This window comes from Phoca vitulina, unplaced genomic scaffold (assembly GCF_004348235.1).
Source record: "Phoca vitulina isolate PV1807 unplaced genomic scaffold, GSC_HSeal_1.0 scaffold5, whole genome shotgun sequence".
Lineage (NCBI taxonomy): Eukaryota > Metazoa > Chordata > Mammalia > Carnivora > Phocidae > Phoca > Phoca vitulina.
This window is the reverse complement of record NW_022589708.1, coordinates 70258998-70317359: the sequence shown is the minus strand read 5'-3', so window position 1 is coordinate 70317359 and position 58362 is coordinate 70258998. Positions and strand designations below refer to the sequence as shown.

At 47.1% G+C, this 58362-nt stretch overlaps 1 protein-coding gene and 1 non-coding gene across 3 annotated transcripts; one reads left to right on the top strand and one right to left on the bottom strand.

The window, feature by feature from the left end:
* The first annotated feature begins 12444 nt into the window (after positions 1-12444).
* Positions 12445-38191, top strand: ALOX5AP (arachidonate 5-lipoxygenase activating protein). Of its 2 annotated transcripts, none has more exons than XM_032403250.1 (6): positions 12445-12463; positions 12961-13243; positions 19933-20032; positions 26759-26829; positions 31271-31352; positions 37714-38191. In XM_032403250.1, exons 2-6 carry the CDS (start codon positions 13174-13176, stop codon positions 37874-37876), a joined length of 486 nt encoding a protein of 161 aa, XP_032259141.1. In that variant the 5' UTR covers positions 12445-12463; positions 12961-13173; the 3' UTR covers positions 37877-38191. The 2 variants fall into 2 exon arrangements, with proteins under 2 accessions (XP_032259141.1, XP_032259140.1); XM_032403249.1 differs by having other exon boundaries at positions 12448-12463; positions 12943-13243.
* Positions 38192-56406: 18215 nt separating this feature from the next.
* LOC116631841 lies at positions 56407-56510 on the bottom strand. Its single transcript, XR_004299290.1, has one exon. It is a non-coding gene; the product is annotated as a small nucleolar RNA U13 (small nucleolar RNA).
* Positions 56511-58362: the final 1852 nt, after the last annotated feature.

The window sequence follows — 58362 nt, the reverse complement described above, 5'->3', positions numbered from 1 at the left end:
AGCGCACAGTCATCGTGGTGCGAGCGCACTGTCATCCTGGTGCGAGCACACAGTCATCGTGGTGCGAGCACATAGTCATCGTGGTGCGAGCGCACAGTCATCATGGTGCGAGCGCACTGTCATGGTGGTGCGAGCTCGCTGTCATGGTGGTGCGAGCGCACTGTCATGGTGGTGCGAGCTCACTGTCATGGTGGTGTGAGCGCACTGTCATCGTGGTGTGAGCGCACAGTCATGGTGGTGAAAGCGCACTGTCATGGTGGTGCGAGCACAGTCATGGTGCGAGCACACTGTCGTGGTGAAAGCGCACTGTCATGGTGGTGCGAGTGCACTGTCATCCTGGTGCGAGCTCACTGTCATGGTGGTGCGAGCGCACAGTCATCCTGGTGCGAGCGCACTGTCATCCTGGTGTGAGCGCACAGTCATCGTGGTGCGAGCGCACTGTCATGGTGGTGCAGGAGTGATCCATTTCCCGAAGCTGCCCACGTTCTGCCCCGCTCTGCCTGCCTCCCCTGGCTCTTGCCCGAGAGGCAGTGGCTGCCAGGGGGCTTGGCAAGAGGACTCCTGCGGGGCTGCCAACTGCCCGTGAGCCCCAGGAGCGCTCTGGGGAGCCAGCACATGGTTTGCAGGCTGCCAACAGGCTCTTGTGGACGCTCCCGCAGGGAGGACCCTAGACGTGGGAAAGATTGGCAGGTGGTGCTGGTGGGGACTTTCTGTGGCCTCTTAGAAGACTGTTTGCCAACGGGCCTTGGGCATTTGGCAGAATGTCTCCACTTAGCTTACGGTCTCTGGTTCCTGTTAGGAAACTCAGGGCTTGCCAGAGTGTTCATTTTCCTAAGTGAACAACGCTGCTGTTGGCATCTATCTGGTTACTCACTGCAGTATTGTGCTGTGCTCCCACTTTGGAGCGTGCATCAAGCTTGTGAGAGACCACCCCTTGGCGGGGCCGGGGCAGCTCAGAGGTCAGATCATTTCTCAGCTGGTCACGGTGTATCACAAGATGCAGGAGGGCTATCCTCCTCCTTAGGTTTGCCACCTCGCTCCTTCTCCTGGGCCTCCATAAGACAGCTAGATCTCACGGGCTTTGGAGACTGACAAGTCTGGCTTTGCGTACGATGTTCTACCTTGCTGTGTGACCATGGACAAGTGACTGGGGCTCTCTGAGCTTCACTTTCCTCATCTGTAAAAAGGGCAATAATAATAGGGTTTTGTCCATATTCAATGAGACATTGGGTACAAAGTACTTGGTACAGTACCTGGTACGTTTACCGTAATTGGTATATGTTACTTTTTGTTCTTAGGAAGATTCTGTGATTCTGTGAGGATAGCTGTGCCACACCACATTGGCCAAAGGCAAGGGGATGGGCACCTTCCTTCTCTGGCAGTGGGTACAGAGAACATGCCCCTGCCCCTCCTGGCTTGCTCCTGAGCCTGGATGCCTCTCTGTCAGTACCGTGCCGGGAGGAAAAGGCCACAGTAACCTCCAAGGCCTGTTAGTCATTATTGTTACTGTTATTATGATTCTGTACAACCAAACCCACCTTGGCCGGGACTTCACTTTTACCACGTCTCACTGTGTCACCGCTTAGTCTCAGTGTTCTCGTCTGGAAAATGGGACAATAACATCTCCTTGTAGGGTTGGTATAAGGATTCAGTAAAGTAAGAAGCGTAAGGTTGCTTGCATTTAGCTGCATTTGGTAAATGTTCCCATATCCTTGCTCACATTTCCCCTCATTCTCTTGCTATGGGTATAGACTTCAGACCACCAAGCTCGTTATAATCCAATATAATATGACCAGGCTCCTTAAGGCATTTCAGAGAGTCCAATACTGCTTAGTGAATATTCTCTGTGAAATCTATGTGGGTTGCTCAGGGTTGTCTTTGCTATGTCGTACGTCACTTCGTGTCCTACATAAGTGGGTTTCATGGACAAGTTCCAGGTGAGTGAGGAGGGACCGCTGGAGCTGTTCTGTGGATAAGCTTGTGGCCATGCATATGATCCAAAGACAGCCTGAGAAGGCTCTGCTTCAAATGCTTTGTTTCCCTCCTTTCCAAGGATCCTCTTCAAATGTGTGCTTGCATTTGGAAAATGTGATTGGCATTTGTTTTGAATTTTATAGTATTACACGCTATCGGAGGCTATGGATTACTTAAACCTTAAACCCTCTGGCTAACTAAAAAAAAATCTCTAAGTGGTTCTCAGCAACCTGCATATACAATGTAAATTGTAACCTCTCTCGGGGTATGTGAGAACATCTGTTTTTCTTCTAATGCTGTAAACATATAAGGGTCTCTTGGGATATATTTTAAATAGACTTAATATAACATTCAGGAATGATAAGCAAAATATAATCACAGTCTTAAGGGAATGTGAACATTTCATATTAATAACATTGGAAACTAATGTTTAATGCAGTGTTAAAAGTTGACAATTAAGCATGTAAGAGTCAGGAAATTCAATTAAAATTATCACAGTATTACGATTTTAGCCACATCCTGTATTGGTTATGAAATCCATTTAACACCACAAACAATAATGTTTTCAGCTGGTTTATTCAAAAGGAAAACAGGAACAAAACCACTCTAATGCTATATATATTCTGTTGTTGTGGTCAGGCTAATTTTGCTGGGGGAAGAAGTTTAACTTCTGAATCTTTAAATGCCCAGTCATTTAATCTGAGTATTCTATTTCCTTGCTTGTTGCATAATTTCTGTCGATAAAATCAGACAGAACAACCACCACAGGAGCTTTCCCCTCCTCTCCCTGCTCCTTGCTAGGGGACTGGGCTGTCTGCAGCCTGAGGGCATCCTCCTGGGAGCCTGGCCACCTTCCTAATTTCTCCTGCCACTTCTCTGTGGGCTCTGTGATTGTAGGGATTGTGATTCCGTGTGGATGCTGCACCCCTAATCTGGAGCTGGGAACCCCCTGGGGCCATGTACTTGGGGGGAAATGAAGCTTGTAATTCCATTCTCCATCAATGCACAGGGTTCATGGACCCTTCGTTGAATCTATTCCTCGTGCCTCCCTTCTCCTAGCTGTACATACTTCCCTCTACTCCTTTCCTATCCAAGACCACAGAAGATGGGCATTCATTTTTAATACACACACATCTGCAGCAAGGCTAAATTTGCCACATCCCAGGATTTTCACCAAGTGATTGTTTGGAAGCTATGGTGCTTAGCAAACATTCACTCAACAGTAGCCAAAGTCAACCAGGCACTGGGAACTTCAGCTCTGGACCACACCATCCCTGTAGAGTGCTGTAAGAATAATGATAGTGAGAGTCTCGAGAGGAACTTCTCATGGAATTACACAACATTCATTTGGAAGGTTGTCAGAAATCTGAGAATCATTCTTTTTTATTTATTTTTTATTTTTTGAGAGAGAGAGAGCACGAGTGGGTGGGGGAAGGGGCAGAAGGAGAGGGAGAGAGAGAATCTCATGGTGGGGGAGGGGGGCTCCATCCCAGGACCCTGAGATCATGACCTGAACCAAAATCAAGAGTAGGACGCTTAACCGACTGAGCTGCCCAGGTGCCCCAAATCATTCTTGACTCCTCTTCCTTATCCCCCATCCCTCGCTAAACCTTGTAGTTACTATTCAATAAACAGCCCTCAAATCCAGCAACTTCCGCCCAAGGCCATTGCCATCACACCAGTCTAATTCACCATCTTTACTCCATAGACTTCTGGAATGATCTCCCAACTGCTGGCCCCTCTAATCTGTTCTCCACCTTAGTCAGGTGATCTCAAATGCAAGTCTTGTTTTGAGACAAGTCCTCTTAAAGTCCTAGAGTGGCTTCTCTTTGTTCCTGGGATGATTTCAAAACTCTTGACGGCACTGGCAAGGCCCTTGGTGGTGTGTTTCCCAGACTCCTCTCACACCATCTCCTCAACCTACCTTCCAGTAAATGCAAACTGTTTCAGTTCTTCAACTGCATTGTGATCTTTCCTTTGCTTGGGATCTTTGAACACATCATTTGCTCTTTCCTCAAGTCTCTGATAAGCTAATTTCTATTCATCCTTCAGGTTTTATCTTAGATACCACCTCCTCTGGGAAGATGTTCCCAATATCCTCTGTAAAGAGGGCTGAAATAGTTTCCTACCCCATATCCATTCCCCATTCATCCAAATCGCTATTCAGGGCAGTAATGCACCCAGCGGAAAGACTATAGGCATGTCTTATTTAATTGCACTTTGCAGATATTGCATTTTTCACAAGTTGAAGCTTTGTGGCAACCCTGCATTGAGCAAGTCTATCGATGCCATTTTTCCTTTTTATTTTTTAAGGATTTTATTTATTTATTTGAGAGAGACAGAGACAGAGAGAGGGAGCAGGGAGAGGGGCAAAGGGAGAGGGACAAGCAGACTCCCCACTGAGCAGGGAGCCTGACACAGGACTCGATCCTAGGACCCTGAGATCATGACCTGAGCCGAAGGCAGACATGTAACTGACTGAGCCACCTAGGTGCCCCTGGGGTGCCAGAAACCACGGCAATATAAGATGGTGAAATTAATCAATCAATGGTGTGTGTGTTCTGCCTGTACCACCAGCCAGCCCTTCCCCCATCTCTCTCCCTCTCCTCAGGCCTCCCTTTTGCCTGAGACACAACAATATTGAGAGGAGGCCAATGAATAACCCTACAATGGCTTCCAAGTGTTAAAGTGAAAGGGAGAGTTGCACATCTCTCACTTTAAATCATAGGCTGGAAGTGATTAAGCTTAGTGAGGAAGGCATGTTGAAAGCCTAGATAGGCCCAAAGCTAGGTCTCTTGTACCAAACAGGTAGCCAAGTTGTGAATGGAAGAAAAAGTTATTGAGGGAAATTGAAAGTGCTGCTCCAATAAACAAATAAGAAAGTGAAACAGCCTTACTGCTGATATGGAGAAAGTTCAAGTGGTCTGGAGAGAAGAGCAAACCAGCCCCAGCATTCCCTTAAGCCAAAGCCCAATCCAGAGCAAGGCCCTAGCTAGCTCTCTGTAATTCTGTGAGGGCTGAGAGAGGTGAGGAGGCTGCAGAAGGAAAGTCTGAAGCTGGCAGAGGTTGGTTCACGAGGTTGAAGGAAAGAAGCCAGCTCCACAACAGAAAGCACAAGGTGAAGCAGCGAGGGCTGGTGGAGAAGCTGCAGCAAGTTCTCCAGAAGGTCCAGCTACGATAGCAATGAAGGTGGCTACACTCCACAGCAAGTTTGCAATGTTGACAAAATAGACTTCTACTGGAAGAAGATGCCATTGAGGATTTTCAAAGCTAGAGAGGAGAAGTCAGTACCTGGCTTCAAAGCTTCAAAGGACAGACTGACTCTCTTGTTAGGGGGATAACATAGCTGGTGACTTGAAGTTGAAGTCAATGCACACTGACCATTCCAAAAATCCTAGGGCCTTTAAGAATTATGCTAAAACTACTCTCTCTGTGCTCTGTAAATGGAACAACAAAGCCTGGATGACAGCACATCTGTTTACAACATGGCTTACTGAATATTGGAAGCCCACTGTTAAGATCTTCTGGTCAGAAAAAAAGATTCCTTCCAAAATTTCTGTTCAATGACAACTCAGTTGGTCACCCAAGAGCTCTGATGAAGATTACAAGGAGATTAAATTTTTTTGAGAATAATGCTGTTTTCATGTGTGCTAACATAACATCCATTCTGCAGCTCATGGATCAAGTAGTAATTCTGACTTACAAATCTCAAGAAATACATTTTGTAAGCCTATAGCAGCCAGAGGGAATGATTCCTATGATGGATCTGGGCAAAGTCAATTGAACACCTGGAAAGGATTCTCCATTCTAGATGCTATTAAGAACAATCGTGACTCATGGGAAGAGGTCAAAATCTCCACATTCACAGGAGTTTGGAAGAAGTTCGTTCCCACCTCATGGAGGACTTGGAGGGGTTCAGGACATCAGTGGGGGCAGTCACTGCAGAGGTGGTGGAAACAGCAAGAGAACTGGAATTAGAAATGGGGCCTGAAGGTGGGACCGCATTGCTGCAATCTCATGATCCACCTTGAACAGATGAGGAGCTGCTTCTTGTGGATGAGCAAAGAAAGTGGATTCTTGAGATGGAATCTGCTCCTGGTGAAGATGCTGTAAAGATTGTTGCAATGACCACAAAGGATTTAGAATATGACATCAACTTAGCTGATAAAGCAGCAGCAGGGTTTGAGAGGATTGACCCCAGTTTTGAAAGAAGTTCTACTATGGGTGGAATGCTATCAAACAGCATCACACACTTTGGAGAAATAATTCATGAAAGGAAGAGTCAATCAATGAGGTAAACTTCAGTCTTGCTTTATTTTAAGAAATTGCCATAGCCACTCCAACGTTCATCAACCGCCACCCTGATCAGTCAGCAGCCATCAACAGAGGCAACACTCTCCACCAGCAAAAAGATTACGATTCATTGCAAGGTCAGATGATGGTTAGCATTTTTTTAGCAATAAGGTATTTTTTAATTAAGGTATATACATTTTTTAAAGACATAATGCTATTTAATAGACTACAGTATAGTGTAAACATAACTTTTATTTGCACTAGGGAACCAAAAAATTCATTTGAGTCACTTTATTGAGATATTGGCTTTATTGTGGTGATCTGGAATCAAACCCACAATATCACCCAAAGATGAAGAGAGATTTATATCCTCTTTTAGGGAAAAGAGTTAGTGCATTTTCTATTTTATGAGAGCAAGTTTCATTATGTTATATGAAAGCATGATTTTACCATTGTCTTTCTTGGACGTTAACTTCAGTTTGGTTAAAGGGGTGTACATGGATGTCAAGGTGACGAGGGGTAGACAGGTTTGTAATGTGGTAGATAGGTTTGTACTGTGTCAGTTTACCTAAGCCGGAGCCATGTTTTCCTCAAGTCATTTCCCTGCATAGTTCGGGTTAGTGTGGACTCCAGGAGACGTTTTACATGGGGTCAGAAGGTGGGAGTGAAGCGGTAGCCATCTTTTATGCTTCAGCAGATGAGGCAGGCCACCTGGCTCTCTGGCACACACATTCTTGTTTATCTGCTGGCTCAACTGGTTGACTTAGGGCAGTTGGCTGCGGCCCTCAGTTCTTCAGCTTCTGCAGGGAACTCCTTCAGCTTCTCTGGACTGTGACGAGGGGACCAGATTCTCCTGCAGAAAGCCCTGGTCATTGAGGTTTGGGCTTAAAGTCCATGTGTGACAGACATGGGTTCCAGCTTGTCTTCATGGTTTCCTCACAGATTTTAGTGTCGGTTCAGTTCTTGATTTCCTTGCTTCATGTCCCTCTTTACCCGACCCTCTTTGCCTGACGGCTTGCCCTTTTGGATTTTAGGCTTCAGCACCAGCAACGGAGAACAGCGGCCGTACTGTCAAGGGCTGACCTGTCCTCCAAAAGACCTGTCCAAGTCCTAACCTCCCATACCTCAGAATATGACCTGGAAATAGGGTCATTGCAAATATAATTAATTAAGAAAGATCCTACCGGAGTAGGGTGGGCTCCTGATTCAATATGACTGTTGTCCTTCCGAGAAGACGACCATGTGAAGACAGAGACATAAAGCATGAGCACCATGGGGTGTGCTGCTACAGCTGCGGGCTAAGGGACGCCAAGGACTTAGGTGACCACCAGAAGCTGGGACGAGCAAGGAGGGATCTTCCCCTAATGGGTTTCAGAAGCAGCATGGCCCTGCCGACACCTTGATTTTGGACTTCTACTCTCCAGAACTGTGTCACAATAAACTGCTATTGTTTTAAGTTTCTTTACAGCAACCCAGAAAACAAATACATTCACATAGACGATTTCGCCACCTCCCACAATTGTGTAAGCTCAGATCCCTATAACACATTCATATATGTATATGGATTGTATATATAATCTCCTAGCTGTTCTGCTTCTCTGGTAAAACCCTGACTGCTACGAGACATGTGTTTTCTTTTCTTTTGGAACAATACCCAAGAGTGGTATTGCTAGGTCCTAGGGCAAATGTGCATTTAGTTTTTTAAGAAACTACCCAACTTTTTCCAAAGTGTTTTTATTTAAATTTTACCACTTTTACATTTACCACTTTATGCTCTGACCAGCAACGGATTAGAGTCCCATTTGCTCCATGTCCTTGCTAACCACCCTTGGAGCTTTATGATGGGGTCTTTTACTTTGCATGTCCCCGATGACTAATGATGCTGAGCATCTTTTCATGCACTTATTGGCCATTTGTAGACCTTTTTCTGTGAAATGTCTGTTCAAGTCATTTACTCATTTTTAAAATGGGGATTGTTCATCTTCTTATCATTGACTGGGAATAAGTTCTTTATATATTCTGGATGTAAGTCCTTCATCAAGTGGATATATTACAAATATCTTCTCCCTGTCTGTGGCTTGCCCTTTTATTTTCTTAATGGTGTCTTTTGGAGCACAGATGTTTTAAATTTTAATTAAGTCTAATTTACTGATTTTTTTCTTTACACAGCTCACACTTCTTGTGTCTTAAAACAAAAACACAACTTTTACAGCCTAGGGAATGTAGTCAATGACATTGTAATAGCATTGTCTGGTGACAGATGGCAGCTACACTTGTGGTGAGCCCAGCGTAACATATAGGGACGTTGAATCACCACGTTGTACACCTGAAGCTAATGTAATGTTGTGTGTCAACTATACTCAAATAAAAAAATGTAAAAAACCCACTTTGCCCTCCATATGGTCACAAAGACTTTCTTTTATTTTTTTCTTCTAGAAGCTTTATAGTTTTCTTTTTTATGTTTAGGTTGAAGACCCATTTCTAGTTATATTTGTGTGATTTGAGGGGAGGGTCAATGTTCATTTCTTCCCCATATGAATACCCAGTTTTTCTAGCATCCTTCATTTGAAACACTTTCCTTTCCTCATTGAATTACCCTGTCAAAAATTAACTGAGCATATAGGAACCTCACAATGTTTAATGCTATTAGAACGGAAAGCTCCCACGTCTGGTCATGCCCACTACTGACCTCATTCCCTTAGAGAGGCTGTAAGACAGATTAAGCTGAGAGTCGGGGAAAGGAATCCACACGTAAGCTTTGTTTTTGTACACGATACACGGCATGATGTTTGCTGCACTTCCAGGATACTTGCTTAATTTCTCCACAAACTCCTAACAATGCCCTGTGTTTTGTGTGTTTGTGATATGGGAGGGAAGATGCTTTCTGGATGCCACCTTGGGTTCGTGCAGTCAGTGTGAGGGTCTGTGGACTTCTGCTTCCCTTTGTGTCCTTGCACTGATATCAGCAGCTTAGAGCTCAAGAGTCTAGGGGATGGAGGTCATATCTGTAAATGTCATTTTGTTTTGTGAAGCACCGAGCTCCGTGCCCAGAGCATGTGTGGAATTTAATCAGTAGCGTTGAGGTTACAGCAAATTCACCATCCCTCAGTTTCCTCGTCTATGTCATGGCATGAAGGCTCATCTCTAGTTCATTCAGTTCAGTTCAGGACCAAATGGGCGATTAGTGTAAAGAAAGACCATTGGACCATGGCTGGAGAAGGAGACTTGACCTTTTCACCAGGCTGATTTGGTTCTCTTGGAGACTATGGATGTGTGATATCTAGAACAGACCATGGCCTGGTCTTTGTTCATATTGCTCGTCTTTCAGATCGACGTTGGTCTGAATAGTTTTTAGGTCAACGGAAATTAAAGGAACTGCTTTGCACCCATGGACAGTTTGTGCCTGTGGACCCGAGCTCTATCTCTATGTCCCAGCTAGTGCTGACGCCCCAGCCCGGAGAATTCTGCGCTTTCTCCCTCACTTCCACCGTTTATGTACAGCCCGGGGAAAGCCTCGTGCTAACGGACACGGAGGGCGAGGCTGCGTAGAAAGCGAAGGGAAGAGATGTCACGAAATGGCAACATGCACCCGAGGTGAGATGAAGGATATGTGCATGTTGCCGCTTGACAGCCAGACGGAGTGGCCCAATGTTGCCATGGTGACGGAGCCTGCTGCCGCTGAGTGTATGAGCAGCTCCCATGTTTTTTATAGCAGCCGGTCAGTGCCACTGCCTTCTCTGGATTGCTGCCCCCCACCCCCCCGAGTGGCCGCTTGGCCCCAGCTGTCCTGATCTCTGTTGACAAATGGTTGTCCTTCACAGTCAAACTACTAGCAGTCATCTAATTAATGAATGTGCTAATTATCCTTCCCGACTCCCAGCACATTTGTCTAACTAACCTGTCACACGCTGTAAGTGCAGCATAGGTAGGATCGGCGAGGTGCGAGAGCAGGGGTCTGGGAGCCGAGGGGTGGGCTCACAGCTCGGAGCCGGGGGATAGTTCTTGTTAAACCACCTTTGCTAACAGTGAGGGGTCTGGAGAATCTGTTATTTCCTGTGACATGTATCTGTTTTCCTTTCCTTTTTTTTTTTTAAAATCTCTCTTTAGGGGCCAAGGGCCATTGCTCATCGAACTAGCGCCAATGCGGAAGGACCAGGGAGTCCTGAGCTCTGAAAACGATTCCAGAAGCTCTAGGACCAGCATTCAGAGAGGTTAAGGACCCAGACTTTGAAGCTAGGAGAAGCCTGGCTTTGAATCCTGGTTCTGCTCCTTACTACATGTGTGTCCTTGGACATGTGGTTTAACCCCTCTGCACCCCAGTTTTATCCTTTGGGCCATGGGAGGAGTAACCTGTCCCCGGAGGGCTGTGTTGAGGAGCAAAGATGCAAGCTGCTCAGGGCTGCGGGTCCTGTGCCTGGTCCGGCCTGGCCTGGGCCCTATCGGACTGTCTGCAGGGCAGGAGACCATCTTGTTAGGAAGGGGGACAGAGAGCAGGGCCGCTGCGCTCCCCTCCCCCGCTCCCCTGGCGCCCCTCGTCTTTTTGTTCTGTCTCAGCAGCTCTCTATTGAGATGAATGGCATTTCCAGAGGCTTCACCTCTGATAAGTGTTCCTCTGCGGCGGCAGCCAGAATCTTAATGTGTGCGCTGTAATTTAATGGCCATCGCGGCTGACTATTAAAACGCTCTTCCCGGGTGAAGTGGATTCACTCCATCAGCACGTGCTCTCCAGCCTGGCGGGGTGACTCCAGGGAGCTCAGATGTGGCGGGCGCCCACGGAGGGGGGCGCAGTGACTGAACCTCTTACCAGGGCCCTCCCGCCTCCTAAAGTGGAAATGGCTGGGCATTACCCACCCCCACCCTAACCACATTTTGTGGGGTCCCTGGAGGCTTGGGAAGCAAGAAGAGAGGCTGCCCCTTCCTGAGTTCCTGTGTTCCAGGAACCCAGGCTGGGATGATTCCCCACGCATCGTTGGATTTTGTCATGCTGTTTTTTATGTGCCTACCAATGGTGGCACCCACTTACCTGCCATAAACACAAACACCCAAGCAAGAAGGAGGTCAGGCTGAGCCTTAGAGCCATCAGGCCATGTGATAGAGAAACGGCTTTAATAACTGGGTGTTTCAATCTGGGATTTTAAGCGGTGGACTGTCACAGTGTGATGGTAGATATACCGGCATCCCTTCACCCCACACCCCCCAACGCCCAATCTTTCTTTAGGGAACGATCTCCTTCAACCATATGACAATTATGGAAACTACCAGGTTCTTTCATTTTCCTGCCATCTGGTTGTCCTAAGAATGATATGTGACTAGCTAGGGCCCATGAGATCGTTCTAAGAATTTAGATGAGAGAAGTCGGTCCTTTACACTGTGGAGAAAAGTGGTCTGCAGAGAGAACAAAGCTGACAAACTGAGAGAAAGTTGAGAGAGAAAGAGAAAGAGAGTGAGAGACAGAGAACTCTATTTGAGAGAGAGAACGCCAGGCCTCCAAGGCCCAACCACAGACATCTCTGCTCTTTTCCACTTTCGGTTGTTCAGTTCCTTGGATTTTTTGACCCAATCAATTTCCCTTTTTGCCCAAGCTAGTTTGAGTTAAATGTCTATTGTTTGCAACTGGAGTACTTTTCGAAGGGACTGGCCTTCACTTCTGATGCATTGTCCTTAGTTATGATAAGTTTTAGAAAGGCTACCTCTTCACCAGGGTCAGACTCCTTATCTCCTGGGCCCTAAGCAGCCTCTGAAACTTACCAGACCTCCCATAGAAATAGGGCCTCATTAAGGTGAATATGCAAATCTTGCTGGTGCTGAGCACCTAACCGATCTTGTGACATCACGCTTGGCAGAGTGCCCCAGGCACTGAGAGAGTTCTCCGGACGGTCAAGACCTTGTCTGGCCTGCCCTTGCCATAGGCCTCCACATGTCCAAGCTCTGGACATTGCCTCCATGGACCTCTGTCTCTCTCCGTTGAACGGAGGACATTCAAGGTGGCCTCTCCCACACGAAGATGCAGTTCCCTGCAGCCACCAAGTCTAGCGGCTCATGTTCTCTTTCAAAGTGAGGTTTTGATAAAAGCTCCTCTTGATCACTGCCAAATAGTTGTTGAGTCTGGGCTGAAGATTGCAGGAATCCTGCATTTTCTGTGTGGCTTCTGAGAGACTGCCATTTACAAGGAGAACGCTGTCCTGTAAAATGACAGGTGAGCACCTACCTCACCCAGCAGGCTCACTCTTACCCCTTCTCTCTACTCTTATTATTACGTTGAGAAGGTTCCAGGAAGGTGTCTCAGCAATGACCTCTGAGGAGGGAGCAGTGTTTAATAATGCTGCCCGTTTGGAAGTTTTCCTTATGGGTCACCCGTATCCTCATTTCTGCTCCTTATCTAAATTCTTTGGTTTAGTTTTACTTCTCTTGTTGCCCTTTTTCTCCCCTGTAGAAATGGAGATGTCAGCTTGTCCCCCCTCCTCATTCATTCATTCATTCATTCATTCAATCCCCCATCCAGCCCTCATTATGTGGCTGCCACCCAGGACCCTGCCGTGTGTGAAGTATTCCATTTTTTTCCCCCCCTGGGAATTCAAGAAAAGAAAGGCAGCATTCAAAACCCAGATCTTTTGGGTGCTCTATAAATAAAACCCAAGTTTCCTTTTTTTCTTCCCTTCCTGCTCCTCTTCCCAGCTCTGCTTCTCTTGGCAGGTCACACGAGCCAGGGCGCTTTGGTGACTAGTGAAAAAAAAAAAGAGAGAGAGAGAGAGAAAGAAGAAGTAGGTGTGTAACTGTGCTGGGACCTTCGGAAATTCTAATGATGAAAGACGGAGTGCGGGCCCTCACTTCCCCTTTCTGCACGGCGCAGGCCTGGGCACCCGCCACGAGACTAGAACAGTCCTCCCCGGGGAGCCCGAAGCAAACATGGATCAAGAAGCCGTGGGCAACATTGTCTTGCTGGCCATTGTCACCCTCATCAGTGTGGTCCAGAACGGTAAGGGAAGGTCCTCACTCGGAGGGGGGGGCCAAGGGTGGATTTTGTTTTCCAGGTGTTGGCAAGTCAGGCTTACACCGGTCTCTGTGTCTGTGTGCACTTTGGCCCACTTTTGCCTTATTTTGTTATTTGTTTCTTTTCCTTGAATGTATGGGTGTGTGCATTTGTGCCTACAGTTGGGGTTTTCCTTCTCCTGGGATTCCTTTCACTTTAATGGGGGTGACTAACCATGTTTTCAGAGCCAGAGCAGCAACCTAGAGGCTTGATCCAAACCCTGACTGAAGTGTCTGCAGTCAGCATTTTAACTATTAATTACTGTGGCCCGAGACCGGGTGGGAGGCAAGAAGCCTAGAAAGGGAAAGTGAAGTACATGTTTACTCAGGCAGTAGGCTTTAGTAAGTGCGGCTGGGCTGACTTCAGTGCAATTGAGATTATCTGTCACCTGTCGGCTAAAAAACATGTCAATTTGGGAGGTGGGAGAGAGAAATCCCCTTATCATTATTTTATCTCTGTGTTGCTCTTTTTTTTTTCCCCCTTGTGGAGAAACAGGTTCTTTGTAATACTTTCATTTTCCCCCTAGCAATGTATAAATTCGAAGCATTTTTCCTATGCATTATATATTTACATAAAGAGAGAGAGGAAGCATTTTTCTTGTGTGGGGTTTGCATTTCCATTAACCTTGCTAGCACTTAAAAAAACCAAGTAAGGAACCCAGACCTGAAAAAGATAAGACCGTGTAGAATTTTCTCTTTAGAGTTCTGAGTCAGGATTGCCACCGACTCTTTTTACACATATTTCCAGTGGCTTTGTGTTTTGTAGTTTATTAAGATAGAGGAAAAGGGAGAGTAATTACTAAGGGCAGCTGCTGTAACCTAATGGTCATTACTCCGTGTCCCCACACTGTCATACTTGGGAAGTTTGAGTATTTAACCAGTTTGGGATATCCTGTTATTTCCCCCCAGCTTGAATGTGGACAGAAGCTGAGGCTTCACCTTCTGAGCCCAGAGTGGGGCTTCCCGGAGACCTTCCCACCCAAGAGAGGCCCGACTTTGCATCCTCCGAGTATGTTTCCTATATGGAACAGCAGTTGATCGCTTTTTGACCCAAACATTTTCATACTAAATCTACACCATCACATTGCGGCTCAGAGAGGGAACAAAGGGATTGTTTAGGCTGCCATTCCTCAAGCCATTGCTATTTCGTGCAGGGACCATGAGCTCCCTTGATCTTGCACATCAGCCAGGGATTCATTTATTCAACCTGCCTACACCTGCCGGGACCCACTGTGCTGGCTTTATGGGGATATCGCTATGGTGTGGGCCCCCAGGAAAGGAAAAGATAGTGAGAAAAATGGCCAGGCATGGTCAACAGGAAGCCTTCAAAGACCCTTCTGGTGTCTTTGGGGGCAGTTTTCCACGGGTGGGTGGGTGGACAGGGCTCTTTCAGCTCGGTGTAGGGTCTCCCCTCTGGCCCTTCCTCTTATGAGCATCAATGTAGCTGATGATCTCAGTGGTCTTATGAGCATCAATGTAGCTGATGATCTCAGTGGACTGGGGAGCCAGCTCCCCGTCACCCGCCTATGGGGATGGGGCTAAACTAGCTGGAAGGTTGGCGCTCCCCCTGAGCTGCTCCCTCTCAGTTCAAAGCTGACTTGGGGGAGGCTGCTGGGTCTCCTGTTGTGAGTACAGAGTCTCTTCATCTCTCCTGAGATGCAGAACCCGCCCTTGGTCTGTTGAGTGGGTCCTGGGCTTTTTCTCTAGTGGCAGAACAAACCCTGATCAGACTTGAGGAGGGACCAGGAGGTTCCTAATTGTTTTTGGCAGTGAGAGTAAGTCTTCTTCCTTGGTACAGTATGGAAGGAGAGATTATAGCAGCCAAATGTCTGAGTCTTAACAACCACAGTCTAAGGGCCTTGACTTTGGACAGGCCATTTCAGATAGATAGGGACTGAACACAGTGGCCTCACTAATAGAGGTCCACCAACTGATGAGTAGGATGGAGGTTTCCTGGTGGGGAGATATGAGTAGGACCTGAGTGGAGCTCCCGTTTTGGGAGACTGGAGACTTTTTCAGGCTGGGCAGACCGTACATGGTGGCCACATCCTGTCCTCTGCCCTCCCCTACCCGCTGTGAGCCGCTAGGGCAACGTGGGGGGAAGAGTGACTTTGAACAGCTCTGGTGCACCTTTGCTTGGGGAAGGGACAACCGGCTGCTCTTCTGAAGCCACGGAAGCAGCCCAGCCACATTCCTCTGTGAGGCAGAGACCTCGGACTGCCATGTGATTGTGATGCTGAGACCACTGTATGAGGCCTTTTACTTGTAACTGTGAACTGTGCCCATGTCTGGGAACAAGAAAAATTCCAATAACTTGGCAGAGAACATCTGTACTTGCTTGCACCATGAGTTTTCAGGTAAACACAAAGGTTCAAGTGCATGTCCAGAGCCTCTCTTTGCAATTCTAATTAACTGCAACGTTGCAACCATAGATCTTCCTTACAAAGTTCAGAAAATATGCAAAAACCGTGTCTCTCTCCTCCTGCCCCGCAAAATGCCATTTCGAGCCCTTCCTGTTAGTGTTAAGGAGTATTTACATGCTGTTGCCAGGCACCGCACACTTTGTCTTTGTCCCAAGACAACGAGGTCTGGTCCACCTGTGTCCATGATGGTATCCGGGGTCTGTGCTTTCTGTACACTGTGTGGACCTCATTTCTTGGGAAGAGGCCAGAGCCCAGTCCGCCTGGGGGAACTTCCTCCTCTGACTCTTACACATTTTTAGTCATCAAGATCTTTGAACCTGTGGCCTTCTTCCAGCTTGATCCAGCAAAACATAGATTTGGAAGCACAGAACGAGTTTAAAATACATCGTTCCAAGAAAGCTGGGCCAGAACCACCAAAGCCTGGTTTCCCAGGGAGTATAGATAGATGCATTTCCTATGAATAGCATCCAGAGAGCCTCCAGCTTCTCCTGCCAAGGTGCCAGCAGCATTGACATGCAGCAAACCTGAAAAAACACAGATTTGGGGAAAGTGATTTCCATAGGAAGCCAAACTAATGAGATTGAGAGGAGAGGGTGAGCTGAGGGGTAGGGCACTGAGCCTCGTGCATGGAAGTCTGAATGGCAACAGCAGAGAAAAGATGTCCTCCAGCAGGAGAGCTGTTCCCACAGCCCTCTGGTAGTAGGGAAGGGTTGTGGGAATTGGCATCATCCTCTCTCCTCCACTCTCTTCTTACCGTGAAGCCAAGAAGGGGGAGACATGATGACCCTGCGGACACAAGAGTTTGTGAGAATAGTGATGAGGAGGGATATAGAGCTGGTAGTGAGCCCTTATCTTGCCGTGTCATCCCTGGTACTCCCACCCCAACACACACACACTCCTAATGAATCTCATGGGCACCATATTGGAAGACCTAACAACCCAACCTAGGGTTAGATGGGCTTTAGAAACAGGACTCATGAAGTGCCCCATAGCAGAAATCTTATTTACACCATTCTCAGCAGCTCCTACCTGAACCCTCCTGTGCTAAAGAGCTCACAACCTACCGAGCTTGCCCTTCCCATCATTAGGTGTCTTGAGAGTTGGCTTTGTGTCAAACACAGTGCTTTGTGTTGGGAATAATACCTCACTGAATCCTTGCAGCCTGTGGAATATACACTAGTATTATTCCCATTTTACAGAGAAGCCATGTGGGGCTTGGAGAGGCTAGACCATTGGTTGAAAGTCCTAGAACCAGTTGTGGAGACACTGGGATCCAAACCCATTCCAAAGAGTAGACGCTTACGCTATGCATATTGCCTCAGATACATTTATTCAAACGCACACTCCTCAAGAAGTTCTACTGCCCTATAACCTCCATCCACTGGTCCTGTTTCTATTCTCTGGAAAAGCCTGGACTATGCTTGCTGCTTCTAGGTTCACAGAGTCAGCTGTACCATCCTGCCTTCAATGTATCGCTTCTCAGGTGACTTGGTTTCCAGGGTCCCTTGTCGTTGGGTCACCCCCTCCCACCCATCTTGCCCTGTGCTGTCTAAGATGCAGATGATAGATGCATCTGGGATCCAGACATCAATTCTATGAAAATAATCATGGGCGTGTGATTCTTTGAACACTTGTATCTCGCTGCTGGAGCCTCTTAACTTTGTGCTTAACTAAAATCTCCAGATCTTTTCATATGATCCTGAGGAAGTTAGTTGGCTTCTCTGACTCTGTTTCCTTAACTGAGAAACGGAGCTATGGTAACTTCCATATGTACCTGTTGGAGGCACCGCCTGGCATACTGGAGGGCAAGTAGCCAGCAGGGCCTAGCGTGTGGTAGGTGCTCAGGGATGGCCTGCAGCCTTTTCTCTTCATGTCTCTGGCTCTGGCTCTCGCTCTCTCTCTGGTTTGGCCTACCATCAGCAGTTGGCCAAGATAAGTGTGTTCATGGTCTCTGCACGAGAAGTTTCTGTGACACCGTGGAGGATAACGCAGGGGCAGAGTGTGAGTGGGTGGTGAGGAGTGGACAAAGGAAGCCAAATTCTTTCAAGTTTAGCTAAGCAGGAGGGAGAGGTAGAGCCTAGTGGATTGAGGCAGGCTTGCTTTTGTTTTGTTTGATGGGTGGGAAAGATCCGAATCTGTTTCTAGGGTCAAGAGACGGAGGAAGAAAGAGAGGGAAGGTTCAGGAAATGGGGAGAACACGGATGAAACAAAGGGCTGAAGGGGTAGCAGAAATGGACTCAAGGTCACAGGTAGAGGGCAGTCCTTGAAAAAGAGGAAGGGGTTGGTTTCTCTGAGCAAGGAGAGGAAGAAGAAAGGCAGATGCAGAGAAGTACAGCCAAGTAGTGCGGCTGGTTGCAGAAATAACCTCTGACTTTCTTAATACCGTCTCTGTGACATGTCCAGAGGCAAGGGCTGTCCCAGTGGGCTCCGGAAAGGCAATGGTCAGAATTTTCTACTGTATTTTGTGGTAAGAAGAGACATTCAGAACAGACCGATGTGTACTTACATCCCGTGTGGCTGATGGAATCCCTGCGGTGAGCTTCAACGTGACAGTAATGAGAAAAAAACCGTCCTCATCTGCCCCCCTGGCTTTGAATCCCCAGCTGCACTGCTCCCCAGTGGAGTGAGCTATCCGACCTCCCCGAGGCACTGCGTCCTTGTCTACAAAGTGGGAACAGCACCGCCCACTTCGCAGCGTCAGCGCAAGACCCAGTAAGGGACTAGATGTCAGGTGTCTGCTGGAGCGCCTGGAGCTGGCCGATGCCCCCTTCAGACCAGCGGCCCTTAGCTATGCTCCAGACAGGCACGTTGCTAGGGTAGGGCTGTACTTTTGTCCAAAAGAAAACCAGGGCAGGGTTTTCTTCATATACATGGTTGATAAGGCATCCATTTGACATTTTTTTGAGGAAGTTAATATGAAGCTGATGAAAAGGAATCCCATAGACCCCTGATATTCTCGAAATAGGAGTAAAGGAATATAACGGGGGGGAGGAGAGAGAGACCTTCATTCCTACCCCTCCCCGCCCCAATCTATAAACAAACCCTCGGGATTCTGGCTCCTCGGCACCCCTCACACCCCACAGCCAACCCCACTAGTCGGCTCCCTCCTATCTTCCCCCTGTCGTGGGCCTGACCCCTCTAGACACTCACCATGCAGAAGACAGAATGGCTCTCTGCTTAACACCATTCCTCAGCTTACACCTGTCAGGAACTCCTTGTTGCTCGTGAGATGGGAATAAGTTCTGATTTTCTTAACATGGCTCTCATCAAGGTCATAGTCACGCTGCTAAATCCAGTAGGCACCTCTCAACTATCCTCTTCTTCAGGCCTGGGCTCACTTACTGCTTTCTCACTCCGTCCACCCTATGAGCATGCCACATGGCTCCTCACCCTGCTCTGCCTTCTCTTCTGTCCATGGCTCGGCACACAGTATAATTTTAATTTAAGTGCTTTGTTCACTGTGAAACACTGTGTATGATGTATCTCCTCTTCCACCCTTACTGGAACATAAGCTCCTCAGGCCAAGGTTCTCTGTGTGTTTTGCTCTCAGATGCAAGCTAAGTGTCTGGCATATGGCAAGTCACAAAGAAAAATCTCTGAAAGAACAATTCACCATCTACCTCTTTGGCCTCATGCGTAATTCTGCCAGTTTCCATTCCCTGCTCCCGATTTCCCCCATCATAAGCTGGACATAGCAAACCAAAGACAGTTCTCGCCTCTGCACCTTTGTGTATTCCATTCCACTCGAGTGGGGTGATCTCCTCTGTTGCCTCCTCCATCTCTTTGGCTAATTCCCACTTGTTTGGCAAATCTTATCCTAGATGTCGCTTCCTTTAAGGATCACTCCGTGATCCCAACACTGAATTAAGTTGCCTCTTGGATCCTCAATGTTCTCAGTCAGTTTCATCTTAGCATGAATCACTAGAGTGCAATTTCTGCCCTAATTGTGTGTTTATTTCCTTCGACTGTAAGAACCTCGAAAGTGGGGGCTGTGTCTTGCTCACCGTCAAGATCTTGCTTTACCATCACCAAATGCAGTGATTTGTAGAGATAGCTGCTGAATGAATTTTTGGTAAATGACATTTGATGGAAGATGTTTAGGGCTGTTTGGAGGGCACATAGAAGGAACATTGAACGTTCTAGTAAAATAATGGGACACCAGGCTCAAGAACGTGCCCGTTATAAACCAGATCCAAACCTTTCTCTCTGCCAGGTTTCTTTGCCCACAAGGTGGAGCATGAAAGCAAGACACATAATGGGCGGAGCTTCCAGAGGATGGGAACTCTTGCCTTTGAGCGGGTCTACACTGCCAAGTGAGTCCAAACCCTGATACTGCAAACTAACAGAGTGTGGCCCCGGGCACAGGGGCCTCCCTATCAGAGTGAAGACCACTCTCAAGGTTACATATCTATCTGGGCCAACCTTCAGAGTGCGGGGGGAGGCAGAGCTCCCAGGGAAGGTTGAACCTCTCCTGGGGGGTGGGAGTGGGGGTGGCTTTGTGGACACCCCTCATCATCTTAATAAGTGCTAGTGTTTCAAGAAAGGAATTGGGGATATTGGGGGCTGGGGTGAGGGGAGATGTGCGATCATCACACTCCCCCTTGCTCCAGAAACTCTGAGCCAGTCCTGTGGTCACAGTGTTACCAGTTTCCTGGGGAATTAGTCCAGAGGTACTACCATGAAAACCAGCCATGATTCATTGGCTGGCTTTGGAAACAACAAGTGGGCCGTGATGGCAGCAGCCTTCAGCTCACTGCCCCTTGTGTCCCGCTCCGTGGACATCTGGAGGTGTGGCAGGACCTTTCAGAATGCCCGGTCTCCTTGAGCAACCAGAACAAGAACAGTAAGAATGGGGGAACTGTGCAATTGCTCCCCCCGCCCCCATTCTTTACTTTTGAATAAAAAGGCTGCTTGAAAACACCTGAACGGTTCAGTGAAGGAAATGGGAGCTATTTAGGATGCAAATCTGAATCTATGTTATTCAAACACTCATTTTTTCCTTTATGCAGAATGTATTTGAACAGCAGTTTCAGGCAGTGGCCTGTTTCTCTGTGCCTGTGACGAGGGGCCTGTCAGAAGGAAAGGCTTCAGCTATGAACTGGCTCAGGAGCTGGCCTTGAGTCTTAACTCAGAGGTGACTCTGATCGCCCCCACAGATCTTTCCAAAGGGGCAGTCATGGACATGCAAGGAAATCATCGCAGGCTGATGTCCTGGTCCCCTCACCCCATCTGAGCCCTTTGCCTTTTGGGCTTGGGGCTTCAGGCTGCTCCTGAGCGCGCACAGTCCCTCCAAGACCTCCCCCTCTCCCGGGCCCTCACCACCTGCTCTCAACCCCCTTCCTCAGACTAAGCAGTCCTGGGCAGGGTCATTCCCGCAGTCAGATCTCAAGGAAATTCTTTGCTGAGCTACCTACAGGGAGATTTCTTTTTTAACATTTGGGCCTTCAATGTATGAAGTTAAGTTTCCATCTTGCCAGCAATGAAGACAAAATGGAGCAGGCCAGTCCGTTCAGTTTCTGCCGTTTTCCCCAAAGGTGGGCTGGCTCTGTGCTCACACCTGGCCCCTGGCACCAGTACCCAGATTGCAGAAATGCCCTTCGGTGCTGGCTACGCTGCGTCATTTGGAAGGGCGGTTTGGAAGTTCTGCAATGGTGTGGGGTTCCTGACGGAAGAAGGGGCCAGAGGAGAGGGGTGGGGCATTCTTGCTGCCCGGGGGTCCCCGTGGTGTGGATGCCGCAGCCCAGCTCCCCAAGCCCCTGCGTCTTTACCACTTCACCTCCGGGAAAGGAGAGCGAGAAGAATGAAGAGGGGAGGGAGCTGTGGAGAGGTAGGAGCTCAGGGGGAGGAGAGGAGAATTTTCTGTAAGATGAAGGTTGCCCAGACACTGTTGTGGTTCTGTTACAGAGACCACTTCCTCCCTGACCCAGCTAACAGCAAGCACTTGGCGTGCCTATGGTGGTTTATAGAAGGGTGGTTTATAGAAGTGCTGGCAAAAGCCAGAGGTGCCCAGTCTGCTTGCGTCTGCCAGGAAGCTATAGGCAAGGGGTTGTGTGTTGGTCCAGCAAAATTTCTTCTCCAGCGGTGGCTTGTCGAGGGGCCTCCAAAAGCACCAAAGAAGGTACAGACAGGTTGAGCCATGGATTTGCAAAAAGAAAAGAACATATATTTAATCTTGTTGTCTAAAAACGAAAAAATCAAGCTGTACTCATGTTTAATACTCAGGTTGAAAGCCGAGTGTGTATTATACCTGTCACAGGGTTGCATGATCAAATCTTCTGGTTGATGGGATGTGAGATCATAAATGTTTCCAGACCACAGCTATCAAGAAAAACTAGCATAACAGGATAAATGATGCTGGTGGATTGAAAAGCCTGATGCATATTTTTCAGCATAAAATATGACTGCTGACAGATACAGATGGTTCCAGATTTGGGGGGCAGTTGATAAACAGATATTGCAGCGAGGTGTGGCCCATCAGCTCCAGCTTGGCCTCGGTTAATGGTCTGTCCCATCACCCATCACCCACCAGGGCAGAACTGAGTCAGGGTTTGAGAGACAAAAAGAATCTTGACCTTGACTCTCTGTTCATGTGTATAAAACATAATTCAAAGCTCTGTTCCCCGATGAGGAGCACAGGTAGAACAAAGTTTGATTTCTGGAGGAAAAGCTCAATTAACTGACCTAAGATTCTTCCCTAGGAGTGCAGGTAAGCACAGGTCGCCGAGAAGAGAGGGGTCCTTGGACAAGTGTAAATTTCCTTTTTTTTTTTTTTTAAAGATTTTATTTATTTATTTGAGAAAGAGAGAATGAGAGACAGCACGAGAGGGAAGACGGTCAGAGGGAGAAGCAGACTCCCTGCTGAGCAGGGAGCCCGATGTGGGACTCAATCCTGGGACTCCAGGATCATGACCTGAGCTGAAGGCAGTCGCTTAACCAACTGAGCCACCCAGGCGCCCGACAAGTGTAAATTTCTGACATGTGTTCCATAGATTATAAGTTCGTGGGCTGGTAACACGTGTTACAGAGAAGAAGAAGTTCTGGACAGCAAGATTTTTGAGAACTTTTAATGAGCTGAGGAACATTGTGATTCTTGGTTCTCCAAGAAAGGGAAGTCTTTTTTTTAACTACAGATACACCCCCCATTTTTTTTTTTTTTTATGCAAAGCATATCAAGGGTTTAGTGTTTCACAGAATACATTTTGGGAAATGCCACCCTAAAGTCCTTTCTCTCCTGCACCTCTCAAAATCCACCTCAGACTCACTTCTGAGTGGGGTGGACTTGTAAATAATTTGAAGGTAATAGATCTGCATTGATTCCATTGATTAGTAGTGATACTATTACTATTATTAGTGATATTTACTTAAGTTAATCCAAACTCACTAACAAAGCACTATGTAAGTACTTCTGTATCTGATTCCCAAAGGTGGAGAAAAACGGAAGGGAAAATACGAGTCCTTTTCTCCGTGAAAACATTGATAGTGTAGTGCATCAAATCGAACGCAGCACAATGAATTGTTGACAAATCTGGCAAGCACCTCGGAATTGGACCTCAAGAAATGAGAGCCAAGATGGGTTTGCCAGTTTTGTCTTGCAGAAAAAATGGCGCACAACTCTCCACAAAAGAAAATTTGGAAGAATGATAATTTGTCAGCAGGAAAGACATTTCCACTGGGGATTGTAAGAAGGAAGACGTCGGAACAGTAATAGTCACCATTTATTGAAAGCTTGTTATGAGTCAGACACTGCTTTATCTCATTTTATTTTCACAAGCCAGGGCGGTAATTACTAATGTCTCCACTCACCTCTTATAGATGAGGAAGACCAAGGCTCAGTGAGGCTAGGAAATGCACCCACATTCACACAGCAGCTGACTAGACGTCGGACCGAGGCTTTGTGACTTTATTTTATTTATTTATTTTTAAAGATTTTATTTATTTATTTGACAGAGAGAGACACAGCAAGAGAGGGAATACAAGCAGTGGGAGTGGGAGAGGGAGAAGCAGGCTTCCCGCCGAGCAGGGAGCCCGATGCGGGGCTCGATCCCAGGACCCTGGGACCATGACCTGAGCCAAAGGCAGACGCTTAACGACTGAGCCACCCAGGCGCCCCGAGGCTTTGTGACTTTAAAGACCATGTGAGCATCCGCTAGACCCCATCTCAAGAGATAGCCACATCACTGACCAAAGCTACTTGAATTCAGCCCAGCAGTGGCCCTCTGTCAAGGAGGGGCATCTTGCGTGGAGCTGTGGGTAGAACGTATCAGAGATCCTGGAGCAGAGAAGGACTGGCTTGAGCCAGAGCGAGGGACGGGACTCTGGGTATATTCTGGAAATCCAGAGGAGGAGCCCATTCTCTTAAAGTTGGGAGAGTTTCATTTAACTCCAGACAGACCATTTTTATTGGGGACCAAGGTGACTTGAGACAATAGGAAGAATGATTGAATGACTAATTCAGTGTCACATTACTATACCATTCTCTCTAATGAGCAAATTCCTTAGATAATTAAGAATTTTTTAAAATTTTGCACCACCCAGATGAATCCAGTACCTAAAAACAAACAAAAACAGAAGCATGAGAATGAGGAGGCGGCAGGGGAGATCTTGGTATTAATAAATTTTCAAACTGTTGGAGCATCAGGTATTAGGTCCCATCAGATGTAGAACATTATTCAATTAAATAAGGGACGTGCTCCCGCTTTTCTTGAACTGGGAAATAGATCACATTCTGAGTCCCAAGGCTGTGGTTTTGTGCCTCTGATATGTAAGAATAGATATGATGCTTGTGCTCTGTAGCTGCATATAGGACCTGTTTATTCGCTAAGTACTTCACCGTAAATAATAAATTTGTTCTACCTCCTGCCCTTCAGAGTTCCTGCTGTGTCCACTAGACACAGTGAACCCCCTGGGCACCTGGCAAGCTGAGCAGGGCTCTGCTCTCTCCCCTGTGCCTATCGCCCAGGATAGGATATACTGCTTTCTTACCTTTAATTTCATTGACTTCTCCAGTAGAGGATCTTTTGATCATCAGAGGGACGTGACGTTTCCTGTGGCCAGGGACACAGTCCATCCTCTCTGGGTTCTCTGCAGGGGATGGACCAAGGGCTGCTCATTCCAGAGTTCTCAGTGGTACCAGTGAGCATGAGACGCTATTGGTCTGAACAAGAGTTCATAGCTGATTTAGGAGGGAAAGCATGAGAACCAGATCAAGAAGTATCCCGAGGAAGGACTCCAAAGAAGGAATTTGGATAAAAGGCTGAATACATTATGCAAATTGCATCTCTGCTTTTACCCGTGCGGTTTGAATTACATTAGACCAGTGGTCTTTTAACTTGAGCATGCTTCAGAGTCACCTGGAGGGGCTTGTTAAAACACAGATTGCTATTTCCCCCACCCTGGGAGGTTTTAATTCTGTGGGTCTGAGATGGGCATTGACATTTGCAGTTCTAGCAAGTTCTGATGCTGCTGATCCAGGGACCACGCCTTGAGCACCACCTCATTAGAGCATCAACTCTTAGAGTTTACATGGCTCTCAGAGTTGCTATCAGTCTCTTAGTTTTTTCAGGTAGGGAAACTAAGTCCAAAGGGATTGCTTTGCCATTGACAAACAGCTGGTGAACGTCAGGGCAGGGACCAAATCCTAGTCACGTGCCCCTTCCACTCTATTGCTTTGCCCTCCCATCCTTTCAGGCTTCCACGTCTTGTAAGGTTGTTTTCCCATGGACATGTATATTGGTTGTCCTGATCTAGACTCTGAACTTCTCAAGAGGACACTCGCTGTTTATTTTGCCTAGTCGAAGAGGTAACAGACCTGGTTTTAGAGTTGGACTTACTGTCGCTCGGTGATGCTGAACAGGTTACTCAGCTTCTCCAAACCTCAGTTTCTCATGTGAAAATGAGAGTAGCTACAGTAGGTCGAATAAAAGGCCCCCAAACACATTCACATCCTGACCCCAGGAGCCCATGAATAGGTTCTGTTACATGGCAAGAAGGAATTAAGGCTGCTAACCAGCTGACCTTGAAATCAAGAGAGTATTCTGGATTATCTGGGTAGACTCCAATGTCATCACAAGGGTTCTTTAAATGTGGAAGAAGGAGGCAAAGAAGTCGGTGTCAGGAAGACTCGAATGGCCATTGCTGCCTTCGAGGTTTGCAGGGGGCCACAAGCCAAGGAATGCAGGTGATCTCTAGAAGCTGAGAAAGGCGAGGAGACGGATTCTTGGCTGGAGTCTCCAGCAGGACTGCAGCGATGCTGACACACTTGACTGTAGCCCAGCGAGACCCATCTTGGACTTCTGACCTCCATGTGATTTGTCTTGTTTGAGGCCACCGAGTTTGTGGCTACCCGGTCCAGCAGCCATAGAAAATGCGTGCAGCCACCCTTGTGCCCTCTCGGGACCTCGGTGAGCTTACAGGAGACGAAGGGTGTAAGACACCAGCATGGTGGCTGCAGTGAGGTGGGAGCCCCTGCACGGGAGCCCGGACTGAGCCCCGCACGCTGCGATCCCACTACCAGCAAGGGACCTTTCTGAGCACCCGCTTTTCTGAGTCGACCCTGGTTTCTCTGGTGCTTGAAGCTCACCCTTCGTTCCCCAGCCCAGCCTGTGGGGCTGAGCTGACTTGTGCGGCTGACAAAGGTTTCCTGAGTTGGGCTCCTCTCCCCTGCACCTCCCCCTAATCCTGACAGCTGCCACAGCCCTGCTGTCTGTGTTGCTCACTTTTCAATTCCAAGAAGCACTTTGGCACAGCCAGGAGCAGGAACCCTGCCAAAACGAATCCATCAAGAAACCAAGTCTCCTATTGGCTTCGCCGAGGAAGGGAGTGAACGGATTCCGAACGTGTGTTTCCTTCATACCACTGCCTATTTCTGATGGGGCACCCGTGTCTTATTGGTGGATGTAAGTGCAGTTATGAATGGGGTTTGCGCCTCACGTGTGATGGTGATTATCAATTTGGGTTTCGGGTGATTTTCAGACTACGCTGCAGTAACATGTTTTCTGATTTTTCTTCTCCTTACTGTTATTTTTTTTTTTATTCTACAGCCAAAACTGTGTAGATGCGTACCCCACTTTCCTTGCTGTGCTCTGGAGTGCGGGGCTCCTCTGTAGCCAAGGTAACTTGGGCTTCTGTGTGTGTGTTCTCTTCCTGAAACGTGCATCTTGAGGGGGTTCGAGTGCAGGGGCTTTTTATTGAAAAGACTTTGCTTGACCTCCAGCTCCGCTCCGCGAAGCCCCCGGAGAGGTGAGAACCCCCGGGGAGGTCGTTTTGCAGGCCTGCTCTGTGCCCGGGCGGGGCGGGTGCGGTAATGCATTGCTAATGCTTGTTCCCCGGTGGCTGGTTGAGAGCTGCTTCGCCGACAAGGGTGCTTTCAGGCTAAATGTGACTCAGAATCCTTAAGCAGTCTTCGCCCTGATGCAAGGGCATTATAAATGAGAGCGCCTGAGGGATCTATTCTGGGACCCTGTCACTCGGCGCGTCCGCTAATAAGCTTCCAGCGGGGTGGCCGTGTGTCTGCAGAGCCCTGGTCTCCAACCCTCTCCCGGGTTATCAGCAGCCCACAGCCCCGACTCCAGCAGGTTGATTCCCAGAGTTGATTTAAAATGAAATGGAAACCAGAGTCCTGTGTTTGGTCCCCTTTGGAGCTTGGCATTGCGCCTGGTGGAGGCTTGGCGTGACCTGGCCAGCTTCCACACCGTGGCCCCGCAGGGCGCGTGCCTAAGGAAAGGCCACTGGTGGCCTCCGAGGGGCTAAGTAATCCTTATCATCCTCTCCCACTTTATGGAGGAGGTAGAGGGGATATTATCTCCCTCTAGTATCTGTGAGGACACTGGTTCAGGGAGATAAGGTAACTTGTTCAAGGTCACTCAGCGGGTGGACGCAGAGCAGGATGAGAGCCCAGGTCTTTGGGGCTAAATCCTGGATTTTTCATGAGTATTTTTCTGCATTATTCATGTATCTACTGCATATACATTGAACACCTGCTTCGTGGCAAGCCCTATGCTTGGGTACACAGTGATAAATAAAGAGATGGTGGTGGGGCACGCAGCACTTGGTGAGCTGAACCACAGGGAAGACGCGAATGGATAAATTCTTGCCGAGAGTGAGAAGTGCCAGGAAGGAAAAAGATCAGGTGCAGTGACAGGGAACAGAGGTGAGGGATGGCAGCAGAAACTCCTTCAGGGATGCCATGTGGCCTCCTTCTGTGCTCCATAAGGCTGTCATTACTCACTATTTATTTACCACTATCTATCCTGAGTGAAATAAGAAACATGTCTGGCATAACTTGAAAAATCAAGTCAAACTATGCTTATATGAGGAATTATGATTCCTTTTATGTCTTAGATGATACTTGATAGAGATGAATCTCCAGTTGTTCTAGCTAGATAAATACACAGGGAGTGGGAAGGTGTTTTGGAGCCCTGGAACCACGCATTTCAGCCAAAACAAATGTTGGCACTGCTAGGGGATGAAAGTGTCAGTAAATCATCTTCGATCATTGTCATTCCTTATGACTATAGTAAATTACTGGATTTTTTAGTCAAAAGGAACCACAGCGATCATTCTAGCCCAGATCCATCACTTTATGGGAGCAGGAGCCCAAGTCCCAGGACAAGTGGTTCGCTCAAATTTCAGAATTTTTGAGTCCAGATTCGAACCCGCTGTGCCCCTCCTACTGTTCTGAGCAGCCTGGGTCCACGAGGCACGCACCGTCCTCTGCAGGAGGGCAGTGAGCACAGCCATTTTCCACCCCTGACTCCTGTCAGCTCTTGTTCAGTTTAGCTGCCCATCGAAAGAGAGACGGGCTGGTAAGTTAGAGCAGAGCCATCCAGATGGGACAGGCCAAGAAAGACTTCGTCCAGGGCAGATTGTGAATTGTGACAGTTCTGTGACCTTCAGATAATAAATAGCATGAACCTCATAAGCAGTTTCTTTTGTGCTTTGGTTTTCTTTTCTTTCTTTTTTTTTTTTTTTAAAGATTTTATTTATTTGACACACAAACAGAGAGAGAGGGAACACAAGCAGGGGAAGCAGGAAAGGGAGAAGCAGGCCCCCAGCTGAGCAGGGAGCCCGATGCGGGGCTCGATCCCAGGACCCTGAGATCATGACCTGAGCTGAAGGCAGACACTTAACCTACTGAGCCACCCAGGTGCCCCTGGTTTTCTTATCAAAGCACACGACACTAGTATTTTGGGCAAGGTGGAGTTGTGGCAAGAACACGGGTCTGGGGATGGGCAGACTGGAGACCGTTCTGAGGACACTCGTTGCTGGTGCTGGGACCCTGGGCTGTTACTCTGCTTTCCTCAGCCTTAGTTTCCCCATTTGTAAAGTAGCAATAATTGAATTCCCAGGATGATTAAGTGAGAGAGTGTGCATAAAGCCCCTGACATGCTGCATGGAATAGATAAGATCAAACCATATACACCTGCCAATGTCTGACTGTTTAGGACACACAAAAATGGCAATTTCATATAGTCCAGCCTAACAATAGATGCCCAGTAGATGTTACTCCTGGTGCTGGGGGTGGTAATACAGCTTTGAAATCATACAAACCTGGTTTCAAATTCCACCTTGTTAAAAAATAAAATTCGGGGCGCCTGGGTGGCTCAGTCGTTAAGCGTCTGCCTTCAGCTCAGGTCATGATCCCAGGGTCCTGGGATCGAGCCCCGCATCGGGCTCCCTGCTCAGCCAGAGGCCTGCTTCTCCCTCTCCCACCCCTGCTCTCGCTGTGTCTCTCTCTCAGTCAAATAAATAAAATCTTTAAAAAAAAAGAAAATACAATTCAACCAAGTGAATTTGAAGATTGAATTGGCTTTATCAAAGGATTCATGAATCCAGCAGCATCCCGTCTAGGAAGCAGAGGGGAGCTCCCAGGGGTTGTACAAAATGGAAGGTTTTTATAGGAAGAAGGGTGGGGCAAGAAATTTGTTAGCAAAAGAAAAGGATTGTTCCAGGCAAGGTTTCTTTCCCTTGGGGGAAGGAGGAGTGCGGGTCTTATCCTGCGGATTACCTCATCTTCCTTTGAAGGAAGGAGAGGGCCCACGTGGCCGATTACTTCATTGGCTCCCGTCAGAACATTCCCAACTACAGGTTAAGACCGCCTTTCTGTGAAACGGCAGTTAGATTAGGGATTAAGCCCTGGTTTGGGGACTTGGCCTAAGTGATGCCATTTTGGGCCTGTGGTTTTCTTTTTAACAACCTTTTCCTTGGCTCACCTGACTTTTATGAGTTCATTTAACAAATAATTTTTGGAAGCCAGTATGTGCCAGGTACCATGCCGAGCCCAGAGCTTATGTCTAGTGGAAGATGGCTGTCCTCGTGGGGCTTTTGGTCTGCTAAGTGACTCTGGGCAAACTGACTTCTTTGAGCCTCAATTTCCTCATCTGCCAAATGGGGACAGTAATGCACTCTTCACCAGGTGGCCAGGAGGATCGGAGACCAAGGACCCCAAGTGGCTGGGGCAGTGACTGACATAAAAAGTGCTCTGTCGGGGCGCCTGGGGGGCTCAGTCGTGAAGCGTCTGCCTTCGGCTCCGGTCATGATCCCAGGGTCCTGGGATCGAGCCCCGCATCGGGCTCCTTGCTCGGCGGGAAGCCTGCTTCTCCCTCTCCCACTCCCCCTGCTTGTGTTCCCTCTCTCGCTGTGTCTCTCTCTGTCAAATAAATAAATAAAATCTTAAAAAAAAAAAAAAAAAGTGCTCTGTCAACACAATTAGTTTGGCATTTGAACAATGCTGGAAGGTCTTCAGAGTGCTTTTATACCCAGGCGCCTATTTCACCCTCACGATCCCTCCTGATAGGTAGGAAAGCTGCAGTCAGCCCTCTGTCCAGATGTAGGAGGAGTTAAGTATTAGCTCCTGATCATAATAGTCCTCGTGGGGTTGGGTTTTCTAACTCTCAGCTCTAAGGTTCAGGACTCGTGCTGCTCATGGTTGTTACTCACAGGGCTAGAAGGCAAAGGGAGTCTTCCTCCCTAGAGATCTTTTTTTCCTCCCCAAAGATTTATTTATTTATTTGAGAGAGAGAGAGAGCATGAGCGTACACAAGCGGGGGGAGGGGCAGAGGAAGAAAATCTCAAGCAAACTCCCGGCTGAACTCGGAGACCGGCACGGGGCTTGATCTCACAATCCCAAGATCACGACCTGAGCTGAAATCAGGAGTCGGATGCTCAACCGACTGCCCCCCCTCCCAGGCAGCCCCCTCCCTAGAGATCTTTCCTGAATTGGCCACAATTGTTCAGAAAAGGTTGAGCATTGCACTGCTTGGAGGCCCAGAAGGGAAGGGTATGCTTTTAAGACAGCCAGCCTAGAGCTGGGCTTGGGGTTTGGGGTGATGCCAATAGAAAGTAACAGTACTAGCATCAAACTTCTAGGTTTCTACCAGCCCTAGGCTTTTTGCTGAAGTTCCCATCAGCCTGAACTGCGACTGCGGGAACCTGAGGCCTCTGCTGGATTTTGCGACCAACACTAGTTGCACAATGACTGTGTCGGTATTATGTTACTTTAGCATGTTCTGGCATCTGTGAAACTCACACGGCGTCTCCCTTTCTCCCCTTAGTTCCCGCGGCCTTTGCTGGACTGATGTACCTGTTCGTGAGGCAAAAGTACTTCGTCGGCTACCTAGGGGAGAGAACTCAGAGGTAGGCCATGGGGACTGTTTAAGAGCCAGGGTGTGAGTCATGCTTTTTGAGCAAGAAGAGCCATCACTCACAACCATATTCTGCCTAAGATTTAAGGCTCTGAGGGATCGCTTGGGGCCGGAGGGGGAAGGCTCACTAGTATCCCTCATCCTTTACCCCCTGAACTTTGCGGGCTCTGCAAATGCAGCTGGGGGACTTGACTTGTGTGCCCTGTAACCAACTCCTCCACATGGTGCTGGGCTCACAAAGGATGCTTTAATGCCACGCACTACACATTCTTGCAACCCCACACCCTCTACTCCCACCCTTCAGAGTCTGGGCCTTGAATGACTTTCTGTGTCTGGCTTCCCAAGGCCTCCGGTGAGTGAAACGTTTTATTGTTTGCCTAAAGAAATGAGAGCTAAAGCTTGCACCTTGTGATAAGTTCTCTTGAGTAACAAATCTTCCAGGGACCAGCAGGAAGAACGTGGCAAAAATAGGCTGCACTCACATGCAAAGGATGGAGTCTGTGAATAGTGTCCCCATTGCATTGCTTATAGATGCTGTCAGACGGAAAGCTCCAGAGTAGCAGTTATATACTTTGACGACACCTGGCTTGGGAAGTCGGGATTTTCATAAAATAAATGAGGATACTTACAGAAGAAATGTTCACGGTCTAGTCTGCCATCGGTTCCTTAGAATTCCTAATGTAACAGGAGGGCTCCAAGAGCCAGGCTGGTTCTCTCCAGTTCTGGGAGGCTGCCGCCCCTACGCGGGTCCAGCCTTCCCCTCCGTTTCTCTCCCTTGTCTCGTTTCACATCCCTCTCTGTCTCTCACAATAGCACCCTTCTCTCGTGGTTAATGGGCTCTCCGCTCAGATAGCATCCTTCAGCGGTGACAAAGGCTCTGACATCCCTTGAGGTCGGCGGGTGAAAGCACTAACATCTGGGGACCTTGGGAGCCTGTGAAGCTAAATGGCTGGGGGGCGGGCGGTGGGGGGGGTGCTTGATGGTGAGCTGCAGCCTGGAGGACGACTCTCCTTCCAGCCATTCTTTTCAGTGCTCTTCTTTTCTTCAGGCCTCTCTAGTGGCATTCGTATGTATCCTTGAAAACCACAATTCCATCATGTCTCTTATCCTAATCAACACTGTCATAAATGAAGTTCTTTTTTCTCTCCCACCCTGGAAAAGCTCTGTTCTGCCTTTTCCCGGGAGATCACCTGTTGTCAGGAGGTGGAGGGAAGGAGGGGTGTCTATCAGTGAAGTCGGGGAGGGGGGTGTCTGCTCTCTTAGGCTGCCTCCCTGGGCCTCCCTGTCTTCCTCACCAAAGTCTCAGGGGTTTGGCCCAGGCACTCTTCTCCTCATCTGTCACCACTTGCCTGAGATCTTAAAGTTGCTTTAATTCTAGGACAGTCCGTGGAGCATGACAAAATGTGTCATTTACCCATGGGCTCTTTTCATTTTCAAGGTAATCACTGCTAGGGAACGAACCAAGGTGGCAAAAATAATAAGATAGAGACTTAAAATCTTAAAACTATTGGATTTCCCTGGACCTCATAGACATGTAATTGGCCTAAACTCTTAAATTGTGGCCTGGTGTCCCCCAGGAGAGGCAGGTGAGATGACCCCAGCCCGGCACCCCCATCTGTGCTGTGTTAGAGCCTCGCACCTTTCCTGCACCCACAGCCTTCATTACTAATCCATCACAGTGCTCTTTCCTGCTGAGACCAAACGTGGCCTCATAGGACTTCCGAATATAGGGCTCTGAACTATTGTCATCAACAGACATGATAGGTACTAGATGAAATGTCTAATCCTAATCTAGACCAAAATATAGCTTGAGGTGGATATAAGCCTTAGGGCCTCTGTGGCTAAGTCCAAGAGGATTTTCAATTCTACCTTCTGGAAGCTATGTGCTAATACCCTTCCACTGTGGATTCCACTGTGGATGCCCACCTCCGTCCCTGGGCTGTGCCACACTTGGACTCTGCAAATGATTTCATGGCTTAATGTCTTCGGGATCTGCTTATTTCTTGGGCTCACCAACAGAGGAAGATACTGCTCAGCGAGACCCTTCCAGGAATTTTTCCCTTGGGCTCTCAATCATCTTTTGCTCCTCGTCGGGCTTTGGCCCTAACCACATCAGAAGTTCTAGTGTCCTTTTTGGTCCAGTGGGTAGGCATGACATTCCTTGATATATCTCCCCCACCAAAACTTCTTCCTTTTGGGATTTTGTACCCCCCTCCTTTGTCCCCCCTAGAAGTTTATGGCTCTTATTCTCAGTCCTACATCCTACTCCCTGGCCCCTTTCTCCCTGTCTTGATTAGGTAATTTGTAGCATCTCTACAGGCAGTTAAGAATGAATTTTAGTTTCTTCCCCTTTCATTCTAAGCTACTATCTGGCCCAAAGCAGTGGCTGTTTGGCATTATAGACTACTTGCCTTTTATTATCTACCTTTCCTGGCTGGCACGAGGCTGCCCTCTCTTCCTGTCCCTCAGAGCCCTGTTCCCTGTTGGAGCTCCTACTAAGTACCTCTCTGCAATTTAAGTTCTCAACCCAGTGGTGGATGGGGCAGAGACTGGCAACTCTTGAGACCAGGGAACTCAGGTTAACCAACTCCACCTTGCCTGGATTGCTCTCCTCATTCCTCGTTCACTCCCCACCCATGTAGTAAATACTTACTGACCACCTGCCCCCAGCGAGGAACTGAGTCAGTTGTTGAGATGATAATAAACATGACAGAGCCCTCGCCCTCAAGGAAGCCCGGGGGCTGTGGGAGTCAGGGGCAGTACCCAAAACACTAAACCTATAGAAATAATTATGGGCACAGTTTTCAGAAGTCCTGGTCCCTCGTAGTCATTTTCCCCTTTAGGGTCAATATTTTAGAATCTCTGCCCCCCACCCCCAATGTGGACCATGGGGATACGTCACCAGAGTTAGATTCCAGGGGTGAGTTTAGGGGTATCAAGGCTGGTGTTTCTAAAGTGAAACCCCCCAACCAACGACACCAGAATTGCCTGGGGTGCTTGTTAAAAATATAGATTCCTGGGCCCCACCCTGAACTTTATGGACTCCGAATCTCTGGGGTGGGAGCCAGCAGAATACGCATTTTAACAACTTCTACACACAGTTTGGGAATCACTGAAGGCTGTTCATGCCTCTTTTCCAAGATGATTCATTTGACAAAAATGTATGGAGGACCTGATTTATTGGAGATATGTGGGTGAACAAAGGAGCAGTATCTTGCTCTCATGGGCCTTACAGTTTTTATTCCCTTTAGAAGTTACCAGGTTTAAAGTGGTATTTCTTTATTGAAAAGAACAGAATTATAAAGCCAGAAGGGACCATAAAGTTTTCTTCTCCTACCCACATTTTGTATATATTTTCTGTGTGAGGCAGGGAGGGTCCGCAACTTGCCCAAGGCCACACGGCAGAGAGCTGGGCCTGGGGCTCAGGGGCCTCGATGCCGGGGCTCGCCCGTCTCACACCACAGCTCCTCCTCCCCGAAGTTTTAGGCACATTTGAAAGGGAATTGTTTGTCATAAGGCCTCTTGTATGTTTTCATGTAGGTTTCATGTTGTGTGCGTGGGTGCGTGTGTGTGTGTGTGTGTGTGTGTGTGTGTGTTGGAAGGGGGGATACATTTGTTTCAAAACTAACCACAAAATCCTAGTCTCCAAAACCCAGGAGCCCTCAGGAAGGCAGAAGGAGCAGGACTGTGGCCTCACACAGACAGGTTCGAATTCCCACTCTGCCTCTTCTTGCCTGTGTGACCTTAGGCACATCGTTCAACCTGTCTATTCTCAGTTTTCCCACCTGGAAAATAGGTTAACAATATTGCACAGAGTAGGTCTGAGGATTCAGTGACGTTTCATATATAAAACACCAGGTCCCTCAGATGCTTAATTTAATACTGACTTTCCCCACCCCATTTAGAGAGAACTATGTATCAGCTTTTAGAAACAATAAAAGACACGCCTTGAGTTTCAGAGTCTAATTATGTAGCTTGTGGCCGGCTTTTCCGTCTACACTCTCAGTGGCTTCCCCAGAGCCTGGGGCAGGTCCTTCCTCTGGGCGCACCATGCCCACCTCCCAGGGCCATAGCCCATCTCCAAGCCTGACAGACTGAAAGAGGAAGCTAATGAAGTGCCCGAGCTGCGGACCTGCATTCACCCTTAGCCCTGCAGGTGATGCGCATGCGCTGAGCTCCTGCCCCCCCCCCCCGCACCCTTCACATGGTCTGGGAGGAGTTAAGGCACCACACAGCCCTCTCCTGGGGGGCGATCTACCTCGAGGCCTTTGAAAAATGCTGCCCAAAGTCAAGAACACCACAATTTCAGCAGCAGGCACGGCCATTTCATCCTTCACCACAGATTTATCTCGAGCACGTTCTGAAACAGCTTTGCAAATCACTTTTTCTTGTTTCTGTAATGAGCATATGGTGGCCTCATTCATGTGATAAATCTGAGCCACCACAATATTTGACTTTTCACAATTTAATTTCTCTGAACCCTCTGTTCTCTGGCTAAAAAATATCCCTTACTTAGCCTCTGTGACTTCCTTATCGGCATTAGCAGGTAACCGTCTGTATTTGTCTGCCAGGGATACCATAATCGAGTACCAGCTCAGACAACAGAAATTGATTGTCTCATTGTTCTGGAGGTGAGAAATCTGAGATCAGGATGTTGGCTGCCTTGTTTTCTCCTGAGGCCTCTCTTCTCGGCTCACAGATGGCTGTCTTTGCCCTGTGTCCCCACCTGGTCTTCTGTCTGTGTGTGTCTGTGTCCACCTTCTCTTCTTGTAAGGACACCAGTCATATTGAGTCAGGGTCCCCCTTGGTGATCACAGTTTACCTCAATTACCTCTTTAAAGACTCTATCTCTAAATACAGTCATGTCCTGAGGTGTTGAGGTTAGGACTTCAACATATGAATGGGGGGGGGGGACACAATTCAGCCCATAAGGCTCCCTTGAGGAGCCAAATGTTTTTCCCCAATAAAGAGATAGAACGTCTCCCTTCATGAGCATGACTGTAAACAGGAAACCCAGGAGAGACCACAGCTGGTCGAGGAGCGGGGTGGGGGCAGCTAGCTAGCAGGGCTGCTCAAGCTTTAATGGCCTGTGAGTCATGGAGGGACTTGTCAAAATGCAGATTCTGATCCAGTAAATCCAGGGAGGGACCTGAGATTCTGCATGTCTAACAAGCTCCCAGTGGATGCTGCTGTGATAAAAAGGCTAAAAAATATCCCTTACTTAGACTCTGTGACTGTGGACCACACTTTGAGGAGCAAGGAAATAGACAGTCAACTGCAGAATGGTTTTCAGACTCTTGGCTAGGAAAGTTACGAGTTACAGTATGAACCTTTGGGCTCCATTTCCGAAAGATACAATTTCTCATGTCGAACCCGTGTCTGCCAAATTCTGCTCTCTCTTGATTATGTCAAAAACCAGGCTCAGCAGCACTGACTCACCTGTTCAGCTGAGCCGGCTGTTCTTGTTGAGAAGTCTTGCTGCCAAAGGGTCCCCTCGCTGGGGTTGTTACTAACAGCCTTAACGAGCCATTTGGCTGGACTTTCTGAACATGCTAGTGCTTGCACAGATGGATCCAGCCCCAGCGGTCACAGAGGATGGTAGGGAGGGAAGCTGGGGCAGCCACTGTGTACAATTAGGCAGTCACATATCACTGGGGAAATGTCTCCTGACCCCAGCTGCTATTTGCCTAAGCAGCTTAGGATTTAGAGCCTTCGAGAGAAGAATATGAACGCACTAAAACATCTCTTCCCCCTCCATTCACTTACAATGTAAGAGCCTGTCTTCCATTGTGAGGGGCCCAGCTCTCGTTAGCAGGAACAGGAGGTATTCCCCAGCAGCCTCAGGAGCCAGACTGAACTCTCAGATACTGAAGCACCTTTTAGATTCCACCAGCCTTATTGGCTCATTGAACCCAGCACCCCTCTCATAGAGTACTTAGGTCCTGCGTTAGACCCAACTGCTAGCGCGGCTTTCTAGGCACTCCCAGAGCAGAACGGCCTCAGGAGGGGGTCTGACAAGTCAATGGGGTTCCAAATCCCCGGTCAGAATGCCTGATGACCGACCGACAGAACCCACTGCCTTCAAGCCATTGGGGAAATCAGGAGAACACTGAGAAGCTGCCCAGCAGAGCCCTAACGACGATAAGGTTGGGGGTCTAGGCTCTTTTAGCTTGGTTTTGAAATATATTCAATGACCAATAATAGCGGAGACGCTCCCATTCTTCACATGAAGTATATAGAGCGTTCCGGAGTAAAAGGAATTCTAATTTAAACCCCATGTATCTCAAAGTTGATACCATTTTTTGTTAAGTTCGTATCATTTTGCTGCTTCTACAGTTTTCTTTCTCTTCCAGCACGCCAGGCTACATATTTGGGAAACGAATCATACTGTTCCTGTTCCTCATGTCCCTTGCTGGTATATTCAACTATTACCTCATCCTCTTTTTCGGAAGTGACTTCGAAAACTACATAAAGGCAGTAACCACCACCATCTCCCCTCTGCTTCTCATCCCCTGACTCTCCGCTGAATGCAGGGTCGGCACTCTCTGATCAATACTGAAAGTCGTCATAACTCAACCCTTGCAAAGATGTAGCTCCTCTTCAGACAGCTGTAAATCTAATGACCATCTGGGCTTCGCAGCTTGAGTTAACCGTGCTTTCCCTGGAAGAAAATAACTTTGTGTCTGCCCCACTCCGTGAGATTGGGGGTGGCCCCGGATCTCTTTTCAGACCCATTCTGTATGTTTCTTGACTTATCCCTCTTTCTGAAGATGTTTTGTGACCACATTGATGTGTTCCTAAAATAAAATGCAGAGACATGTTTTAGGCTGCTGGGTGAGTCTTTTGTGGGTTTATTGCTACATTTGAACAACTAATCCTTTTTCCTCGACCTTCATATAATGATAATAGGAAAGACGCTGTCCCTATACACACATGTGCCTGGAAAGACATTCACGAAAACGTCCACTCTGATTATCTCGAGGTGAAGAGATTTGGGGTAAGTTTTACTCTGCGGTTTATATTTTCATGTATTATTTGAAGTTTCTTCATGAGCAACTAAACATCACTCAAAAGGGAACCAGAAGAAACACAACCGAAGCCTGGCCTTTTCCGGGAAGCCTTTCCTACCTCCAGGTTGGCCCGGGGCTGCCTCTTGACCTTCCACAGCGCTCTCTGAACAGCTCAACTGCAGCAAACCCATATTACAATGTAAAGATGTTTATTAGCGTGTGTCACCCTTCCGCACTAAATCATTAGCTCAAATTAGATTCAAATCATTGAATATCCCTGATCTCTTATTTCTTTTGCTTTTCCTGTGCCAAGCTCGGAGACTGTCACGTAGCGGGCATCCTGTCTCAAGCTATTTTAGAACTCAAACAGACGTCCTGTAAAAGGGCTGTATTGTAGAAGACAGTGGGGATGAGTTTTATGAGATTAAGATGTGTTTTCTTTCAACGTTTTAATGTGATAAATTGTGGAGGAATGCAAAAAAAAAAAAAAAAAAAAAAACAACCCAAAAAACAAAAAAACAAAAAACCCCACGCTTTCCCTCCTATAGACAAACAGACTTCCTTGAGAACCTTTTGTCGACTTCCTTAAGAATCGTCCACACACCCCACGAGGATTAGGTTGGTATCTCTCGTGCCAGCAACACGCCTAGCACCCATCATATCATTTTAGTTTAGAATGTGCTGTAACTCAGTGTCAGAGGCTAAGATAATGCCAGGCCCATTGCGGGGGGCCCCAATTATTGAACAAAAGAATAAATGAATGAATGAGTTAATAAGTCACTGGCTGGCAGTATTTAATAAAGCATGTGTGTTGAGCCATTTCCCATATTGGGGATAGATTCATGGTGGTCCAACCACTGTTGCACATGGTGTCCCTTGGCACTGAGTACAATTTAGAAGATAGCTGCGTACATATGATCAAGAGTCCAGGACAAATGACAGAAAGAAGCCAACTCCTACAAGGGGAGTCAATTCAGGAGGCCTTAGCTTTCAATTGAGGTGACCAGTAATAATACATGAGTCCTGTTTACTCCCATCTGAGTCTCATGATGCTCACAATCTTAGGAAGGATGAGGCAAATCTGGGGGCCAAACCTCCCCAGCTTTCTCTGAGTTGCCTGCTTGGGGAATGGAGTGAAGAGAAACATGGAATCTGGCCCGTGTGATGTCTGGATCAATGTGCTTCATGTGTGATGCTCAAGGCAAGCAGATTGCTCAGTTCAAGGAAAAACCCCCATGTGGACATGGTTTCCTAGGCCTATCTGGTGGTCCAGACTAAAGCCCCATCTGGGCTTTTATGGCCAAACCCCTCCCAGCAGAAGCTTCTTGGTGCCAATTATTTTAATAGAGTTGCTCTTAGCTCTCTGTAGAGAGCAGACTCAAATGTCCTAGCAGACATTGGAAAGAAAAGTTCACAGCAAACAGCAGTGTGGAAGTGGCCCCAAGGCCTACCTCAGCCTGGGCTTGCTTTGGAGCAAGTTTGCCTGGGCCTGAGGGATTTCCTGGGAGGAGGGGCTCCCAGTTTTAAAACTGGGACAGTCCTGGGCAAACTAAGATAAGCTGGTTGCTGTAAGGGAGAGCTAGGCCAGAATATGCTCAGGGGAGCCTGGGGACACTCTAGCTCCCAGAGGCCACACTGTTCAAACTGACTGTGGGAGGCCCAAGTGCAAAGACAGGAAATGACGTGATGGCCCATCAGAGGCTCTGCTGACTCTGGCCCGGGAGGGAGAGGGTGCGACTGAGGGCGTTAAGGAGTTGAGATGCAGGTAGAGCAGGCTCCATTCTTATGAAGAAGAGGGTCTCAGGTGCAGAACTCCAGCTCGAGGGGCTCCTCATCTGGCTGGAGGCAGCCCTGCCTAGTGGTCAAACTCTCGGTCTTCAGAGTTCTAGGCCTGGGCTCAATCCCTGCTCCATCACCTCCTCAGTTCTGTGACTGCTCCCTAAGCCTCAAGTTTCACATTTATTAAATTGGGATAATAATAGCACCAAATTGATGGGGTTGTTGTAAAGAATAATGAGATAAAGCAATTGAAATTGTTTAGCATATAATAAATGTTGAATATTATTATCTCCTATTGCTATATTTATTATTATTACCTTTTTGAATTTGCTATTGCTGTGTAAGAAATTCCCACGAACTTAGTGGCTCAAAACCCCATACACTTGCCACCGCACAATTTCATTGGGTCGGAGGTCCCCATGCTTGAGCTTGGTCCTCTGCTCTGGGTCTCAGTGGGCCATAATTAACATGTAGGCCCGTGATGCAATCTCAGCTGAGGTTCAGGGTTCTCTTCCAGGCTCATTGGTTGTTTGCAGAATTTGATTCTTTGTAGTTCTAGGACAAAGGCCCTCAGCTCCTGGAAGCCCCTTCCTGACACTTGGGCTTCTCCACAACATGGCAGTTTACCTCTTTAAGGCCAGCAGGAGGGCAACATTGGTGTCTTTATCACCTCTGACCTCTAGACCCACTTTTATGGGGGTTCTCCTGATTAGGTCAGGCCCACCCAGGTCAAACTCCCTTTTGATGAACTTAAAGTCAACTGATTTGGGGCCATAGTGACATTGTAAAATTCCTTCACTTTTACCTTATAGTGTAATTAAGGGAAATTACAATCCAGGCCCTGCTCACACTCAAGGGGAGGGGATTATATAGAGATTTATATATTAATGCCTATATTATATAGCATTTTAAGATTCTGACTTGCCCGGCTTGTCTTCCAGTCTCAGAGGAGCCAAGGGGAGCTGGATGGATGGTGAGGTTGTGGGTCTTCTGGGCAGAAGCAGGGTGGAATATGTGTGTGTGTGTGTGTGTGTGTGTGAATGTGCACGTGTGAACACTTGGGTGAGAATTCTATGTGGAAGGAGGCTGGGGTCTCCTCCAACTCCTAGGGAGCAGGGAAGCTTCATAACCTCTTATATCCCCTATGGGAAACAGGACAGTGAAAGGGCAGTTGAAGCTGAGACAAAAAGTAAATGAACTTACCCCTCCCTTTCCATTTTGACCAAAATAGTCTCTTTTCATGATGAGAATCTCCCTGATCGGAAAGAGATACTCTGCAAGTCGTTTGTTACATTCACCCTCCACCCATGTTGATCCCTCTCAGTAAGTGTCCCACCCATCACTCAGTTGCTCAGGCCCCAAAAGAACTTGTTGTCCCTCCACTCCTCCCTGTCTCCCCCCTCGCCCCCCAGCCAAGCCATTACCAAATTCCACCAGCTCTACTGAACACACATCCCCATCGCTGTCCCTGTTGTCTGAGCTGACATGTCTCTCCTGGACAGTTTCCATAGCCAGGTCCATAGGGGGTTATGTCACATGCCCTTGCTCGAAACCTGCCAGGGCATTTTCATTGCTCTGAGGATAAACCCTAAATGCCTTGATGTGGCCTTCCAGGGCCTGCGCAGTTGGCGGCTGTGTTCCTCTTGGCATTGTCCCCCTTGGCTCGCTCAGCTCTAGCCCTGCTGGCCTTCCTGCTGCTGGCTCTTCCCCCAGGCGCTCTGTGGCTCTCTCCCTCCTCATAGTCGGAGTCTGCCAATGGTCACCTCCTCACAGAGCCCTCCAAGATCAGCATACCATGTCTGTGTAGAAGTGCAGTCTTTCCTCTGTCCCACCCACCATCTTCTAGCCTTGCTTTACTTTGTCTTCTCCAACACCTGAAATTAGATCGCTTATCTAGTCCTCTACTTGTTTACTGTCTGTCTCCTGCACTAGGACTAGAAGCTTCCAAAGGGCAGGGATTTGGCTTGTGTTTCTCATCATTCTAGCCCCATGGGCTAGAACAGCGCTGGGTAGATAATCAGCGCTCTACGCATGACTGAATGATTCAATGGAAGTATAGAATGGGTCATGTGCTTGTGTCTACTGGCTTATGTGACTGTGTGGTAGGTCGTAGTGGTGCTGGCTCCTGGGCTACGAGCAAATTTGGGACAGGGAGCCCCACTGATAATCTTACATTTGAGTAAGCAAAACTCCAGCTATGGAACCCGTGAGTGCCACTCCCAGAGATCTGACGTGGTAGGTTAGGGATAGGGCCTAGGAATTCACATTCTGATTAAGATTCTCTGGATTTTCCTGATGCAGATGGTTGAAGACCACTCCTTCAGTAGCTTTTGGTTTATAGCTGCATCACCCAATATGGTGGCTACCAGTCCTTGAAAGGGGGCTACTCTAAATTGAGATGTGCTGTAAATGTAAAATGCACACCAGATTCGAAGATTTAATACAAAAAAAGTAAAATATCTCATTCATAATGTTTTTATATTGATTACACATTGAAATGATACTCTCATGGATATAGGTGTTAAATAAAATGTATTATTGGAATTAATTTTGCCTGTTTCTTTGTACTTTTCTTGATCTGACTACTAGAAATTTTAAGTTACATATATAGGTTGTATTATATTTCTATTGATCTAGAAGTTCTGTGGGAGCCAGAAAGGCCTCACAGCTGAAATAAATGCTGGACCTCACCCTGAGTACTTATCTTTAGGTATGATTTCTTGCAGACAACCTTGGAAAAATGTGCTGATGAAAGTTACCACAAAAAGCAAACTGGTCCTGTCTAAATCTGGAAATAGTTCTTTGAAGTTTGTTACCATAGGATCACAAGAGTGTTTCATTAAGTATTTCTGATCACAGATGTGACACATTATTAAAATATCATTTTTACGGTCACCCTAGAGGCGAGGGTTATCTGAATATGGAGAGAGAAACAGCTTGTGGAGCTGTTGTATAAATGAAATTACTAGAAAGCAGTGCACTCAATTGCCTATTGGCTTGGGGGCTTATTCTTATTAAAATGTTTAGATAGCAGTTTCTGCTCATTTTCTGCAGAATTGCTCTCCAAATTAAAAATTTGGTTTGGCACACCAATAGACCAGAGTCCCAGGAGAAGTTTATCCTCCTTTCTTCTTGTTTTCCTTGCCTAAGCATTTAGATGCCATGCTGATAGGTAGCGCAGAATGTCTGTATGGGGCATATGCATTAGAATTTCCTGCGGCCCAATTGCATACTGGGTATTTACCCCAAAGATACAAATGTAGGGATCCGAAGGGGTACGTGCACCCTGATGTTTATAGCAGCAATGTCCACAATAGCCAAACTGTGGAAAGAGCCAAGATGTCCATCGACAGATGAATGGATAAAGAAGATGTGGTATATATATACAATGGAATATTATGCAGCCATCAAAAGGAATGAGATATTGCCATTTGCAACGACATGGATAGAACTGGAGAGTGTTATGCTGAGCAAAATAAGTCAATCAGAGAAAGACATGTATCATATGACCTCACTGATATGAGGAATTCTTAATCTCAGGAAACAAACTGAGGGTTGCTGGAGTGGGGGGTGGGGTGGGAGGGATGGGGTGGCTGGGTGATAGATATTGGGGAGGGTATGTGCTATGGTGAGTGCTGTGAATTGTGCAAGACTGTTGAATCACAGATCTGTACCTCTGAAACAAATAATGCAATATATGTTAAGAAAAAAAAAAAGAAGATAGCAGGAGGGGAAGAATGAATGGGGGGAAATCAGAGGGGGAGACGAACCATGAGAGACAATGGACTCTGAAAAACAAACTGAGGGTTCTAGAGGGGAGGGGGTTGGGAGGATGGGTTAGCCTGGTGATGGGTATTGAGGAGGGCACGTTCTGCATGGAGCACTGGGTGTTATGCACAAACAATGAATCATGGAACACTATATCTAAAACTAATGATGTAATGTATGGGGATTAACATAACAATAAAAAAATTTAAAAAAAAAAAAAAAGGAAAGGCCATGGGTTAGGTTGTGGACACTTCAGTTGCCAGCCAGTCTACGGGATCTGGATGCTTTCAGTAGAGAGTTGTTGAAAGTGTTTGTTTTTGTTTTTGAAAGAATGATGACTTGTGTGAAGCAAGATTTTAATTTTTAATCTTTAATCTGGCAGCTTTGTTGAAGATAGTTGAAGAAAGGAAATAACTAGGTGGGGGAGGAGGAACAAGCTGGAGATAATTGGTAGGTGACAATTTCAATGGTTTAAATGCAAGATGGAGCCCAGACTAAGATGGCGGCAGAGCAGATGGAGAAGAGAGTGGAAGATATAACATTATGAATAAATAACAAAGAGGGAGCATGAATGGTTTCATGGGAACAGGGAAAGGAGAAGGAGAATAAAAAAGAACTGGTTTTGAGCCTGGGTGAGAAGAGAATCACTATGTAATTAAGTTCCTAGAGTGCCTCTACCATATCCCAGGCCTAGGGCTAAGTGCTGGGCATCAACAGTGACAAAGAGGGACAAGATTGCCCTTGAGGAACATTTATTCTAATGGGACAGTAAGCAGTCAGAGAGGTAGAGGAATCACCAGAGCAACATAGATTACAAAAGCATAAGAGTGGACAGTTTTGACTTACAGCTCTGTGTAAATCACCAAGGAAAATGAAAATCAAGGGATATTGAAAAGCCACTTATAATTAGGAGAAATGAGAATCCCTAAACACTTAATAATAACCATGACAATGCTTTTATTACCCTTTCACTGTGCTTTGTAGGGCTTATCTTATTTAATCCTCTAATAACCCCCAGGTGAGGACATTTGCCCAAGGTCAAAGAGCTAGGAATGAGCATATCCCAGATCCAAATTCAAGTCTATCTTATTTTAAAGTCATTGTGAACTGACTTTATCCAAAAGGTCCAACCACAACTCATGGGTAATTTTGGGTATATGATGGCACTGGGACATTTAAGGTGGGTGAGAATTAGCTATGTCCTCAACCTCATTATCTTGTTATTAAGAAAGTAATTCTCAGACCAAATTTGGCCACAGATGCAGATCTTTTATTAAACAAACATTCCTTTAGAAAGCAGGCCCAGGACAGTTCATACAACTGTGAGCTTGAGGATTCCACCTCTTGTCTAAAAGCTTCCCTTGAGTCAGAAGCTACAACATTCAATGCCATCCCTATGGACATGGCCTCAGGCCTCACTGGATTCCTACAGTCCGTTCACGCATGGGCTGGGGAGCACCTTCCCAATATCTACCCAGTCCTCAAAACTTGAATACTTTTAATTTTAATATTGAGAGCCTATTTCTAATATTCACCATGTAGACCAGCAAGCCTCTCATTTCACCAATAGAAACTCACTTCTGATACTCACTATCTTAATTTTCAAAGCCTCAGGTGGCGATTGAGATCGGGGAGCTGATGCTTTTCTGATGTAATCCCAGCTGTCCACCCTTGGAGGTTGAATTTCTCTATTGCCCTTGTTTTTTTTAAATTTATTTTTAAAGATTTTATTTATTTATTTGCCAGAGAGAGAGCGCACAAGCAGGGTAAGCAGCAGGCAGAGGGAGAAGCAGGCTCCCCGCTGAGCAAGGACCCCAAGGCGGAACTCGATCCCAGCACACTGGGATCATAACCTGAGCCGAAGGCAGATGCTTAACCAACTGAGCCACCCAGGGGTCCCGCCCTTGGATTTCTAAGGGCAACTAAATGCCCCTAGAGTTGAGGTTTCCACTAATACAAAATCCTGCTCTCATGCTCAATGTCAAACTATTTTATTATTATTAGTTTTTTAAGATTTTATTTATTTATTTGACAGAGAGAAAGAGAACAAATAGGCAGAGAGGCAGGCAAAGGGAGAGGGAGAGGGAGAAGCAGGCTCCACGCTGAGCAGGGAGCCTGATGCGGGGCTCGATCCCGGGACCCTGGGATCATGACCTGAGCAGAAGGCAGCCGCTTAACCGACTGAGCCACCCAGGCGCCCCTCAATGTCAAACTATTTTAAAGTAAATTATGAACATTGTAAAGTAAACCCATATTTTTAACTCTTACTCCATAAAACCTGTAATATGGGTTTTTTGGAAAAATGGTATCAATAAACTATAAAGTACCTATATTATTCTTTTTAACCAGGGAATCTTAACCTCATGGCCCAAGCATGAAAATAACAGCTAACAATAGCTAGTTGTCATCATGGGCAAGGCATTGTGCCAAGGGCTTCAGATGTATCTACTCATTTAACCTTCAGAACAAACCGATGAAGTAGATGTCATTATTACATGCCCATTTTACAAAGGGGGAAAGTGAACCTAAAAGAGAACAAGTCATTTGACCCAGATCAGATGGCTTGAAGCTAATGGATGTAGGATACAGGTCTGGAGCTTGAGGGTGAGGAAGCTCAAAAACCCTAAAATTATCCTCAGGATTGTACATGTGTACATCCCTATTGTTCATGTTGTTCCTGGGGGTGGAGGGTGGGGAAGGGCTGTGGTAAGGTTCTATGACTCTCATTGGATTCTTGAAGACTTTCAGCACCATGATCTAAACCAGCACCATCAGAATCCAGACGCCTTGCTTGACAGTTGCCTGTCGTAAGTCATCTTCCTAATGGAAGCTCGAAGCAGATGTTTCATTTCCTCTTCTGCGGACAGGCATATTGAACTGGGTCTTTTAATCTAAAAACACAGCAACATTATCCTAATTTATGGAAAACATGTCAGATAAGAAAAATCACATTCATAAGAAATCAATTGATCTTGGGTATTTATAATTTATTTTTCTGAATTTTCCAATTTAGAACTGGGCTCAAAGAGAACAGGATGGCTTCACACTGTGAAAAATAAAAATATGGGTCTTTTTTTTTTAATTGTTTCTTTGTTAAAGAAAGAGACTTTAAGGAATTTTCCTGATAATGGCTGTATAAGCCTTCCAGACTTTGTAGGTAATTTCTAACTCTACGGTCCTTTGCTGTTTGAAAAAAATAATCTACTCCCATATTTATTTGGACCAGAGCAAATGATCATGTTTCCTTTGGCTTTGGTGGGATGTTGACAGAACAGATAATTGGAATATCTTACTGTTGATAAGGCAAACTGACTTGAGAAAGAAGAGGAGGGGAGATAGAGGAAGTAGATATTTTCTTGAAATAATTTGTCCTTCCATCTTCCTTCTGAGTTATCTTGAGTTGTAATGAAACAGTATTTCAGGAATTAGCACAAAAAGAGAATATATGGTTTCTCTGATCCCTTCTCTACTACACATTTACCTTAAGAATTATTTGAAATTTGTACAGAAAAAGGCATATAAATTTTATAATAACTTGCACCATATTCTACTTACACATGCCCAACAGGCCACTGTTTTACTGCCCAGGCTGTACTCCAGAAATTAGGCTAAAACAGGCAAATGACTGATTGTCCTTTGAGGCTCATTTGCCCCTTACACAAAGAGTTCCTGTGAGCACCGAAGCTTGGTTCAGTATAATATGAGGATTTGGTTACATTATGCAGAAATGCATGAACTTCCCACTGTAATGTTTGGGTATACAAAATTGAGAAGTATTTTGGGTTACTATATCAGACTGAGGGAGAAAATGGTGTGGAAATTGATTTTTCCAAAGCCTCAACATTTCAAATGCAAAAACTCTTTTATCTGGTTACTTCTGGGGGAAATAACAGCTGGGAGCTAATGAATGGGAAGAGACACCAAGATATCTCAGCTCCATGTTGGCCTGAATTCCACTTCCATTGCCAGTCCTAGTAGATGCTTAATCATGAGGCTGAACATCTAGAAGTCTCCTCCAACCAGCAGCGGGTGGCCAGCATGCTTTGGGGCCACTTTCTCAGAGGTTGTCATGGTCAGATGCTGATTTATTCACATCCTCTTGCCTGATCCCCAACTTCCGTGTGACTCCCATCCCCCACACATATGTGGACCACGGCAAAAGGGAAGCATTTCAGGCTGGAGTTCATAAAGAGAGCCTTTAAATATGAATGGTTTCCTCCTTCTTCAAACACCTAAGGCATTCCCACTTTACACTATAGTGGTTTACTTTTATTTCTTCTCTAAATATTTCATTTGTGTTTACCCCAGTCTCCTCGACTGTATTGTAAATTCCATGAGACAAAAGCCTTTGTCTTACATTTCTCTTGTATATATATATATATATTTTTAAAGATTTTATTTATTTGTTTGACAGAGGGAACACAAGCAGGGGGAGTTGGAGAGGGAGAAGCAAGCTTCCCCTGAGCAGGGAGCCCGATGCGGGACTCGATCCCAGGACTCTGGGATCATGACCTGAGCCAAAGGCAGACCCTTAACCCACTGAGCCACCCAGGTGCCCAGACGTTAAGGTTCGAAGCCAACGGCCAAGAAAGAATTCTCCAGACATCTTTGGTGCAAACAGGTGGCTTTATTAAAGCACGGGGACAGGACCCATGGGCAGAAAGAGCTTTTTAACCACAAGAATGCTATGAGTTTAGTAGATACCCAGGGAGTACCAACGGATTAATTCCTTCTTTTGATGTGACAGAAGCTTTTGTGGATGTTGTGTTTTCTCTAGCAGATAGAAACCTTCATGAGGACAGAAACTATGTATTAATCATTTTTTGCATCTTATGCAACATCCAGTTTAATTTATTGATCAGGATACAGGCTCAGTAATTATCCTGGAGGGACTGAATGGATAAGGCAGCAATAGGCAGATCAAGTTTTGTGATGGGCTCAACAGAACAATTTACAGTGTTAGAAATGGGGCTGGGTGGTATTTAAATTTTCTTCCTTGCATGAGATCAATTACCTAGCATGGTTTGACCACTCTCTTCTCCTGGAACATTTTCTTCATTTGGCTTCCAACAAGACTCCGCCCACCTGCTGTCTTCCCAACTCATCCTCTGTTGCTGGGTCCTCCCCAGCCTCCTCAAGGGGGAGAGCTCAGGCTTGGTGTGAGGATCTCTTGGGCGTGTTCTTACATTTAAACTGAATCCCTGAGTATTCTTCTTTACATTTGCCAGTTACGAAGATTTTGTCTCTGACTTTTTTTTTTTTTTTTTTTACCTCCAGGCCTTTTTTTTAAAACCTTCAGACTAAAATATCTAGTTTCCCTCATGTCTACTTAATATATCCAAAACAGAACCTCTGATTGCTCCAAACCTCAAATCGCTTTCTCCTCCAGGGGTCCTTGTCTTAATACATGGCAACTCTGTACTAACTGCTCGGGACAAAGCGTTGGGGTCAACTCTGACTCTTCTTTCTGCATATCCACTTCTGAGCAAACTGTCAGTTTTGCTTTCAACAGACATTTAAGAAGTCCAGCCATCCGCACCCTGCCATCTCTCTCCACCCTGTTCTGAGCTTCCACCATCACTGCAGCGTGAGCTCTGTGAGGGCACAGACCTTGTCTGTTTTGTTTGTTGTGGTATCTTCAGTTCCCGGTGCATTGCCTGGCACATCGTGGATGCTTAGCACCCATTTGATGAGTAAAATCTCTTGCCTAGATTATTGTAGTAATCTCTGAACTCGGGATTTCTCAACCTCAGCACCAGTGACATTCTGGGCTGGGTAATTCTCCGGTGGGGGCTTTGTGTGCACTGTAGGATGGTCAGCAGCGTCGCTGGCTTCTACCCACCAGATGGCACTTGCACCCTCCCCTCTCACCTCAAGTTGGGACAACCAAAAATGTCTCCAGACATTGCCAAATGTCCACCAGGGGGCAGAACCCCCGCCATAGTTGGTATTCCGCTTTCTGCTGGTGCCCCCATGGTCTCTGAGCAGCCAGATGGATTCTCTAAACTTGTTAAGCCAAACCATTGCTTCCCATGGACTCAGAGTAAAATCGAAATACCTTACAACACCTGTAAGCCCTCTCTCTTCTCCTCTGACCTTGTCCCTCCCCACTGCTCTGTCTCAGACCCATTCTTTGCTTATCTTCCAGATATACCAGGTGTGTTCCCGAGCCTTAGGGCCTCAATGCTTGCTATCCCCATACCTAGAATTCCCTGCTCCCAGACCCCCTGAGGAAGCCTATAAAGCAGCATTCTAGCCTTGGCACCCCATATTCCTCCACCTGGTTTCTGTGCCTCTACAGTTCTTAACACCTCTTGATGGACAAACGTGCCTAGAATAGTTCCTGGTGGTGGTTATGTGCTCAAAACACGTGTGTTGAGTGAATGACAAATGGACAGATGGGTGGACACAGAAGACAGTGGTTGATTGAGGTCTTTGCTGGCCTCCTTCCTCTTCTGTCTTTGGCTCTCTCATAATTCTTGCCAAATCATGGTTGGTTCTCTTTCCTCCTAACATATGACCAGAACTCTGCAAATGGTATGAAACCAAGCACCATAGACAACAAAAAGCCTCACAGGGACTATCTTCCAGAAACTGGCTTGGACTCAGTCCCGTTTATGTCCCAGGATTTGGGCTTTCTTTGGGGTTCTCCAGGCAACTGCTTAGTCTTGGTGTGGTCATGGGCAAGTTATTTTTCCCACCTGTGCTCCAGGCCTTTGTCTGTTAAATGGGATAATGTGTAATAGAATTCCGAGAGCCATCGTGAGGATTAGGAGAATCAATTATACATGTAAAGTGCTCAAGCATGTGGCAAGCCCTGGATAAATATTTGCTAGTATTATTAGTCTGTGTATATGCTGTCTTCATGAGGATTTCTTCATGGTTCCTGCAAGACACATGTATTGACAGCCTACTCTATGTTACATGCTGTGCTAGGTACCGGGTTATGGGTTGAATAAGACAAATCGGGTCTCTGTCTTCCCAGAACTTACATTCTATTTTGAGGATACAGAGACAATACGCAGATAAATGAAAAATTATGAGCTAGTGCTAAGTGTGATGATAAAAATAAAATAGGGTGAGGAGATCGGGAGGGATCTAGGAGGGACTTGCTGTAGGTCTCCTGATCTAGAAAAGCTGCTTTTCAAGGTAATTTTAAGCTGTTACCTGAATGACAAAAGGTAGCAGCCAGCCAAACACCCAGGGCAAGAATTTTTCAAGCACAGTAAGCAGTTCATGCAGAGCCCTAAGCAGGGCTCAGGGTTGGTGTGTTTGAGGGGCAGAAGGCAGACCAGTGTTGGTAGGCTGGGGTGAATGTCGTGCGGGAGACTAGAAGAAAGTGAGGTCAGAGGGGTCGAGTCATGTGCATTGTAGACCACGCGAAGGGGTTTGGATATATTTTTTTAGAAGGCTAGGGAATCATTGGAAAGTTTAAAATGGGAGAATGACATTTTACAAAGATCCCTCTGACTGCCGCTGGGTTGAGAATGGCCTGCGGAGAGGCAAGCCTTAAAATAGGGACAGCAGTGGGGGACAATGACAAGTAAAACACGTGGCCGATGGGGGTGATGTGATGGGAGCTTCTGTCACAATGTGATGCTTAGATGCAGCTCTGAATCTTGTCACTAACATGAGGCATCATCACACCAGGCAGGATGTGGTACCAGATATCTGACCAGTCCTCCGGACCCAGGCTGGTGAGGGGTTCACCCATTCAGCTCTCTTGCCTTTTTTCTCTCCCAGGAGGTTTCACTGTAAACTTGTAATGTCATCAGTGTGGATGGTGGGAAGGGTGAGGCTAAAACTTTCTTTACTTTTAGAACTTTACTTTACTTTTAGAACTTTCTTCCATGGCTCCCAGGAATATTAAGGTAAGCTAAAATTTTGTGGAATCTAAGGAGGGGAGAACAACAGTGTCTGACCGAGAATTCTGTGCTGACGATGGACTATTTATTAAGTATCAGCTTTTTGACAGTGACAATAACTACATGTGAATGATGTTTGTTTTAAGAATCTTGAAAAAAACATGGAGACTTCTTCTAACGGTTAAAAACAGAAAGGCCCCTTGTGCTCCCATTCCATAAATTCTATTATGAATGAGGCTGTTTCACATTTAATAAACAGTCACTGGTTTGGAAGGATTTCTTTTCTGGATCTAGTGGACTGAAGGCCAGAGTTGTTGTTGTTGCTGTTGGTTTTTTTTCCTGCTCTAATTTATACCACTATTTATAGACCTACCATTTTCCATACTTAGAATACTTTCCAGAATGCAGGAAAGAGGCCAAATGAAGTTGCTACAGGTCTTCTGCCTCCTGGTTATGCGCAAGAAGCAAACCACCCTGACGAGAAGGCTCGTCCCTGAAGCAATGGTCTTTGATCCGGGCCGTGTCAGCTGTCTCCTCCGTTTGTCCATACAAGATCCCTTCTTGGGCAGCCAAGGGTTGCCAGATCAAATTACAGGACAGCCAGTTAAATTTCAATTTAAGATGTTAGAAAAATGAATCATTTTTTAGGATCAGTATGTCCCAAGCTTTATCTGGACAGATAGTCGTTGTTTATTTGAAATTCAAACTGAACGGGGCATCCTGTGTTTCTATTTGCTAAGGTGGCAACCCTAGCCCTGGTCAGGGATGGGTGTGAAGCCTCCCCTGCAGGAGGGACCACTAACACTGCACATCAGCTGCCCCCTCGGGCCTGTCCATCTCCCGTCACCCACGTCCCTTAACCCAGCTGGATTGCAAGTGGGTATTGTCACTGGAGTGAACAGCTCTCTCTCTTTACCTACCTTCCTGTGTCTCAGTTAGACTTCACATGGCTGTATTTAGGACTTTCTCTCCTTCCCTTGTGGTAGGAGCCCTATAGTAGAAGTTATTTTCCATCCATCCATCCATCCATCCAATAGGTATTTATAGAACACCTTTTAAGTACCAGACACCAGGCAGCAAATCCATAATCTCCCTGGGAACATGTCATGTGGACAACTCATGTTCTGTCTTGGAGCCAGCTTCTTGGAAGTCCTCCAGAGCATAGGAAGCAGCTGTTACAATGAACAAAACATCTCTGAGCACAGCATCTCTGGGCTTGTCCAGCGGAGCCTATATATCTCAGATGCCACCGGTCACCCTGGAATTAGTCCTGACCTGTGACATGTGGTACAGGGAAGCTGAAAGCCAGACAGGACGGTCCTGTTGTATCAGTTAGGGAAGGATACTTGTAACAAACAGACCTCCGCATGTATAATCACACTAGAAGTTTAGTACTTCTGGGCAGGTGTAAAGACTTGTGGGGCAACCCACTCAGCACACTCATTTGGGCACTTGGACTGGCAGAGGCTCTGCCATCTTCATCAGGTCACTGTTCACTTCCAAGGTTGCCCAGGGGTCATCATCAGTCCAGCCAGCCATGAGAGGACCAGAGCATGGAGGCGTGCGTGGGAGATTTGACCAAGCCTGGAAGTGGCCCACATCACTTCCTTTCAGATCCCTTGGATAGCCACATGGTCACTCTTAGTTGCAAGGGAGGCCAGGCAGCATGTGCCCGGAAAGAAGAAATGAACGTAGGTCTGGTTAACGTCTCTGAGCCTCAGTTCCCTCTTTTTCGAAATACTCCGCCGATTGCCTTCCAGGGCCAATTGGTAAAATCTCTGCTGGGACCCACCACTGGCAGGTGGCAACATTCCCTAGCTCCCCTGTCCCAGCATCAGACTTCCCACCCCCACCCTGCGGAGAAAGGAGACCTGATCCCTCTTCCATTTTCCCATCTGCCTGCTTCTTGGTTCTTGCCCTTCTCAAACCAGCTGCCTAGAGCAAAGCCACTTTATCTCACCAGTTGTGTTCCAGTAGTTCACTTACTGCTGGTCGCTTTGCAACTTTGAGCGCATTTCTCCATAAAAACAGCTGTACGGGGATCTCTGCTGAAGCCCGGCCCCCATCTTCTGGCTCAAGGCAACTCTAAGGGGAAGGGGGTGCTGGAGGGAGGTCTGGCACCTGGGCAGTCCCCCCGGTAGCATCTGAGAAGGCTCTGCAGCGGGGAGTGCGGGGGGAGTTCCATGGGCCCCAGAGGCTTTGTGAGGGGCTGGTTCCCATGGCAACCAAGGGGTGGCCTCCAAGGCAGCAGCGACTGAGTAGCCTTGGTTAGAAGCTGACAGTAAGCTTAGTGCTTATAAACCTGGACTTGCCTGTGGCTGCAACCTGGAGCAGAGCGCCTTTCAAGCTGGGAGACTTCGTTAGCAGCATGCCCTATGCAGTGCAGTGTCCATGTCATTGATCATCTGCTTGCCTAACACCGGGGTGGGTACTGGGAACCCCAGGAATAAGACACAGTCACTGGCCCTTGCAGTGAACATAGATGGACAACAGAAAGGGACGGTGACCCGGACAGGGAGGAGGTAGTCAGGAAGGCTCTGGGAGGAGAGACTTAGTCTGAGCCATGGCCACAGCATGTACAGAAACGTGGAGTGAAACTGCAAAATGCTTTGATGAGATTGAGTGTGTGTGTGTGTGTGTGTGTTGGGGGGGGAGCTATGGTATGGGAGCTCTTAGCAGGCACAGGATCAGGAGCACCCCAAGGACCTTGGGTCATGACCTGGGAGCATGTGGACCTGGAAGCTTCTCAGAGATGAGCATTTGAGGTGGGTGAGTCCACTGGATCCATGAATATTTTCAAACATTTTTATCTAGTTTTAGCTTCCTTGAATTCATATACACGGAAAAAAGACTTGAGGATGTTTCTCCAATGTTTGGCGTATCTCACCCACTGAGAAGTCCCGTCTCTACTCTCCAGATGATCCTGATTGTGTCCTGGCCTGGAGACTAAAGCTGTAACCCTCTGCCCCGGTGGAAGACTTGTCATCACAGTGTCTGCCCTGCAGGGGGCGTCTTTGCATATAGTGGGCGTTCTTTCCCTTGGCTCCGCTCTGCCTGGCATCTACCTTCTACACCTGAGGCCCACTTTAAGGTCCAGCTGTCCACACTCCCTAGATGGACAACTGTCTTGGTTTTAGCACTGAAAGTCCCATGTCCCATGAAACTTCTCAGTCTCAGGGTTAACCTCCAGGACAGAGAGGGAAAGTCTGAGCCCAGACCAGGTTTATAGGATTTTGACTGCTGAGAGGCCACGGAAAGAAGGTTGGCTTTGGAGCCAGGCCTGCCCAGCTGAAGCTTGCTTTCTCTGCTCTGTCTTTCTCTGTGTGATCTTGAAGAAGTTACTTTATCTTTTTGAACATTAGTTTCCTCATCTGTTAATAGTATAAAGAATACTTATCTTAAAGGAATGGAAATAATGTATGTTAAACACGGTCAGGTAGGAAGTGCTCAGTAAATGTTATTTTCTAGAGTGAAGGCGTATCAGACAGTCACCACAGAATGTGAAAAAGTGTAGTGAGCTTTTATATTGAAGGTTGAGGACACAAAGGGGGAGCATATAACTACCTCTGGGGGTCAGGGAGGTCCCACAATTACTACAAATTGCTAACAAGACTGGAGGTGGGGGCTCTCCTGCCTCTCACACATCCACTGTAGACTGTGATTAAAAATTAGAGAAAAAGGAAATGCAGTATAGTGAGAACATACTGAGTAGTAAATAAATTTGAGTGGTGAGGTTAACAGACATGAAGTACAAGCAGTCTCTGAACTCCAGTTCAGTTCATGGTGGGAGAAGAACCTGTAGGTGGGAGATTCTAAAGTCTGCAAGGGCTCTGGAGGAGAGAGCTGGGTAGGCTTGGTCGGAGAGTATAGGCATTCCAGAATTCTTGGGAAGCTCTAGAACATTCTAGTATATTCTGGAATTACTTCCTATGGGTAAAGCCAGAGGGCAGGGAGAAGTTCACACGATTCTGTTTGTGAGTAAGAGATTGGGTTTGTTGACTTGTCTGCTTGTGGGCTGCTCCAGACAGGACTACAGCAACCTTGTAGTCACATGTGGAGAGTTCTGCCCCTTTAAAGAGGCTGGGACTCCAGATAGTGAAGCAAACTTCCTCCAAGACTGTGGCCAGGTCTAAATTGTACCATGATTTCTTTTCCAGAAAGCCTGAACAATATTAACTGTGGAAAATCGGTACCTTCCTCCTATCCCCCTCCACACTTGGATGTCTCCTCTTCAAGGTCGTCTTTTGTGCTGAAGCTGTGGAGAAGGTACTTTTCTTTCTTGTTCAGGAATCACAGCTCCTTGACACTCGAGATTGTCACTGACAATGACATGAAGCAAGATTAGTGATGTGCAGGTCTTCAATCTCTCAAGAATGCTTCAGCTCTCAGGACCAGTGGCTCCAATAATGGTGATGGGGAAGACGATGCTGGAAGGAACAGCTGGATCTATACTATCCCAAATGGTGGAGAATTAATTATCAGCCGTACTCCCTCCCCAGAGCTGTGTGAGGAAGCAGCTTATTATCAAGGGCAAGTCTGGATCTGCAGTCCTGTGCGGACCAGAATAAATGTTCTGCCCTGACTTCTCTGTTAAGCCATCTTTTTTTTTTTTCCTCCAAGTTCATGTCAGACGGGTAACATGCCGAGGTCGTAACAAGGTTGGAGGGGGGCACATAGCGCACAACGGCGTGAGCACCCAATCATCACGCTCATGAGCTATGAAAGGATCCGTTAAGCCATCTCTCTCCCCTTCACTCTGCGAGGGACTAAACATTATTACTGAGACCACATGCACCTCGTAAACTGTTGAGCCGCTACCTGGGGGACCACTGAGAGGTGACAGTGACCCACAGGCATTTAAAATGTAAGCTCCTGGGGCGCCTGGGTGGCTCAGTCAGTTACGCGTCTGCCTTCCGCCCAGGGTCCTGGGATCGAGCCCTGCATCGGGCTCCCTGCTCGGCGGGAAGCCTGCTTCTCCCTCTCCCACTCCCCCTGCTTGTGTTCCCTCTCCTGCTGTGTCTCTCTCTGTCAAATAAATAAATAAAACCTTAAAATATTAAAAAATAAAATAAAATAAAATGTAAGCTCCTTCAGGTAGAAATGTCCTTGAGAACAGCATCTTACCAGGGCTGTCTCTTACTGAAGTGGTCCTGGCAGCAGGTGGAGGGGGCTTCGGCATGCTTGGCATTTCTCTATGCATGATTTAGGTCACTAAAAAAATATAGTAAATTCCTAAGTAGGGCCCCCTGAATTCGGTCCCATAGAATGTGGGCTTGTGTTTTAATGAGGTAGGTGGAATGACCCGGGGGCAGGGAGCAATCACCCTCCCTGTATATTCATCTGATCTTACGTTATTGTGAGTGCATTATCATGGGGCTTCATTATGTATCAGATAGAAATATCATTTCCACCAAGTGCAAAGGGAGCACAATTTACGTGCATTTCCAGATGTAGTTGAGAAATTTGCAGGCAGATGGGGCACGGTTCGAGCTGGGGAGGAGGTCCGGGAATAGCTCTGTCCAGATGCTCCGACCCTAGCACCACAACCCCTTCCTGTCACCCAAGCAGAGAGCCCATGGGTGGGATGGGGTTGACTCTGGCGCACACCTATAGAGCCCCTGAGCTGGGCAGGGAGCCCTTCAGAACAGCGCCTGGGTGCCGCCTCCCCTGAGGACCTGCTAGTGAGCACGGTAAGGCTTCTGGATCTCATTAGGCCACAGCTGTCCCAGCCTGGACACCATGAGCAAAGCGTGGGCCTGGTTTCCATCACTTGAGTGTTGATTCGGCCTGTAATCATCATCAGAGGGCACATTCCAGGTTCATGGTTTAAGAAAAAGCATACTTTTGTCTGCCACTGAGGAGCCATTTCATCCTGAGCCTTTAATGCCTGTCCTGGCTCCGCCCCGCCCTCTCTCCTATCCGCATCTGACCGCACAGCTTTGATTTCAGGGGCAGGCCAGCAGGATGCTTGGAAAGGCACACAGGCCCCTTCTCTGGATATTCCTAAGTGCTTAAAAGTGCAAATGTGGCTAGATAAATGTGTGCTGTGTTCCTGTGCTGGGGACGCCTCAGAGGGGCACTGGGCTCTGCGTCTTTATTGGAAACACCCATAAACCGCTGGCCTCAAAGCTCTGTTGTTTTCGTGCCGGGCTTACGTGATGTCTCCTCCGGGCTGCCAAGCTCCCTCTGACCAAATTGCTGCTTGAAGTCCCATACCAAACGTGGCTTCCTGAAGCCCCAGCCTGCTCCCACGCAGCCGGCTGGTTGGCTCTCACATGCAGGGGTGAGTTCTCAACACGTTAACCCACTCTCCTCTGCATCAGGTGACACCTGGGCCACCTATCACCAGGGACAGGGAAAGTGAGGGAGCTCTGCTCAGCCAGGCACCCATTCACCCACGTGAGACTTTCAAAGCCAACTGGCTAAGGTTCAGGGTGTATCCCGAGGGCACAGGGACAGAGTTTGTCTCTGAGTGCAATGAACCTACCTTCAACATTTTCCCTCTTTCTTTTTTTCTCTCTCTCTTTCTTTTTCTTTCTTTCTTTCTTTCTTTCTTTCTTTCTTTCTTTCTTTCTTTCTT

What these genes read in the sequence shown, in the direction of transcription:
- ALOX5AP (XM_032403250.1), top strand. Translation starts at nt 13,174, where the DNA reads ATGGATCAAGAAGCCGTGGGCAACATTGTCTTGCTGGCCATTGTCACC. An exon ending in CATCAGTGTGGTCCAGAACG is followed by an intron (nt 13,244 to 19,932) that starts GTAAGGGAAGGT and finishes TCTCTCTGCCAG; the next exon opens with GTTTCTTTGCCCACAAGGTG. An exon ending in GAGCGGGTCTACACTGCCAA is followed by an intron (nt 20,033 to 26,758) that starts GTGAGTCCAAAC and finishes TTTATTCTACAG; the next exon opens with CCAAAACTGTGTAGATGCGT.